The following is a 72,089-nucleotide window of genomic DNA, read 5'->3' as shown; positions in this document are numbered from 1 at the left end:
TAGTCTCATCATCCACGGACTTGCCCTTCTGGGCAGCTGTAGCCTTCTTGGGCATCGCTGAAAACATAACATGTCGTTAGGAAAATTAATTATTATATCGCACGATCGAAGATAAGAAAGAAAAGAAACCATCCTAAATATCTTGTAGCCTCTTATCTATAAGTGTGGTGCACAACACACCCATAAACAAGACTCTACTAGACAAGGTCTGTAGACAACCCTAGGACAGAACTGCTCTGATACCACTTTTGTTACAACCCAAACCGATGGGCCACGACAGGTGCCCGAGTCCCGCCTGTCAAACACCCCTAAGCATGCGTCTAAGATATAAACCTGATTAACATCTGCTGAATTACGAGAATACATACATGAAGGAAACCTGTCCAAAAGACATATATACATATGCATGCGGATTACAGTGGACGAGCCAACAAGGCCGCGATAGACGACTATATACCCAAAACTGAAAGCCGGCAATGCCACACACTTACTAACTACATAACTGTCTACAGACCTCTAATAGAAATACAACTGTACAAAGACGGGACTGAGCCACGTCATACCCATATATACATGTACAAGCATATCGTACCAAAATCAAAAGCATATCTGGATCAAGTGGAGCACGCCAACTCTCGCTGATCAAGGATCCTAAGAAGGGGGACCTTCAGCTTGCCTACTTGAACCTGTGGGCATAAAACGCAGGCCCCGTGGAATAAGACATCAGTACAAAAAATGTACTGAGTATGTAAGGCATGAAAATCAATACGTAAAAGACATAGATGAAACATGGAATAAAGAAATCCATCTATCAATCTGAATAACTTCGTAAATTCTAAAACATTTATAATGTCATGCATGTGCATATAAATGTCGTGTCATGCATATGTATAGGTGTACATAATATCATCAAGTCTCTGAGGGCATCCCATCATATCATCTCGGCCACTGTGGGCAACATCATCAACATATACCAACTGATCAGGTGGTGGGCTGCTTTCCAGACATGCCCCATGACCCCTTGGTCGCGCCCCATGGCGGCCTAGCAAGCCTCACAATGCCTAGCGCCATGGTCGGCCCCGTGGTCTTGGCTGCGCCAAGTGACAAGCGCGCATGTGCCTCTGTCTCCCCACCGATGCCTCTCGCCAGCGCCCAAGGGCTGGCCAATGACAACAGCGCCGCGCGCCCTGACAATGCCGCGCGCGCAAATCCTGATGCCTCGCCAGCGCCCAGCTGCAGGCCCATTCCAACAGCGCCTCGCGCACAGACCCTGATGCCAAGCACCAGCGCCCAGCCTCATGCCAGCACATCAAGTGTCGCGCGCGCCCACAGCAACGCGCGCGCAGACCCTGACCCGCAAGACAAAGATGCTGCCATCGGACTTAGTTTTTCCTTGTAATAATCTAAGTCCTTTTCATTGTAATCATAGACTAGTTTTCATCATTTTCATTTCAGTGTGCTTCTACAGCTTTATTAGGACTAGTCTTGTAATGTTGGTTTATTTTTTTTAAGCATTATTAAGGGGGACCAAACAATCAAACATTTCAATCAGCATTTTCTGGTGTCTCTCCCCTCGACACCACATCATTGTAATCATCATTTTCAGTCATCAATAAAATCATCATCAGCATTCAAAACTCAATTCTCTCTCAGCTTCCGCAATTGCTTACGACATTGGTTTTCCCGCACGACACTGACAATCTAGTCTAGCGTGCGGCGAGGACCTCATTGGCGGACAGCAACCGCACTGACATCGGTTGCTTAGCCTTATGTTGCCCTTCCAAAGATCATCAGGAAGGCGTTGCGTAACAGTTGGTATCAGAGCATAGGCTCAACATCGGACGAGGGAACATTTGCCATCATCACCATTTCTGACCATGGTGAATCATGGGGAGCGTCTAGCATCTCTAGAAGAGACGGTTGACCGATTACGACCCATCGTGGATACGGTGCCTGATCAAAACATCAACCTAGTGCAAAGTTTGGACGACCTGGACCGCCGAATGCGGCAGGCTGAAAATGACATTGCAAACATCAGTCGTGACTCCGACGAGGACCGACAAACGACAGCTATTGAAACTGCCAATATTCATGGCAAATTTGAGGACCTCCAAAGGAGCGTGCCGACGATTTAGCCCATCAGCAACATGAGGCATACAGACTAACTGCCATGCAGCAAACCATAAACGACTTGACAGACAAGCTCAACGTTGTCAATGCTGCCTTATAGAGCCTACTTCGAGAAGGCGACCATCACATCAGGGGTGCAGCAAACCTCACCCCCACTCCACAAAAGCTTAAGATACCGGAGCCAAAGCCATACGACGGATCCCGGGATGCTAAAGAAGTGGAAAACTTCATCTTCGACATCGAACAATACTTCGATGCCGTGGGCCATTTGGAGGAATCCAAAAAGGTAGCGACTGCTGCCATGTATCTTCAGGGCGATGCCAAACTTTGGTGGCGAGTCAAATACGAAGCCATCAAGGCCGGTGAAGATACTCTTCAGACATGGGACGAATTGAAGGTAGCCATACGCCTGCAATTCTTTCCCGAAAACGTGGAATACAATGCAAGGAGAAAGCTACGGGACCTCCGCCACACCAAATCAGTGAGGGAGTACGTGCGCGAATTCTCCGCACTCATGCTAAACATACGCGACATGGGGGACAAAGACAAACTCTTCGCATTCATAGAAGGTTTGAAACCTCATGCCCGTATGGAACTACAGCGACAACGGGTAGACACCCTGCCCAAGGCCATTCAAGTGCAGAATGCCTTGGCGACTATCATTTGGGAAATCAGAATGACAGGCCCCAACCGTCTGTCCGAGGGGGATTCAACGGGCACCATCCCAGCAATGGTGGCCCAAGCAAAAGTGGGGGAGATCGGAGTGCATCCAAAACTAAGACTCCTCCCTCCAACAGCAACAGTGCTGCATCCATCAACAACAATCAGGGAGAAAGCCTCCTTCAGAATGCCGTCATTGCGACGGGGCACATTGGAACAATGAATGCCCAAACATCAAGGTCAATGCTCATCAGACGGTCGAGGATGAGTCAGACGCATCAGACTCATCAGACGACGACCAGGTAGGCACCTTCAATGCAATTGTTGGCTCTATCCCACATGCCTTAGCGGGGACCAGTGCATGTCCTCCTAAGAAAACATCAGTCCCGATCACCCGGAAAGGGAAAGAAAAGATGGACGAAAGACCTCCTAAACAAGCGAGGACCCTAATGTTCGTCGAATTGAAAGTGAACGGCAAGCCCCTTCACGCATTGATAGACACGGGTGCCACCCACAACTACTTGTCATCAACGCAAGTAGAGCGCCTAGGTCTTGTTGTACAAAAGAGCAAAGGCCGTGTCAAGGCTATCAACTCACCACCTCAGACATTGGGTGGAACAGCTACAAATATCCCAGTGAAACTTGGCCCATACAAAGGAAGCATCGACCTGCGCATCGCAATCATAGATGACTTCGACATCATAGTGGGTTTGGATTTCATGAGGCAAACCAACACCATTCCGGTACCATTTTCCAACATGCTCCTGATGATGGGAGAGAAAGGGGCCAAGCCCTGCACCATACCATGCTTTCCCATAAAGATGGCCGCTGAAAACATCTCGGCCATGTAGTTGGAAAAGGTAGTCAACAGACATGAACCCCAGGTTCAGGCTACCCTTCGCAGCAACAATCAGTCATCATGTCATCGGCCTCAAAAGACTGGTGATGCTCATCATCGTGTGAAGACTTGTCAGCCATGCCACAAGGACAAGTCGGATCACTTATCACAGCCGGGACCCTCGCAGCCATGACATGTCCCTCAGAGACCATGGGAAAGTGTTTCCCTCAGATTCATCACGGGATTGCCCCAAGTCGGCAATCTTGCATCCATCATGGTTGTCATAGATCAGTTCTCAGACTATGCAACTTTCATAGCAGCCCCGCAAAACATCTCAGCAGAAGATACAGCTCGACTCTTCTTCTCGCACATTGTCAAACATTGGGGCCTGCCCAAAAACATTGTTAGTAGGCGCGACTCACGCTTCACTAGCAACTTTTGGACCCACCTCTTCAGGTGCTTTGGGTCAACATTGAGTCACAACACAGACATCCATCCACCATCGGATGGCCAGACAGACCGGTTCGATGACATGCTGGAGGAATATCTCCGCAACTTCGCAACCGGATCACAGAAGCATTGGGTGAAGCTCCTGGATGCTGCTCAACTGTGTTTCAATTCTCAAAAGAGCCATCATACAAACAAGAGCCCTTTTGAAATTGTTACCGGACAGCAACCGCTTCTCCCGCAAACGGTGAATGCATCAACCATGCCAAAATCTCCTCGAGCTGCCAACTTCTCGAGCGAATGGGAGCGCAACATGGAGATAGTGCGGAGCTATCTGATCAGGGCCCAAGAGCGGGCAAAAAGGTTCACCGAACAAAAGCTTTGCTTTGCCCAACATCAACCAGGGGACAAAGTAATGCTATGCATCCCAAAGCGGTACTTGTTTGCAGAAAGGACCCATGACCCTCGCCTGCAACAAAAATACATCGGGCCCCTGCCCATTGAAAAACGCATTGGGAAGTCCACATACCAGGTCAAAACTCCATCCTGGTGGAAGATCCATCCAGTCTTCCATGTCAGCCGCATGAAATCATTGCTTCGCTACAATAGCAAGCTCAAAGAACAGAGGGGCGCAGACCTCCCATCCATCAACCATCAGAATCATCATCATCATCATCATCATAAGGCTCCGAGGACGGCGCCAACTCAGGTGGGGGAGAATGTCATGGGCTGCTTTCCAGACATGCCCCATGACCCCTTGGCCGCGCCCCATGGCGGCCTAGCAAGCCTCACAATGCCTAGCGCCATGATCGGCCCCGTGGTCTTGGCTGCGCCAAGTGACAAGCGCGCATGTGCCTCTGTCGCCCCACCGATGCCTCTCGCCAGCGCCCAAGGGCTGGCCAATGACAACAGCGCCGCGCGCCCTGACAATGTCGCGCGCGCAAATCCTGATGCCTCGCCAGCGCCAAGCTGCAGGCCCATTCCAACAGCGCCTCGCGCACAGACCCTGATGCCAAGAACCAGCGCCCAGCCTCAGGCCAGAACATCAAGTGTCGCGCGCGCCCACAGCAACGCGCGCGCAGACCCTGACCCGCAAGACAAAGATGCTGCCATCGAACTTAGTTTTTCCTTGTAATAATCTAAGTCCTTTTCATTGTAATCATAGACTAGTTTTCATCATTTTCATTTCAGTGTGCTTCTACAGCTTTATTAGGACTAGTCTTGTAATGTTGGTTTATTTTTTTAAGCATTATTAAGGGGGACCAAACAATCAAACATTTCAATCAGCATTTTCTGGTGTCTCTCCCCCTCGACACCACATCATTGTAATCATCATTTTCAGTCATCAATAAAATCATCATCAGCATTCAAAACCCAATTCTCTCTCAGCTTCCGCAATTGCTTACGACATTGGTTTTCCCGCACGGCACTGACAATCTAGTCTAGCGTGCGGCGAGGACCTCATTGGCGGACAGCAACCGCACTGACATCGGTTGCTTAGCCTTACGTTGCCCTTCCAAAGATCATCAGGAAGGCGTTGCGTAACAGTTGGTATCAGAGCCTAGGCTCGACATCGGACGAGGGAAAACATTTGCCATCATCACCATTTCTGACCATGGTGAATCATGGGGAGCGTCTAGCATCCCTAGAAGAGACGGTTGACCGATTACGACCCATCGTGGATACGGTGCCTGATCAAAACAACAACCTATGTCACATGGGGAATCAAGAACACAGAGATCCCAAATATTTCTATGAATAGAGTCGTTTATGAAAACTGTGCATTTGCTCATTTCTTTTGTATAACTTGGACCATGCCAAAAAGAAAGAAGGGATGACCTTAACATACTCGGGGTAGGGAAAATTCCATATGATATTCTTGGAAAAGGTTGCACCGTATCCCTTTAGAACCACAAAATTTGTATGTTGTTAAGCTTCCAATAATTCTCGTTGGACTTTTGGTTGGAAAACGTTTCTTGAAGCTTGCAACGTTCTATATTTAAGAATTTTTGGTTGAAGATGTTCTATAAAATGGCTAACGTTTTTTTTTTGCAAGAATGATAATGTCTTTCCATACAAAGTATAAAAAGTAAGGTGTGTTATACTTAATGAATCAAGTGGACTAACCTTTTTTTTGCAAGAATGATAATGTCTTCCTATACAAAGTATAAAAGTAAGGTGTCTTATATTTAATGAATTAAGTGTCCACCTAATAAGAAATTACTAAGAGTCATTTTTTTAATGAGTGGACTGCTGCTACGTGGGGGGTGGGGTGGAGAATTTAAATCTTTATCCACTTATTAGGTAATTAGGTAACGTCCCGTTACCCGATAATTAACCAATTACCCCTATAATTAAAAATTATCTCAAATTACCTAAAAATATTACTCATTTTTTAATATACTTTATACATCATACTATCACGGCCAGGTGGTACCTTGCATGGTACTAGTTCATAAATATCGGGTAGTATCGCTCGACCCGTATTTTATCCCAAATCGGCAACCTTCAACGAAACTCGTTTTCTTTAATTCGTGTACCCTTTATCCTTCTTGACACTTACTTATCGCTTGTTATAATTAGCGTAAATACATTAACCTCAAGATAATCTCATCCCCGAGTCTACGTCAATTAATAGAAGACGAAACTTTAACGTACAAAAATGCGAGATGTAATAGTGTATGCACCAGAGGTGCAAGTATTATAAGGGAGCTTCAAGTTGTGGATGTGATTATACCTACGTGGAAGGGAGGTCATGAAAGAGAAAGAAGATATGATGTGAGACTTTAAGATAAGTAAGGTAAAGGTGGACAACGTACGAGATACTCAAATACAGAAGGTTGTGAATAGTCCTCACTTTGGATAGAAGGCTAGAAGTGCGGGGATTCAATATCTAGGAATAATAGTGGCATCGTTAGTAGCATATCTTTCAGTCTATGGTCTAGGTATCGAGAAGCTTGATTTAGAGAGTAAAGAAGAGTTAGAGACGATGTGATGTCTCGCTTGATATTTCACAATGACATAAGGAAATCTATGATGTAAGCAAGTTGAAAGGTTGCAAGCAATATAAATAGATATGTGTAGGTCGCAAGCTATTATACGGTGAAACGACAAGGTTCTAAAAGACAGGAGTAAGGATAAGAAAGGGAAAGTGAGAAGGTAACAAAAATGGATAAGTCCTCAGGATTAAGCCCATGAAAACAAGAAGAGCAGATGGTTTTTCTAAGCTATACAAAGCTCACTATAGCCTGAATGAACTCAAAAGTGTCTAAAACTAATAGCATTTAGAAGAGATGGAATATTGCCCTGGTAGTAGAATGAGGGTGTAATTGTGGTAGATAAAGGACGATGTTTGGGCCTTCGATTGAATAATGGTCTGACGAAGAAAAAGAAAGGGATTTCATGAATTGTACAGGATTAAAATAGCCACATAAGGTAAATCACATTGGGATTCTATGAAATACGGTTATGGATATAGTATCGTATCACCCAGGTGGATCAGAAAAATCACTCAAATGTTCCACAATGCAACATGAGCCCTAGTGATTACGTAAGGGTTCCAAGTTATCATTGGTATATTATAGATTAATATTGAGGTGAATCAACCATAGATGGACACAAGTCACAAAGTATAAGGTGAGATTAGGCCGTCATTCTTAAGATGAACAAGTAATGAGGAAGCATTAAAGGACTTAGATTTATACATAAGGGATAAGTAACGAAAGTAACCTGGAGTTCGGTAGTAGACCTCAGTAACGTTAAATCGAAGTAAGAGCTATGGTATAGTATGACCTATCTAAATGAAGTAAAGTCATACGAATGGATAAGCGGATCTATAAAATAAGATACAACAATATTCGTAAGTTAAAAAAAAATACCGAGCAAAGAACTTCAAGTATACCTATAGATACCCAGAGGGACATCTTGTCAAGCTTTGTATATGTTTACAAAGTGAGGCCTAGGGATTGGCTAAAAGTTGGAGGGAAAAAGGAGAGAAGAGTCGTATAGGCACACTTACAAAGTCGTATAGTTACGAGATTGAAAAGGTTTCGACCACAAGTCGTGGAATAAGAAAGAAGACTAAAGGGGGGAATACCCTAGACTTTGGAATTATTCACAGAACGGTTGCCTAGAATGCAAGTAAAGTACTAAATATTCGAAAGACATAAGTTATGAAAATGATAAGTTCATCAGTCAACATTCGAGGATGAATGTTTCAAAGGGGGGAATGATGTTACACCCCATGTTTTCGTACATGAAAGTATGCCATAAATGAATTGATGAAAGCTCGGGATGAGATGTTACATCTCGCATTTTCGGACGTTAAGGTTTCGTCGTAAAGTTAATCGATGCAAGCTCGGGAATGAGATTATTTTGAGGTTACAAGTATTATGCTATTTCAAACAAGGGATAAGTAAATTCGTGAAGGTGAGAGGGTAAGCAGATCGAAGAAAATGAGTTTCGTCGAAGCTTGGCAATTTGGGATAAAATATGGTCCGAGCTATAATACCTGGTATTTATGGACTAATGCTATACAAGGTACTACATGACCATGATAGTAAGGTGTACAAGGTATGTTAAAAGTGAGTAGTATTTAATAATTTGAGATAATTCTTAATTATGCGGGTAATTGGTAATTATCTGAAATATTTTGGATAAAAACATAACGTGGCAGATTTTCCCTTAAACAAAGTGTGACTCATACATTCATAATATATGTGGCACGATTGAAATGGGATTTGGAGAATGGGATAGCTGGAGGCAATGTTAAAGAATGAAACATAGGAGTTACTTTAATTATCTCCTTTCACTTTAGACTTAAAAGAATGTCTTCAGCGAGCAACATTTTTCCATTTCATCGTACGAATTTTTGCAAACGTGATTTTCTTCAACAGTTCATATGAAATGGCTTAATACTATAGCAATGTGGGATTTGTGATTCTAAGGGAGTACGATACAATATTTCTCAAGAATATCATAAGGATTTTCCCTACTTTGATCCGACATTACGTGTTCTTTGCAAAAAACGTGTGCTAGAGAGATTGTCAAGAGAATTGGTCCAGGTATGTTAAGGCTATCCCTTATTTCTTTTGCATGATCCATACGCCGCAAACAAAACGAGCAAATGCACAATTTCTATACATGACTCTATTCAGAGAAATATTAGGGATACTTATGTTCTTGACTCCTCATGTGTCATATTATTCTATCATTTGTCCATGAGTCTCAGAAAATACGTAAGTTGATAAAGTTTATTTCATGATATTAATCAAAGGCATAATGGTCTTATGACACTCCGGAAGATTTTATTGACGTATTTCTCATGCATTGCATTCATTGACCCATGACCAAATGGCATTGTATACACGTATATATGCATATATATGTATATGGGATATGAGAAACGATTATGGCATTATATATGCACCACCACCTGATCAGCTAGTATATGTTGATGATTTTGCCCACAGTGGCCGAGATGATATGATGGGATGCCCTCAGAGGCTTGATGATGTTATAAACACATGTACTTATGAACGACATGACATTCATACGCATATGCATGACACTATGAGTATTTCATGATTTACAGAGTTATTCAAACTTACATGTAGAGTCTTTCACTCCATGTTTCTCTCATGTCTATTATTTACTGATTTTCATTCCTTACATACTCGGTACATTATTTGTACTGATGTCCCTTTTGCCTGGGGACGCTGTGTTTCATGCCCGCAGGTCCCGATAGACAGGTTGAGAGTCCTTCGAGTAGGCTATCAGCTCAACGGAAGATGTTGGTGCGCTTCATTTGCTCTAGAGTTGCTTATTTGGTTAGTATGATTTAGACATGTATTGATTGGTAAGTCGAGGACCTATCCCAGCCTTATGACGTTTATGTACACTTAGAGGCTTGTAGACATATGTCATGTATATGAAAGATTTTATGGCCTTGACGGTCTATATTCAGTGTACAAGTGATCATTTTGGTCTTATAGGTCAGTATGTCATATGTAAAAGTTTATTGCCTCATACTTTACTCCAGCTCATTTACCTATGATAGAATGATACAAAAGATACATTACGTTGGTACTCGGTTGAGTAAGGTACCGAGTGCCCGTCGTGGCCTATCGGTTTGGGTCGTGACACATATCATTGACCCTTTTGATAAAGTCTCTAAACAATTTCAATAGAACGGATTTGATCTCAACGTCTTCTAAGTCATTCCCCTTTATTGTGCATGTGTAACAAGTAACGTGCTCATTAGGGTCAGTGGTCCCATTATATTTGGGTATTTCTAGCATACAGAATTTTTTCAGGTTAGGCTTCGGAGCCGCACTTTGAGGGAAAGGCTTCTGCACAAACTTCTTCGAATCCAAATCCTTTAGAATCGGGGGTGCCTCCGGTATTTAGTCAATCCGTGAGTTGTACGTTTCTACCTTTTTGTCATTAGCCTAAATTTTCTTTTCTCCTAATTCAATACATCTAGTGAGCTCCTCGATCATCATCATAATGGCGGGGCCAGTTCCCGATCCATTGTTGTTCGATTTCTCCGATACAGGTTTGACCCTATTAATAACTTCTTGTGATGTATCGAGCTCAATTCTGCTTGGTGCTCGATTCTAATTTTGGAGTTGTGCTATCGCAGCTTGCTGAGTTTGCAACATTTCAAATAACATTCGAAGGATAATCCCGCCTTCTTCACCGCTCTATGCGTTCTGATCGGATGCTCGGGCATCTCTGCAGATGCTATTTTTAGCGTCGATGCTCAAATTCCCATTAATGGAAATATGAGAACTAACATTGACTGGGTCTACGGTCGGTGGTCCATCGGGGTTGACTGGAGGTACTATGTTTCCCGCGGCGATTATGTTCTAGTTCTCGTTCTGGTGTCTATGTGAGTAGGTGTGTCACGACCCTAAACCAGACACGGTCGTGATGGCGCCAATCGTGAAACTAGGCCATCCGACACAAACCCCCAAACTAGCTAAACAGTTATAATAAATCATTTAAAGTCATTAATAAGCTAAAAATCCCAAAATATAGAGTAGGATAGAACAGTGCGGAAACAAACACAGCCCGACATAGGGGTATCACCAGTCATGAGCATCTAAAATTTGTCTAAGATTATGAAAAGACAATATAGTCTGATACAAAGCTAGTACAAAGTGAAATAAAGATAGGAAGGAAAAGCACTGGGCTGCGAACGCCGAGCAGCTACCTAGTCAACTCCGAACAAGCATGTTGGAAGGCAAATCAACACTCGCTAGCGTGACCCGAGACTCTCGGATCTACACACAGGGTGCAGAGAGTAATGTAAGTATGCCAACTCAGTAAGTAATAAAAGTAAAGGCAACTGAGCGATAAGAAAACACGTAAAATACAGCATAATGCTACAACAAAATAGTATGAGACCAGAACAATGCAGTAAAATAGTAGAACTCGTGAAACCATCTCAGTTCAGTAAAAACCTTTTTAAAACATCTTTCAGTAGTTCAAACGAGTGATGAAAACGGTGAGAAACGGATAGAAACATAAATCAGCCCCTCGGGCAAAAATACCAACAGAACCAGCCCCTCGGGCTACCTTACAATCACTCGTATCAGCCCCTCGGGCAATAACATGAAACAACAACGGCCCTTCGGGCAATATCATATCTCACACTGGGTACCCACACTCACTGGGGGTGTGCAAACTCCGGAGGGGCTCCTACAGCCCAAGCGCTATAAGAAGCCATCTCATGGCATAATCAAACTGGCCCTCAGCCTCATAACAAGCCACCTCGTGGAGTAACAAATCAGGCCTTCAGCTTCATAATCATGAATCAGTACAACACTGTTACGACGCGCAATCCGATCCCATAATATCCTCACAACACAAGCCCTCAGCCTCACTCAGTCAGAAATCTCTCAAGCCACTCGGGCAACAGTAAAACATGATGCTCAACCCAAAATATCATTTAAAATATCAAAACAGAGTAAATATGGTTGAGTTATGAAACCAGTAGAATACAGCATGACTGAGTACAAATATGAAGTCAAAATAGTGAGTAATAGTAGAAAAAATCCCCAAAGGGTCCAAAACAGTTGGCACGAGGCCCAAACATGGCATTCAACCCAAAACATGGTGATACTTTAAAAAACACACAATGATAGCAAATAGTTTTCAATCAAATACACGGTTTAACAGTCATACGGGACGGACTAAGTCATAATCTCCAACGGTGCACGACCTCACGCTCGTCATTTAGCGTATGTGTCACCTCAAAGTAGCACAACGATATGAAATCTGGGCTTTCATACCCTCAGGACAGCATTTACAATCATTACTTACCTCTATCTGGTTCAAACTCTAGCCCGCGATGGCTTTGCCCCTCGAATCGGCCACCAAATACTCCAAATCTATCCAAAAAAAGATTTATACCATCAAAATATGCTAAGGGAACAAAGCCCACTCGAAAATAACCAATTTACATAAAAAAATCCCGAAATTGGCCAAACCCGACCCTCGGGGCCAAGTCTCGGATTTCGATAAAAATAAAAAAACTAGAATCTTTACACTATCACGAGTTCATACATATCAAGTACATCAAAATCCGACAACAAATGACCCCTCAAATCATCAAATCAAAGTCTTAAATTCCAAGCCTTAACTCCCCAATTTTAGGCTTTAGATTCCACAAATTTCATGTTAAATTAGGCAGAAATCACAATAGGATCGAGTATTAAGTCCATAAATCTTACCTCCAAGTGTTTCCCTTTGATTCCCTCTTCAATCCTTCTCAAAAAGCTCCAAAATCGCTCAATAATGGTGAAACTTAGACCCAAAATCGCGGAAGTGGTCTTTTAAACATTATGCCCGGCACTTGAAATCCCTTCTTCGCGAATGCGGTCAACGCCTCACGTTCGCGAAGCACAAAATTCCGTTGACCACTAAATCCTTCATCGCGAGCGCGACACCCTGTACGCGAACGCGAAGCCTCAGCTCCTCAACCCATCGCGAACGCGACACCTAGCTCGCGAACGCGAAGCACAATTGGACCTGGACCCAGCTGCTCACCTTTACTCTACGCGAACGCGGAAAACCATCGCGAACGCGATGAACACTGACCCCAACCCTTCGCGAATGCGGGACCCCCATCGCAAACACAAAAGCCATACTTCCTGCCTCACATCCTAACCCTTCGCAAATGCGAGGGCCCACTCGCAAACGCGAAGACCAAATGTCTGCAACACCAACAACAGATTTCTACAACTTTTTCCAACATGAATTTATCCGTTCAACCACCCAAAACTCACCCGAGGCCATCAGAATCTCAACCAAACATGCCAACATATCCCATAACATCATTCAAACTTGTTCCAACTGTCAGAACGCTCAACACAACATCAAACACCAAATCATCATCGGATTCAATCCTAAGAATTCCAAAAACTTCCAAATTCCTCCTTCGATCAAAAAGTCTATCAAACCTTGTCCGAATGACCTGCAATTTTGCACACACGTCACAAATGACACAATGAATCTATCCAACTTCTAGAATTCCATTCCGACCCTTATATCAAAATCTCACATATCAACCGGAAAATGCCAAAATTCCAATTTCCAATTCAAGCCTAAATCTACTCCGGACCTCCAAAACACATTTCGATCATGCTCCTAAGTCTCAAATCACCTTCTGAAGCTATCCGAACCATCGAAATTCACATCCGAGCCCTTTTTACACAAGTCAACATCCGGTTGACTTTTCCAACCTAAGCTTACTCAAAAGAGACTAAGTGTCTCATTCCTTTCCAAAACCTCTTCGAACCCGAAATCATATAATACAGCTGAACAAGACAATAAGAAGCAAAAATGGGGGAAATGGAGCGGTAACTCATAAAACGATCGGCCGGGTCGTTACATCCTCCCCCTCTTAAACAAATGTTCGTCCTCGAACGAGTCAAGAAACATACTTGAAGCTTCAAATTGGTGAGGATATCTACTCCGCATCTCCCGCTCGGTCTCTCAGGTCGCCTCCTCCACGGGCCAACCTATCCACTGCACTTTTACTGAAGCTATATCCTTTGACCTCAACTTTCAAACCTGATGCTCCAAAATAGCTACTGGCTCCACATCATAAGTCAAATCATCATCCAACTGGACCGTGCTGAAATACAAAACATGAGACGGATCGCCAATATACTTTCGGAGCATAGAAACATGAAATATCAGATGCACACTTGACAAGCTGGGTGGCAAAGCAAGCTCATAAGTCACCTCCCCAATCCTCCGAAGTACCTCAAAAGGCCCAATAAACCGAGGACTCAATTTACCTTTCTTCCTAAATCTCATAACACCCTTCATGGGCGAAACCTTCAATAGAACCTTCTCACCAACCATGTAGGACACATCCCGAACCTTCCTGTCAGCATAACTCTTTTGTCTCGACTGCGCTGTACGAAGCCTCTCCTAAATCATTTTCACCTTGTCTAAAGTATCCTGCACCAAGTCTGTACCCAATAGCCTAGCCTCACCCGGCTCAAACCAACCGACCGGAGATCAATACTATCTCCCATACAAAGCCTCATATGGAGCCATCTGAATACTCAACTGATAACTTTTGTTATAAGCAAACTCTGTGAGCGGTAGGAACTGATCCCATGACCCTCCAAAATCAATGACACAAGCGCGCAACATGTCCTCCAATATCTGAATAGTGCGCTCGGGCTGCCCGTCCATCTAAGGGTGAAAAGTTGTGCTCAACTCAACCTGAGTACCTAACTCTCACTGTACAGACCTCCAAAACGGTGAAGTAAACTAAGTACCTCTATCTGAAATGATGGAAACTGGGACACCATGCAAATGAACAATCTCCCGGATATATATCTCTGCCAAGCGCTCTGAAGAATAGGTAGTACACATAGGAATGAAGTGCGCGGATTTGGTTAGCCGATCCACAATCACCCAAATAGCATCGAACTTCTTCAATGTTCGTGGGAGCCCAACTACAAAATCTACGGTGATCCGCTCCCACTTCCACTCTGGAATATCCATCTGCTGAAGTAAGCCACCCAGTCTCTGATGCTCATATTTCACCTGCTGACAATTGAGACACCGTCTTACAAATCCTACAATGTCCTTCTTCATTCTCCTCCACCAATAATAATGTCTCAGATCCCGATACATCTTCGCGACACTCGGATGAATAGAATACCGTGAGCTATGAGCCTCCTCTAGAATCAACTCCCGAAGCCCATCTACATTTGGCACACATATCTGGCCTTGCATCCTCAACACCCCATCATCACCAATAGTCACATCTCTAGCATCGTCATGCTGAACTCTGTCCTTAAGGACAAGCAAATGAGGATCATCATACTGGCGCTCTTTGATGGGATCAAATAAGGAAGACCGAGAAATCACACAAGCCAATACCCGACTAGGCTCCGAAATATCTAACCTCACGACCGATTGGCCAAGGCCTGAACATCAACTGTAAGAGGTCTCTCCCCAACAGGAATATATGCCAAACTCCCCATACTCACCGCCTTCCTACTCAAGGCATCGGCCACCTCATTGGCCTTCCCCGGATGGTACAAGATAGTGATATTATAGTCCTTTAGCAGCTCCAACCATCTTCGCTGCCTCAAATTGAGATCCTTCTGCTTGAACAAGTGCTGGAAGCTACGATGATCATTAAACACCTCACAAGACACACCATACAAATAATGCCTCCAAATCTTCAATGCGTGAACAATGGCAGCCAACTTCAAATCATGAACATGGCAGTTCTTCTCATGGGGCTTCAACTAACAAGAAGCATAGGCAATAACTCTACCCTCCTGCATCAACACACACCCAATACCAACTCTCGAAGCATCACAATACACAGTATATGAGCCTGAAGCTGATGGCAAAACTAACACTAGAGTTGTGGTCAAGGCAGTTTTGAGCTTCTGAAAGCTCTCCTCACACTCATCCGACCACATAAATGGAGCACCCTTTTTAGTCAACTTGGTCAAGGGTGATGCTATAGATGAAAATCCCTGAACAAACCGACGGTAATAACCCGCCAAACCAAGAAAGCTGCAAATCTTTATGGCTGAAGACAGTCTGGGCCAACTCTGAACCGCCTATATCTTCTTTGGATCAACCTAAATACCCTCACTAGACACCACGTGCCCCAAGAATACCACTGAACTGATCCAAAATTCACACTTAGTGAACTTTGCATAAAGCTTCTCCTCCCTCAATCTTTGCAGCACAACTCTCAAATGATCCGTGTGCTCCTCCTGACTACGCGAGTATACCAAAATATAATCAATGAAAACTATGACAAATGAGTCGAGATAAGGCCAAAACACGTTGTTCATCAAATTCATGAACGTTACTGGGGCATTGGTCAGCCTAAAAGACATCACCAGGAACTCATAATGACCATATCGGGTCCTGAAAGCTATCTTAAGAATATCCGAGTCCCTGATCTTTAGTTTGTGATACCCTGAATGAAGATCAATCTTGGAGAACACTCTCGCTCCCTGAAGCTAGTCAAACAAATCATCGATACGAGGCAAAGGATACTTGTTCTTGATTGTTACTTTGTTCAACCGCCTATAACCAATGCACATCCTCATCGTGCCATCCTTCCTCTTCACAAATAGAATATGTGCACCCCAAGATGACACACTAGGCCAAATAAACCCTTTATCAAGGAGTTCGTGAATGTTACATCTCGCATTTTTGTACGTTAAAATTTTGTTTTTAGTTAACCGACGTAGACTCGGGGATGGGATCATCGTAACATTAACGTACTTACACTATTTATAACAAGCGATAAATAAGTGTTATGAAGGATAACGGGGTACATGGATTAAAGAAAACGAGTTTCGTTAAAAGTGGTAATTTGGAATAAAATACGGGTCGAGCGATAATACCTGATAATTATGAACTAGTACCATGCAAGGTACCATATGACCACGGTAGTATAATATATAAAGTATATATGAAGTATTTTAAAAATAAATAGAGTATTTAATTAAGTTGAGTCAATTTTTAAATTATACGGGTAATTGATTAATTACCGGGTAACAGGACATTACCCAGTTAACTAATAAGTGGATAAAAAAATTAATTAATATCCATCCCCCACCCCATGTGGCAAGAAGCCACAAAGTTGGAAATGACTAAGTAGTCACTTGCCAAAATGGCTATTATGTAATAATGATGTCATAACTTAAGTCTTGATAAGATTTTTAAATCTTATCCATAACCTTTACTAAGAATGCCTTGTAAATGCTTCAAAAACCAAGATCTGCCTTTGGCATTAAAAGCTAAGGAAGTTGAAGCAGAAACATTCCATTTTCAAACCCAAAAGCTTAGAAGCAATTTTGTCCAAAACTTCAACAAATCAAAGCAGATTTCGTTCCTCAATTACAAATCACAGAAGCTTAATCCGATTTTTAGGTTCTAAGTTCAATCCACAAAGGTTTCCAATGGAATATTATACAGAGTTTTTCCTACTCCAGGTATGTTAATGCCATCCCTTCTTTGTTTTGGCATGATCCAAATTATACAGAAAAAACGAGCAAGCGCACAGTTTCCATAAATTACTCTATTCATAGAAATAGTAGGGGTGTCTATATTTTTGATTCCCCATAAAAATTATTATTATCTTCTGTTCATGGGTCTCAGAATAATACGCAGTTGGAAAAGTTTATCCAGAAGAAATATTGAGATTATTACGTATTTTTTATGCATTTCACTCATGTGCATTGACCTATGACCAGATGGCGCTATATAGGCGTATATATGTAAATATATGTATATGGGATATGGGAAAAGGTTACGGCGTTATATACGCACCACCACCTGATCAGCTGGTATATGTTGATGATGTTGCTCACAGTGGTCGAGACGATATGATGAGATGCCCTCAGTGGCTTGATGATATTATGTACACCCATACATATGCATGGCACAACATTTATACGCACGTGCATGACATTATAAACGTTTCAGAATTTACAAAGTTATTCAGATTTAAAGATGTGTTTCTGTATTCGATGTTTCATCTATGTCTTTTACGTACTAATTTTCATGCCTTACATACTCAGTACATTTTTCGTACTGACGCCCTATTTCACGGGGCCTGCGTTTCATGCCCGCAGGTGCAGGTAGGCAAGTTGACGGTCCCCCTTCTTAGGATCCCTGATCACCGAGAGTTGGCGTGCTCCATTTGATCCGGAGCTGCTTTCGATATTGGTACGATACCTTTGTATATATATATGTATATGAGTATGATGTGGCTCATTCCCGTCTTTGTATAGTTATGTTTCTGTTAGAGGTCTGTAGACAGTATGTCTAGTTGGGTTGTATGTGGCCTTGTCGGTTTATAGACAGTATGTCTAGTTAGGTTGTATGTGGCCTTGTCAGCTTTCAGTTATTGGATGTATAGTTGTCTATTGCAATCTTGCCGGCTCGCCCATTGTATTCTACATGTATACGTACATATGCCTTGTTGGCAGATTTCCTTCATGTACATTATTCTCGTAACTCAGCAGATGTTATACAAGTTCATATCCTAGACGCATGCTTAGGGGTGTTTGACAAGTAGGACTCAGGACGCCAAAAAGTGATCGCAGCAAACTCAACCTCACACAACGGTAGGAAGAGCGGGCGCTAAGACTTTTACCCGAATAGTGGTATCGGGGTCAATTTCCACAGGGAGCTTGGAATGGAGTTGCGTATTTGTTCAGACTAGGAATGCGTGCTTGCTCCTAATTGTACTTCTAAAAGTTTTTGGGGGTTTTGTTTAATAACTACTATTATCAACTACAAATTTAGGCTATTTTATGCTAAAGGGGTATGTTCTAAGTTGTGATTAATATAGAGGAAGGCACTAGGGTCGTGGCATCACCTAGGTGGTTAACTAACGGGTAGATACTACTAACAATAGATTGACAGAGTTGGGATCAATGTTATAACCATTGCACAACTATACCCACTCTCACACCTCTCGGTAGAGAGAAGAATTTTACCCAATTGACTCTCTCGAGACCAATTGGGTAGGACAATTAGACCAAGCAACTAGGGATCAAGTAGGGTGATTACTCTCTCGAGGTTTAACCCGTTAATTGGGACTACCATTTCTCATGGGTCCACCCCAATTCCTTGTTGGGTCAACTTTGGGATCATAGACTCTCTTTCTCAAGAAGATTCAAGACCTACTAAGCTAGAATCAATGTTTGCAACCATCAATCCTTAATTAAACCATAAAATTAACTCAAATAACAAACACCCAATATCAATCTATCATTAAAAAGCAACACCCATTAATTATCCACACTAGGGTTGAGCCACAACCCTAGTTAATGGATTTAGCTAGACATAATTAAAGAAGAAACTGAAGAAATAGAAGATTAAATAACCATATTAATTAATTACTAATGTTAAACTACAATAATCTATGATGAAACTAAGCTAAAAATTCCCAAGATAGGCCAAAACATAAGTCTCATGAGTGCAGCAACAATCAGATGTACCAAAACTTTCCCTAAAAATGGTAAAATGTTCTATTTATAGTGGGCTGGAAAAACTGGACAAAAATACCCCTGGAGGGTTAGTGTGAACTGCACAAAGTTGGCACGTGGCCGCACTGGGTTGCATGACCTCTGAATCTTGCTCTCTGAAGATGGTGATGCGGACCGCACAAAGATGGAATGCGGCCGGATGAAGACTGACGCGGACCGCACAAAGTTGTTGTGCGGCCGCATGAATAGTTTGGCAGCTTCTCTGAACTTCTTGGACGCGGACCGCATGACCATAGAGTGCGGCCGAATGGAGAGGGATGCAGGCCGCATGAAGTGGGACGCGGCCGCGTGGTTTTCTTTTGGAATATGTCACTCTCTGAACTTTTTTTGATGCGACCGCATAACAAGATTGTGCGGCCGCATGAGTGAGACGCGAGCCACATGAAGTGGGACGCGGCCGCATGAGCTTGACTTGTAGTTTCACAGTCTCTGAACTCCTATGGTGCGGCTGCATGACATGATGGTGCGGTCCGCATGAAGTTCTGAATGTCCTTACTTTAATGATCTTTGACACTTGAGCAGGTTTCACTCCGATTTGAGCCAATCTTTGACGATTTGTCACTTTATAGTTCAAACCTGCAATCAAGCGCAATTTGTAAGCATTTTGGGACTATTTTGTAGCAAATTACACTCAAATCGCAGGCAGGTATGGGTATAAAACATGTTAAAATCCTACTTATCAACTCCCCCAAACTTAAACCTTTGCTTGTCCTCAAGCAAACAAAACAAAACCCACCCCTCAAAGGCAACATCCAAGCAATTTCAGCTTATCCTAAAGTAACCTCAACAAGCATCAATTGGTACTAACAATTGCCCTCAATACGAATGCATCATTAACACATTTAAACTTTGAAAACTTATGGATCGAGTGTGACACAAGAGCATCAAGAGTTGACACATTTCATCAAAGAACTTTTCTCAATTACTTTGGCCATTGTGGAACCCAAACTCACACATCCTCAACTCTCCCTAAGTGAACCTCACCTTTTAAAGTATTGACACACAAACCGAGGTTGATGGATTTTCACTCATCTCTCTCAAGGAAGAGGCCACAAGTCCGGCTCTAAGTACCATATGCTTGCCCCTTATGTAAGTATCCACTAATGTAGGTTCCCTTCAACTCAAAATCATGTAGGGCTTTTGTGGAGTCATTATGAAGGCTTTTGGGTAAGGGTAGGACATATTTTTATTCAAGTGGGTTCAATCTTCCTTTAACCACTTCTTTTGATTCATTTTGGCACACTTTCTTGACTCATTTGAGTATTCACTTCTTTTTCAAGGGGTTAGAGAGACACATTGTCACCTTTTCTTATGCAATTTAACACATTTCTCCTTTTTTTCTACTTTTTCCACACCCTTTTTCACTTTTGTTTTCTTTGAATCCCCTTTTTGACCTTATTCAATTAGGTATTTCTCTTTGTCTTATCTTTTTTTTTTCTTACCTTATTACCTTTCTTTTCTTTTTGCTTTTCTACCTTTTACTGCATTGTTTCCTTTCATGTCTCCACCCAAACTTAGATATTTGCCATCTACTCAAGGGAAGATTTGGGTGCTAAGAGAGGGTATCATTAAGAACGGGTATAGGCTTGTAACTTTGGTTCTTGAAAGAAGAAGGTTCAAGGCTCAAAAGGGTTAACTAGGGATCATTTCATTGGTAGGTCATGGAATTGTTCAATCTTAGCATTTTGGATCAAGGAGAGCCTACAATCACTTCTCAAGTCAAATTTCACCTAAGATTTCGCCTCAACAAACATTCGGGGCAAGTTCTAGACCATCGGCTTGGGACTTGGACTCGCAAATCGAATCTTCACCACACACTCTCAAGGATTGCTAAAGATATCGAGTCGAGGGATTCAAGCGTACAATGGTCCAATACGACCACATGATGACTGTTTGGTCAATACAAGAGTCTCAAGTCCACGACTTTCACCATCCTAAGCACAACATTATGTCTTTGACCATGGGATCAAATGCAAATGTGTTAGGCCCAAGTGAAGCTTTGCCTGAGGTACCTTTGACTGCAAAACTTGAAAATAAAAAAAAACGGACTCAAACCCTTAAGAAGGTTGTCACGCTATCTCTCATTGGGAAGAGTCACCCGGTTCGCACAACACTCTACCCTTGGAAAGAATCATGGCATTAAGAAAACCAAGGGCTTATTGCAAACGCCAACACAAAACAAAAAGGTTACGAGCCTGCTATGAAACTAAAAACGAAAAATTTTAACGAAAATAGAAAAACCGAATGAATATGTACAATAGGGGAGTAGAATATACAACCGGGAGGGAAATGAATATGTACATAAAGTAGAAAAGTAACTAGAATGAAAAGTTATGTACATGCCAACTATCAACTAGCAACATAAGCTAAGAGTCAAATAAATATGTACAGTCATCTCAAATGTATCAACCATCAAAATACAAAATAGTAGGGCGCACCCCCACGAATAAAAGCTGGCATTGTCCCCAATGCCAACTACCAAAATAAGCATATAAACAGAGAAAGGATATAGAGTAGCTCCTCAATCCTGATCCGTCGTCATGGGCTGATCAGTGGTCCCCTGGTCCTCTGTACTGGCGGGAACCTTAGACTGGTCCCCGGCCTGCTGCTGCTCTGCTGCTAGGACAGAGGCCGGGTCATGGACTGGCTGAACATCTGGTGGGGCACTGAAAGTGTCCTCCTGAACCTGTGCTACCTCTATCACAACACCCTCAGTGCTAGGAAGCTTCCTCTTCTTCCTTGGGTGCCTATGCTCCTCCTCTTGTTGTGGCTCCGGTACAGCTACTGCTGGTGGAGGTGCTGACTCATCAAAGAACAAGTCTAAAGGCAGCTGGTCTGCCTTTAGCTTGTCAACCTCAGCTTGGAGCTCCTTCACCTCTTCCTTAGAAGCCCGGGATTTTCTCATCTTCTTGTGTTCTCTGGCAAGCTCCTTTAGAGCTTTGCCCTGTGCATCAACTGCCTTTGTCAAGGCAGCCTGAGCAGCCAAAATCTTCTCCTGGTTGGCCAGGAGTGTCTTCAATGTCTCCTCAATGGACTGAGGAATCTCAACGGTGGCTGGAACAGACTGGGCCGCAACTGTGGTAGCCAAAGTGGACAACTTGGATGTCGAGACTGACATCCAGTTGTTCAAACTGGCCAATGTCTTTGCTAACTGCTGGGCCGTGAGGGGGTTGGATTTGGATGTGGGAACCACTGGGCCACTTGAAGAACTGGGACTAGCATAGGAGGATGGGATGTCCGGAACAGTAGTGGCAGCAGGAGTAGGTGGCTCAATAGAAGCCTCTACCGCAACTGGCTCCTCAGACTGGCCAGTCGGGGTAGAGGTGGATGTTTTTCCCTTCTTATCCCCCTTCGGGTTATCCGACCCCTGAATATTAAACCATGAGAACGGGGACACCGGCCGGACTCCAATATCGAAAGGGTATTGTTTCACCTTTGCATCTTCAAAGTACATTGTTAGGGTGTTCGGGTAGGGGTAGTTTCTATCCATATCAATGCCAATGGATGTGATCACACTGTACATAACATTCCCCACATTGATGGGGAAACCTACCATGATGGATGCAATGAGAACCGCTCGGGCGATTGGAATGGTCTGGTCATGGGACGAAGAGTCCAACCTGTTGTTTACAAAAGTTAACCATCATCTCGCCTCAAAATTGAGGTCCTTTCGCAGTATTTTCTTCCCCACCTGAATCCACTCCGAAACAGTACCCGGCTGAGCTAAGAACTGTGCCACCCAAGGACAAGCTTCCTCTTTCAACGCTAACTTATCTCTGTACAGAGAGTCATCCTCGTCATTGAAACCCAAATACTCGTTCAATGCCTTCCCCGAGAACACTATCTTCTTATCTCGCACTTTGGTTGCAATTGACCCTTCTTTTGTATGGGCCACATTGTTGTAGAATTCCTTCACCATATGTTCATTTGCATCGACTAGCTCATCTTTAAAGAAATCCCACCCCACTCTAGTAATGTTCATGGACTCGCGGAAGGTAGGGTAACAAATCCCGGGTGACTACTCTTCTTTCTGGAATCACCTTCTTCTTGGGCCACACTTCCTGGAATTTATGAAAGGCCACCTCGCTGACAAATCTGTCCTACCATACAACTGGGTTTCTAGTTTTTTCAATTCCCCCAACTCTAAGTACCCCACTGTGCGGGACCTTCTCATCACTCTTGTTTTTATCTTCTGCACCCTCCCCGGATTCTGAAGTTGCGGGGGAGGTAGAGTATTTGGCACTGCCTGCTTCTGAGCCCTCAGACGACTCAGGTTGTATAACAGTTGGAGCTTTAGCCGGGCCTGCGGGGGCTTTCCCCGAATCAATTGAGACATCCTGGGAGGGGAGGTACTCACTCCCCGACTGCTCCTCATCATACACCACCTGCTTTCTTGTTTTTAGTTTTGATTGGGGAGTGAGTTTCTTCAATTTTGCTTTACCTCCCCGGGAGGGGTCACCTCCTCGTCCAGGTTGTTTAGCTCCACGCCCTCGTTGTTTAACCATTTTCTGCACACAAATAATTCTAACATTGTTAGTTCAGGCAATTGCAGAGTTTCAGTACAGAGCAGAAACACAGATAGGGAACAAATGATAGCAGTGCGAACCGCACAAACAAGGCATGCAGACCGCACTAACCAAGTTAGGAAATGAACCCTCTCTGATTAGGAACTATGCGGACCGCATGAACAGGGGGTGCGGCCGCGTAGGGGCCAACGCGGTCCGCACAAACTGGTCATGCGGCCGCATTGTCCATACTATTAAAAACGGGTGCCCTATGAACCTCACCCGCGCAGACCGCGCAAACATGGGATGCGGCCGCGTGGGGCATGGCGCGGACCGCACAAACTGGGCATGCGGCCGCGCTGGGATAATCAACCTTTAGGTTCAAGGTTTACGTGGACCGCGTAGCAGAATGATGCGGTCGCATAAAAGGCATGCGGACCGCATAATTAAGGGGTGCGGCCGCACTGGGCTTTAATTACAGGGGCAATTAGGGTTTTACAAAAAACTCAAATCTTTCACGTTTTAGCATCCTACTTTGTCCATACTCATTTATAACATGCCCATCATTTCAAAGAACAACAAGAACAATATAAAACTATCCTAATTATGAAACGACGAAGAATAAAAAAGTAAAACGAAGAAGTTATGACTAGGAGAACATGTATAAAGTTTAAATTAATACTAAGTAAAGACTAATGTGAGAGATATGTTACCAGGAAAGCGAAGAAATGCTCTTGATATTAACACTAAGAGGGGTCTCTGAATGTGAACAGTAACTTTTAGGGCTCAGGGGTTAATTTTGGCGAAAAGTTCTAATGAAGATCCTAATGGTCTATTTATAGGAAACACAGTGGGGCCCATCACTTACCGTCCAGTGCGGCCGCATAATGATAGGGGTGCAGGCTGCGGCCGCATGAACCATTTACCTGTAGCTGCAGTGAAGGCGCGCGGACCGCATGAGACGAGCTGCGGCCGCATGAGAACCACGTGGGCCGCACAAAGTGGGACGCGGCCGCGTGAACACAATTCAGAGACTTGGCAATATTTTCTTTGGCCGGTGCGGACCGCACAAAATGGGATTGCGGCCGCATAGTCACTGTTCAGAGACTGTGCACTTTTTGCACAGTTGTTTTGCACTGGTTCAATCACAATTCCTGCAACATCTCACAAACCATTAGCTCAAAAATCCTAATCTACAACAGAAATCAAAAAAGAAAGAAAAAAAGACATGGGTTGCCTCCCAAGAAGTGCCTGATTTAACGTCGCGGCATGACGCATGTTACCATCAAAGTCACTTCAAATGAATGAGTGCCACCACGAGGGTGTCATCAAACTTTCCCAAGTAATGCTTGACACGATACCCATTGACCCGGAAAACTTCACCATTTTTTGTTTTTGAGATCAATAGCTCCAAATGGGGTTACACCAACAACTTCAAATGGACCACTCCACTTAGACTTAGGCTTTCCCGGTAATAACCTCAACCGGGAGTTGAAAAAAAGAACCATGTCACCAACTTTGAATTCCTTCCCTCGGGCATACTTATCGTGAAGGTACTTCATCTTGTCCTTGTACAAGGACGCGCTGGAGTAGGTATGAAATCTAAACTCGTCTAGCTCATTGAGTTGCTCAACCCGGAGATTCGCAACGATATCCCATTCTAAGTTCAATTTTCTCAAGGCCCACATTGCCTTATGCTCCAATTCCACCGGAAGATGACAAGCTTTCCCAAACACCAACCGGTACGGAGACATACCAATCGGGGTCTTGTAAGCTGTCCGATAGGCCCAAAGAGCATCATCTAGTTTCTTCGACCAATCGGTCCTATTGGCATTGACAGTTTTGGACAAAATACTCTTGATCTCTCGGTTGGAAACCTCAACTTGTCCACTCGCTTGAGGATGATAAGGAGTGGTCACCTTGTGATTTACACCATACTTGGCAAGCAATGAATCAAAAGCCCGGTTGCAAAAATGAGAACCACCATCACTAATGATAGCACATGGAGTGCCAAACCTTGTGAAGATACTCTTTTTCAAGAACACCACCACACTTCGAGCTTCATTGTTGGGCAAAGCGACGACTTCGACCCATTTCGACACATAATCAACCACTACCAAGATATAGGTGTTCCCATAAGAACTCACGAATGGCCCCATAAAGTCGATACCCCACACATCAAAAAGGTCCACCTCTAGAATTGTGTTGAGAGGCATCTCATCCTTTTTAGAAATCCCACCGGCTCGTTGGCATTCATCACATCCCTTGACAAAATCACCGGCATCTTTAAATAAGGAGGCCAATAGAAACCGCAACTAAGCACCTTAGAAATCGTCCTCACCCCGCCATGATGGCCACCATAGGGAGAGGAATGACAAGCCTCCAAAATACTCAATTGTTCTTTTTCCGGGACACATCGGCGAATCACACCATCGATGCAAATCTTGAACAAATATGGCTCATCCCAATAATAATCCAAACTATCCCGCTTGAGCTTCGTCCTTTGGTTAGAAGGAGCTCATACGGGATTATACAGGTCACAAGATAATTTACCACATCGGCAAACCACGACATATCATTCATAGATACCGCAAGGAGTTGTTCATCCGGGAACGCATCATTGATTTCAAGGCCGTCAGAAGGCCTCCCCTCTTCCTCCAAGCAGGACAAGTGGTCTGCCACTTGATTTTCACTTCCTTTCCAGTCCACAATTTCTAGATCAAACTCTTGAAGAAGTAGCACCCATCTCATCAACCTTGCTTTTGAATCTTTCTTGGTCATCAAATACCTAAGGGCGGTATGATCGGTATGGATAATCACTTTGGCCCCCATAAGTTATGGTCGGAACTTTTCCATGGCAAACACAATAGCTAGCAACTCCTTCTCGGTGATTGTATAGTTTCTTTGAGCTTCATTCATTGTCTTGCTTGAGTAGTACACCGGATGGAACATCTTGTTGATCCTTTGGCCCAAGACTGCCCCTACCGCAACATCATTAGTGTCGCACATGAGCTCAAATGGCAAGCTCCAATTGGGTGCGGTAATGATAGGGGTAGTTGTCAACTTGTGTTTTAGAAGCTTGAACGCCTCCATGCATTTCTCATCAAAGACAAACTTGGCCTCCTTCTCTAATAACTTGCACAACGGGTTAACTACCTTAGAGAAATCTTTGATGAACCTTCGGTAGAAACCCGCGTGCCCCAAAAAGCTCCTCCCCCCTTTGACAGAAGTAGGGGGAGGTAACCTTGAAATGACTTCAATCTTGGCTTTGTCAACTTTAATACCGCTCTTCGAAATCTTATGACCCAATACAATACCCTCTTTTACCATAAAATGGCATTTTCCCCAATTGAGAACTAGGTTTGTATCTTCACATCGGGCCAACACACGATCCAAATTTGTCAAGCATTCTTCAAAGGAGTCCCCCACCATGCTAAAATCATCCATAAAGACCTCCAATATATCTTCCACCATGTCGGTGAAAATTGCCATCATACATCGTTGAAAGGTCACTGGGGCATTACACAATCCAAATGGCATCCTCGAAAATGCGAATGTGCCGTAGGGACAAGTAAAGGTTGTCTTTTCCTGATCTTCCGGGGCGATGAGAATCTGACTGTACCCCGAATACCCATCTAAAAAGCAATAGAACGACCGACCCGCAAGACGATCAAGCATTTGGTCAAGGAACGGCAACGGGAAATGATCATTTCGAGCCACCTTGTTAAGCTTTCTATAGTCCATACAAACTCTCCATCCCATCACCGTCCGAGTAGGAATCAACTCATTGTTAGCATTGGTTACCACAGTCATCCGGCCCTTCTTCGGTACGCATTGCACCAGAGAAGTCCATGAGCTGTCAGAAATAGAATACACCACACCGGCGTCAAGCCACTTGATAACTTCCTTCTTGACCACTTCTTGCATAGCTTTATTGAGTCACTTTTGGTGTTCAAGTGAGGGCCTCGCATCCTCCTCCAATATGATCTTATGCATGCAAAAGGCGGGGCTTATACCCCGAATATCCGCCAATGTCCATCCGATCGCCCTCTTGCGCTTTTGTAGAACCGCCAAAGTGGCGTCAACCTGCACGTTAGTCAAGCGAGATGAAAGAATAACAGGCAAAGTGAAATTAGGGCCCAAGTATTCATACCTGAGGTGAGGAGGAAGTGGTTTCAACTCCAACACCGGCGGCTTCTCAATAGATGGCTTGGTTGGGGTAGTTTTGCGATTCTCAAGATCCAAGGATAACTTCCTAGGCTCATAAGAATACAAGCCCATACCATGCAAAGCGTTTACACATTCAACTCTCCCAGCATCATCATCAACATCCATGTTCAAGAGCACGGCTTCAAGTGAGTCCTCAACATTCACCATTGCTCTTGTGTCATCCACTATCACCTCCGTGATAATGTCAACAAACGAGCACACCTCGGTGCTATTCGGTTGCCTCATAGATTTGCACACATGGAACACCACTTTTTCATCACCAACTCAGAAGGTCAACTCTCCCACCTCGACATCTAGCAAAGCCTTCCCAGTAGCTAGGAAAGGTCTTCCAAGGATAATTGGCACCTCAAAATCCACCTCACAATCCAAAATAACGAAATCGGCTGGCAATATGAACTTATCAACACGAACAAGGACATCATCAATAATCCCCAAAGGCCGCTTCATTGACCGGTCCACCATTTGAAGCCTCATAGAAGTTGGACGAGGTTGTCCGATTCCCAAGGTCTTGAAGACCGAATATGGCATTAAATTGATACTTGCCCCCAAGTCACAAAGGGCTTTTGCAAAGTCAGAACTTCCAATGGTACATGGGATAGTGAATGCACCGGGGTCCTCAAGTTTTGGAGCCATAGAATGCACAATTGCGCTCACTTGATGGGTCGTCTTGATTGTCTCACACTCCATTGATCTCTTTTTTGTAACCAACTCTTTCATGAACTTTGCGTACCCCGGCATTTGCTCGAGTGCCTCTACCAAAGGCACGTTGATAGTCAAACTCTTCATCATCTCAATGAATTTCTTAAATTGGTTGTCACCCTTTTGCTTGGCCAACCGTTGAGGATAGGGCGGGGGAGGTCGAGGTAAGGGTGTTTGGGCTTTGGGCACCGCCGGCTCGGGCATATCAATCACGTGTTCCCTAGACGGGTTCATGGCCTCTTGTGTTTCCTCCTCAACCTCATGAACATCAATCCGCACATCATCTCTCACACTTGGTTCAACTACATCTTCAACCACCAAAGGCATTTCATTATCTCGTAACTCATCTTCATCCACCATAACTTGGTTTCCTCTTGAGGCATGCACATCACCGCCTCTTCCACTTCGCGTTGTCATCGCCATCACATGATTATTGTGCCCACCCTTGGGGTTTACTACCGTATCACTTGGTAGAGCACCTTTTGGGAGAGTATTTAAAGACTGAGAGATTTGGTCTAATTGCACTTCCAAGTTCCGGATAGATGTGTTATGCGAAGCTAATTGGGCCTCGGAATCTTGATTCTTTTTCATCATTTGCTAGAACATGCTTTCAATTCTCCCCATCTCGCTTCCAGACGAACTCGGACCTTGAGAAGGAAAGGGGGGGTGGATTGTTCGGTTGTTGGTACATGGGGGGCCTTTGAAAACCTTGCCCCCGGTTGCCTTGGTTCCCGTTATTGTTCCACCCTCCTTGATTGTTGTTGTTGCCCCAATTATTGTTACTACCATGCCAATTTCCTTGGTTGCCTTGATTACCCCAATTGTTGTTTTGGTTGTTGTTATTCCAATTACCTCCGCCTTGTTGTTGACTGCCCCAATTACCTTGAAGACGCCATTGTTGATTTGAAGAGTTACCTCTATTCCCTTGATAGTTGTTGACATATTGGACTTCTTCGCTTTGATCATCATAGCACTCATTTGAATAACCACCACCATCATTGTTGTTGTCATATTGTTCACAATTACCTTGAGGTTGTTGTCCTCTTTGCCTTCTTTTCAACATAGAAACACCTTCCATTGCGTTGACTTGGCGCGGGTTTTGGACTTGTTGTAATTGAACCTTTGCCAATTGATTCATAGTTGTTGTAAGCTCGGCAATAGCTTGGCCATGATCGTGCAATTCCTTGTGCAAATGGATGACCGTGGGGTCACCTTGGGGCACGTTTGCTCGGCTTTGCCATGCCAAAGAGGTGTTGGCCATTTCATCCAGTACATCACATGTCTCTTGGTAAGAAAGTTTCATAAAGTTCCCTCCAGCCAATTGGTTCACGATGCATTGATTTGTGGTATTGATGCCTCGATAAAAGGTTTGTTGAATCATTGCCATAGTTCATGCATTGAAAACTCTTTCACCATTGTTCTATATCTTTCCCATATCTCATGCTAAGTTTCCATCGGCTCTTGCTTGAAAGCTAGAATTTCATCCCGAAGAGCTGCCATATGACTTGGAGAGAAGAACTTGGTAATAAATTTGTCCGCCAATTCATCCCATGTTGTAATAGAATGATTGGGGAGCCTTTCTAACCAATCCATTGCTTTACCCCGAAGAGAAAACGGGAAAAGCCTCAATCTCAACGCATCCTCGGACACGTTTGTCTGCTTGCTACCCCAACATGTATCCACGAACCCCTTCAAGTACTTGTAGGCATTTTGATCAGAGGCACCCATGAAATAACCTCTCTGCTCGAGCAAGGTCAGCATAACATTTGTGATTTGAAAGTTCCCCGCCCGGATGCGGGGAGGAACAATAGCACTAGCGTATCCTTGATTTGGTAAAACTCTGGGAGCCACTCTCGGTAGTGCCGGAGGAGGGTCTGAAATATTGTTGTTCTCATTTGCATTTATATTGACATGTCGGCCCCTCCGTGGAAGTTGAGGTAAGGCCTCATCTTGTTCTAGATCCTCTACCTCCTCCCCCGCTATCACATTACCGAGAGGGTCATTTGCATTAAGAGCCATTGTACCTGATTGATCGACACAAACAAAATTAGTAATCAAGAAGGAAAGAGAAGCAAAACACAAAACTAGCTATACAAATAGTCAACACCGTAAGCTCCCCGACAACGACGCCAAAAAGTGATCGCAGCAAACTCAACCTCACACAACGGTAGGAAGAGCGGGCGCTAAGACTTTTACCCGAATAGTGGTATCGGGGTCAATTTCCACAGGGAGCTTGGAATGGAGTTGCGTATTTGTTCAGACTAGGAATGCGTGCTTGCTCCTAATTGTACTTCTAAAAATTTTTGGGGTTTTTGTTTAATAACTACTATTATCAACTACAAATTTAGGCTATTTTATGCTAAGGGGGTATGTTCTAAGTTGTGATTAATATAGAGGAAGGCACTAGGGTCGTGGCATCTCGAAGGAGCACCACCATAACTACCAGATCCTCGTGGCCTCTTGGCCTCCCTCTCATCTCGCTCCTGGATACGAACTGACTCATTCTCGCAAGCAATGTCAAAAACCTCTTCAAAAGTAGCACCAGACACCCTCTCCCTGATCATTAGAATCTGAAGCTGATACGTGAGGGCATCAACAAACCTCCTGATCCTCTCTCTGTCTGTAGGAACCAACCAAATAGTATGACGAGTTAACTCCGAGAACCTTATCTTATACTGCGTCACAGTCATATCTCCCTGACGCAACTGCTCGAGTTGCCTGTGCAGCTCCTCTCTGCGAGACTGTGGCACATACTTCTCTAAAAAGAGAACGGAGAACTACTACCAAGTAAGGGGTGATGCACCAACAGGCCTACGCCTCTCATAATCCTCCCACCAAGTGAAGGCAGCTCTAGAAAACTGAAAAGTAGTAAATGCAACCCCGTTGATCTCCAAAATACCCGTTGTACGAAGAATCCTCTGACACTTGTCCAAGAAATCCTGGCATCTTCGCCCTCTATACCACTGAAAGTCGGAGGCCGAAGTCTACCAAACCTCTCTAATATGCGATGCTCGTTCTCTAGCATAACAAGAGCTATATAGTCCTGAGCAGCTGCAACCGGCTGGGCTGGAGGTGCCCCCGGTGTCTGAAGTCCCTGCACGACATGCTCAGGTGTGCGAGCAGCGGGAGTCTGAGTACCTCCCCCGGCCTGAGAAGTAGTTACGGCTGTAGTAACTGAGACCGCCTGAGCTAGGCCAGGGCATACTGTTAGAATCTGGGCTAGGGCCTCCTGAAAACCTGGAATCAAAATAGTTACAGTTGGTGTCTGAGCTGGTGCTGCTGGAGCGTCCAAAACTGGGACCTGATCATAAACTGGGGCAGCTGGTGCATCTGCAGGTGCTGCCCTAGCTGCTGTGAGGGCTACGCCCCTGCCACTACCACGGCCTTGACTGGTAGCACGTGTCCTCACCATCTGTGAGAGAATATAATAACAGAAGTTTAGTACTCGGATCAACAGATTCGCACGACAAGAATTCAAGAATATGAAGTTTTCCTAAAGGTTCTGCAGCGTCCCGAGGATAAATACATACGTCTCCGTACCGATCTGTGAGACTCTACTAAACCTGCTCATGACTCGTGAGACCTATATAACCTAGGATCTGATACCAACTTGTCACGACCCTAAACCGGACACGGTTGTGATGGCGCCTATCGCGAAACTAGGCCAGCAGACACAAAACGCCAAACAACTAAACAATTATAATAAATCATTTAAAGTCATTAATAAGCTAAAAATTCCAAAATATAGAGTAGGATAGAACAGTGCGGAAATAAACACAGCCCAACATCGGGGTGTCACCAGTCATGAGCATCTAAAATTTGTCTAAGAGTATGAAAAAAGAACATAGTCTGATACAAAGCTAGTATAAAGTGAAATAAAGATAGGAAGGAGAAGCACTGGGTTGCGAACGGCGAGCAGCTACCTAGTCAACTCCGAACAAGCCTGTTGGAAGGCAAATCAGTACTCGCTAGCGTGACCCGAGACTCCTGGATCTGCACACAGGGTGCAACGAGTAATGTGAGTACGCCAACTCAGTAAGTAATAAAAGTAAAGGCGGTTGAGCGATAAGAAAACACGTAAAACACAACATAATGCTACAACAAAATAGTATGAGACCAGAACAATGCAGTAAAACTCATGAAAATATCTCAGTTCAGTAAAAACTTTTTTAAAACATCTTTCAGTAGTTCAAACGAGTGATGAAAACGCTGAGAAAAGGATAGAAACATAAATCAGCCCCTCGGGCAAAAATACCAACAGAACCAGCCCCTCGTGCTACCTCATAATCACTCGTATCAACCCCTCAGGCAACAACATGAAATAACAACGGCCCATCGGGCAATATAAACATCTCACACTAGGTACTTGCGCTCACTAGGGGTGTATAGACTCCAGAGGGGCTCCTACAGCCCAAGCGCTATAAGAAGCCATCTCGTGGCATAATCAAACTAGCCTTCGACCTCATAACAAGCCACCTCGTGGTGTAACAAATCAGGCCCTCGTCCTCATAAACACAAATCAGTACAACACTGTTGCGGCGCGCAACCCGATCCTATAATATCCTCACAACACAGGCCATTGGCCTCACTCAGTCAGAAATCTCTCAAGCCACTCGGGCAACAGTAAAACATGATGCTCAGCCCAAAATATCATTTAAAATATCAAAATAGAGTAAATATGGCTAAGTTATGAAACCAGTAGAATACAGCATGACTGAGTATAAATATGAAGTCAAAACAGTGAGGAATAGTAGTAAAAATCCCCTAAGGGTCCAAAACAGTTGGCATTCGGCCCAAATATGGCATTCGGCCCAAAACATGATGATACTTTCCAAAACACAATGATAGCAAACAGTTTTCAATCAAATACGCGGTTTAACAGTCATACGGGACGGACTAAGTCACAATCCCCAACGGTGCACGACCCCACGCTCGTCATCTAGCATGTGTGTCACCTCAAAGTAGCACAACAATGTGAAATACGGGGTTTCATACCCTCAAGACAACATTTACAATCATTACTTACCTCTATCCGGTCCAAACTCTAGCCCGCGATGCCTTTGCTCCTCGAATCAGCCTCCGGATGCTCCAAATCTATCCAAAAATAGATTTATACCATCAAAATATGTTAAGGGAACAAAGCCCACTCGAAAATAACCAATTTACATTAAAAATCCCGAAATTGGCCAAACCCGACCCCCGGGCCCACATTTTGAATTCCGATAAAAATTACAAAACTAGAATCCTTACACTCTCACGAGTTCATACATATCAAGTACATCAAAATCCGACCACAAATGACCCCTCAAATTCTCAAATCAAAGTCTCAAATTTCAATCCCTAACTCCCCAATTTTAGGCTTTAGATTCCACAAATTTCATGTTAAATTAGGTAGAAATTACAACATGATCGAGTATTAAGTCCATAAATCTTACCTCCAAGTGTTTCCCTTTGATTCCTTCTTCAATCCTTCTCAAAAAGCTCCAAAATCGCTCATAATGGTGAAACTTAGACCCAAAATCGCGGAAATGGTCTTTTAAACATTCTGCCCAGCACTTGAAATCCCTTCTTCGCGAACGCGGTCAATGCCTCGCGTTCGCGAAGCACAAAATTCCGTTGACCACTTAATCCTTCATCGCGAACGCGACACCTTTACGCGAACGCGAAGCCTCATCTCCTCAACCCATAGCGAATGCGACACCTAGCTCGCGAACGCGAAACACAATTGGACCTGAACCTAGCTGCTCACCTTTACTCTACGCGAACGCGGCAAAACCATCACGAACGCGATGAACACTCACCCCAACCCTTCGCGAACGCGAAGGCCAAACTTTCTACCTCACACCCTAACCCTTCGCGAATGCGAGGGCCCACTTGGGAACGCGAAGACCAAATGTCTGCAACACCAATAACAGATTTTCTGCAACTTTTTCCAACATGAATTGATCCGTTCAACCACCCAAAACTCACCCGAGGCCTTCGGAACCTCAACAAAATATGTCAACATATTACATAACATCATTCAAACTTGTTCCAACCCTCGGAACGCTCAAAACAACATCAAACACCAAATCATCATCGGATTCAAGCCTAAGAATTCCAAAAATTTCTAAATTCCGCTTTCGATAAAAAAGTCTATCAAACCTCGTCCGAATGACCTGAAATTTTGCACACACGTCAAAAATGACACAACGGATCTACTCCAACTTTTGGAATTCCATTCCGACCCCTATATCAAAAACTCACCTATCAACCGGAAAATGCCAAAATTTCAATTTCGCCAATTCAAGCCTAAATCTACTCCGGACCTCCAAAACACATTCCGATCATGCTCTTAAGTCCCAAATCACCTCCCGAAGCTATCCGAACCATCAAAATTCACATCCGAGCCTTTTTTCACAGAAGTCAATATCCGGTTGACTTTTTCAACTTAAGCTTACTCAAAAGAGACTAAGTGTCTCATTCCTTTCCAAAACTTCTCCGAACCCGAACCAACCAACCTGATATCACATAATAAACTGAACAAGACAATAAGAAGCAGAAATGAGAGAAACAGAGCGGTAACTCATGAAACGACCAGTCGGGTCATTACAGGGTGCTACTTGAGAGTTTGCCATGTTGATTCCTGAAATCAAAGATACTACGAGAACAAGCGTAAAGCAGTGTGTGTTATGAGGATTAATACCAGGCAATCACTATTATCCTTAGCCCCGCTGTGGGCACCAAGCTATTTACCCTAAAAATTAGATGACAATTAAACCTATAATGTGATTTTAAGGACACGTGATTTCACCTAATACTAATTGATAAATGTAAAGATTAGCAATAGAAATCAACGATAAGATAAGGAAAACTAGTGTTTGAACGGAGTTCAGCCCTCGAGTTTGAATACTCTCGAACTGACCAGTGCAAGAACAATTAAAAGTGTAATAATCTGATGAACAAGGATATATGCTAAAAAGTATTGTATTGCTTTGATATGCGTGAATGTAAGGTGGTTACAAAATGATTAAGACCCTCTTTATATAGTAGAGGAATCCTATCTATGGTACAATTCTAATTATGGAAGTAAATCCCATGATTAACTAATTAACCGCTTTTGATTTGATCAGTTCCAAGATTCCCGCTATGATTTTCGACCAGTTACGAATATCTCGCCTTTCTGTTATTATGCTATCTTTGATCTTGCCTGACATCCATCCCATTTGATTTCGATCATTACTGGCCTCGATATCGACAGGTGCTTCGAATCTCGAACTTGGTACGTCGCCTTCGTGCCTCGATCAAACCTATTACAGGATCGATCTTCGATCCTTTACTCTGATCTCGGCAAATCAGTAAAATCGGGTGGGCCAGATTTTAACCGTATACAAGATTAAAAGACAAAACATATCAAAATGAATTTAAAGGCTTGAAAAAATCTCCAATCATTATTTCAAATGTTTGAGCAGGTAACGGAAATAATGAGATTATATGCCCTAGTAGTCCTAGCCATAAATGATGGATACCAGGTGTTATGTGTATCGACCTGTGCAGTGTTATAGCTAACGCGTTATGTATCCCGCCTTGGAAGTACGTTCACAAGAATAAAACTCAAAGGAATTGACGGGGGCCCGTACAAGTGGGTGGAGCATGTGGGTGTAATTAGGTGTAATTGTACAATTTGACATATTTGTCTGGCCAAGTAATTACTTGGTCAACATAAAATTGTATGTAATTGAGAGGGTATAATTACACTTTTTAATTCTCAAGGGGGTGTGAAAATTAGTGGCAATTACACTGTATTTTTACAAGGTAATGTAACATTTCTAAACTTTTTTTATTTTTATTTTTCAAATATATTAAGTACTACTCCCTCTGTTCACTTTTACGTGTCCACTATACTAAAAATACATTTTTACTTTTACTTGGCCTCTATACTAAATCAGGAGAAAGACAATTTTTTTTTCTATTTTACCCTTATCCATAAATTCTCATTCCCAAATTATTTTCTAAATTTTTTGAAAATGTTATTATTATTATGGGTAAAATTATAAAATACATACTTAATTTATTTTTTCTTAAAGGAAGTACAAAATTAAAAGTGGACAACTAAAAATGAACGGAGTTTTCCTTTTATAATTCTTTTTCTATTTCTCTTATTCTCAGTTTTTAACCTTCAAACATGTATGGGACTGCAATTGTTGTTGCCATGTTATCAGTTGTGGGCAGAGCCCATTCATATAAAGAGGCTTCTGGCACGAGAGGAACAACACATGGATTAAGGTTGTTGTTGATCTCATTGTTATTGTTTAGATTGCCCCCCCTCCCCCCCCCCCTCCCCCAATTGTGATTCCAAGTTCAAGTTGATCTTGTTGTCTCAGTGATTGTTAGTATAAGATAATTAATATACAGAAAAATTAACTTTTAAACTCATATTTATCTTTTTGTTATTTAAAAAGTGCAACAAATCATAAATTTTACATTTTGCTCATATGAGTTGGTAAAAGTTTTAAATTCATAATTAAAACTTTTATTAATTATTAAGTTGTGATATTATTTATTTGAAAATAGTTAATACACCCGATAGTTTTTCGATATTAGTTACCAATTTATTATTATTTAATATTTTTATTTTCTTGTATTTATTACGCATTAATGAGTTGGTAAAAATTTAAATCATTATTAAAATTTATTTAAGTAATAGTATTATTTATTTCGAAGATACTTACTATTTTTAAGATATTATTTATCAATTGATAATTATTTAATATATTATTTAGTATATTTAAATATGTTAATCAAAAAATATTTATTTAACTAGGTAATTACACTTGTCCAATCAAACATGACAGTGATAATTACATTCTGGCAAACAAACATGTAATTACTAGGGTGTATACTTATAGGGTAGTAATTCCATTATCAAGTAATTAAACTTGCCTTTCCAAGTAACTACCCAAGTAGTAATATTTTCTAAATTTTCCTAGTATATTATTTTAAACATTTAAATATTATAAAAAATATTCATTTTCAGAATGAGCCAAACAACTAAGGAAACGGAAATTTTTTATTTTGTGTCTCATACAACTGACACTAGTTGTATAAGTTTTTTTTTTGTTTCACAGTTTTGTGAATCCAAAAATATAAGATTATGGTCCACAAATTTATGAGATAAAAAGGAACCTCACACAACTAACGTCAGTTGCACGAGGCACGCCATAAAACTTCTCAAGAAAGCGTGTTATTTTGGGATTGCAAACTATCTAAAAGGGATCAATAGTATGTGTATACAGTTGGTTGGACTGTACTATGTCCTTTCCTCTACAAAAAATGTGAAAAAATGCCCCTAACAACATTCCGTAATAACACTTTCGCCACTATCATTTAAAGCCTAACACTACGACCCAAATCATTATTCTTTTCTATTCATTATTCTTTTTATTATCAAAGCAAATAACCATATCAAATACAGGTAGCGAAAGAGATGAATCCGTTGTTAGGAATCATTAAATCCTATAAACGATTGTTTGGATATATCGTGAAAATTTTTTGGAAGACAAGAATCAAAATAATTTTTTGTGGTGGAACAAAATATCTCTCATCTCCCCTTCGAATAGATTCTTTTTTCTTTCTTTCCAAAAGAATGTTGTGATGTTGTTTTGACGGGTGCACTAATCCCTTGAATCCGGTACCAACGGGTATCAGCCCCGCAAAGCCCCCCAAACAACGTTCTCTTTCGAGCCAGCAAGGTACACTGGAGATAGTTAAAAGAGTGTGTGTGTTGGAGAGGGGGGAGGAGGATATGTGTATATCTAATTAGTTGACATTTTGTTTTTTAAATTTGTTAGAAAAAAAAAATTAGCTTTTGAAGAAAAGCATTTCCCCCACTATTTTATTAGTTTTGGTAAGTTTGGGCAATTTGTCACGCATGTGTAGGAATATTGTTGCTTATCATAGAGCATAGGAGCATGCATCAAAATAGTAGGTCAGTCACTCCTATAGTTGAAGCGTTGATTACCTTTTCTATTTTGGTATTAAGTGTTGAATCCTTTTATTTGCCTCTTGTGTTAATTATTACACCTTCAAAACAACTCACAATGTAATATTTTGTTGTTCAGTCCATTATTCACTTCACAACATGCCAACATCATTTTTCTTGAGAAGTCGTCTTGAGAAGACGTGAAGTTAGATCAAGGAAATTTCTTTGGGAATTAGTTCCTCGTATATTCAAAGTTATCTTATAATAACATCGTTTGTTTCGATATTTTATGACTTTTATAGTGAATGTGTATTATACACATATAACATCATTTTGTCATTTAAATATTTTTTGACTGTTATAGACAAATTATCCAAAATTATTAAATATAAAAAATAAAAAATTATTCACATTTAAAATCTCAAAAGATATGCATATTTCACTAATTAAATATTGAAGAAAGCTAATACTTTATTAGTAAATTCATAATTAAACATACAAAATTTTAAATTCGAAGATATATATTTTAAAGTTACTAGAGGAATAACTTCTTTCACGATTGACGGAAGAACTTTAAAATTATTGGTTGTTTCATAGATTATGTCCTTTTACTAGCGTTATAACGCTTGTATTAGCGAAGATTTGTATCTAAATTTTTAGCAAAAGCTATCTAGTAGCTTTCTCTTGAAGGCAATCTAAGAGTTTAACAGTTGGATTTTCTATCTAAATATTTTTTGGCATTTGTCTAGTAAAAAAGATATAACGTACTCCTTCTATTTCAAAAAGATTGACACTATTTCTTTATTAGTCTATTTAAAAAAGATTGGCACCTTTCAATATTTCCTTAATAGGAACCATTTATAGCCACACAAATGTTATGGTAAGCTTAAGACCACAAGTTTCAAAAAAATTATGTGGTATAGTTTATTTAAGACCACATATCTCAAAAATCTTTCCTTCTTTATTAAATTTTGTGCCAAATCAAACTATGACAACATTTTGAAACGAAGGGAGTACAAATTTTCAAATCTTATATATTATACATGATGGGAGCTTTGTTCAATGAAAAAAATGTTAAAGATTTTATATATATATTGTTGTTATAAGAAAGGTAATTTTAAAAAGAGGCAATCTACTATAAATATGTAAAAAATTATTATAAAGAGATAAAATATAATTAAAATTTTTTGATTTCGAAAAAATATAACTTTATAGTGATTGGTGGTTATATATATGAACGTGACAAGTAGCTGTAGGACATATTACTAGCTATATAGTACTCGCATTCTTTAATTTTCGTTGCTTAGGTAAGATAAACTATTTAACACGTGTATCAATTTAAAAAATAAATAAAGAAAGAAAGAGACAAGAATGTGAAGGACATGACAGTAATTTCGAATTCCAAGGTTAACAAGTGTCGGCTGCTATTTGTTTATTTTCAAGAAATTTGTTAGAGACAACAATTGCTAAAGGGTAAAGGGAAATACTTAGCATGAAGTATTTCTATTTTAATTTCTCATTATAATTAATCACTTGTTAAGAAAATGTTATTCTTAGATTATTAAGATATAAATTTAGAGTATCTTCGAATTTGTTTCTTCTGTTTTATTTTCTTGCACGAGAAATGTTATATTTTGTTGAGATAAGCATTCCTCATTAAAATAAGGAACAATAACGTTTTAATATTCTATTCCAAACAAAAAGGAAGAGAAGTGGTAAATGATTGCAGAATATAATAATAAGTTTAAATCAAATAAAACTGTCAAATCAAAGATCTTATTTTTTAATAAAAAGTTTTAACTTTTATAAATTATAGCGTGAGGTCAAGTAAAAGATAATTACATATAATAAATGAAATTAATAACTTAAAAAATAATTTAATAGCATAATATATAGTATTTATATTTATTTATTTAATAGGAAAGGTGTTAGTATTATACTTGATTTGTGCAACAAACCGGACATGCACACTGTACGGAGATTGAAGTGTAGAGTGAGAAAACGCAACCTTAGTGACACCAAAAGTCTGTTTCTCTAAAACTCGTATCACATACAGATGGCACTCTTTCCTTGGTGTCGTACTCCATAGTAACCCCCTCTTTCTACCCCCAATCTTATTGCATTATACTCTGTAGTAAACATTGATGTCTGTACATATATACTCTTGTGATCAACCCTTTCCTTTCACTTCCCCAGAAGTGTCTCTCTTTTCTACTCTCCCCGATCTCCCAATCCCTTGTTTCTTCCTTTTTTTGGTTTTGATACTGTGAAAATTGAAGAAGAGACACAAATAATGGAGCTGTACGGACGGTCCACGGCAAGTAACGGGTCACAATCCGATCATCAGTCAGAATGGGTTCCGGTGGAGCAGGAAACGGGTCTTGATGGTGGTTTTTTTCAATTTTAAGAATTTACGCTTGTTATACTTTTTGATTTTTTTCACATGTCTACATTGTGTGTATGTGTTTTTTTCTAGGGTTTTTGACAATGCTAATGTGGTTTTTGGAATAATGTAGAATCAATGCAGAGGTTGGGGTTATGGGGCAGGGAAATTTACCCGGAAAGGCCTGGTGTACCCGACTGCTCGTACTATATGAGAACTGGGTCATGTGGATACGGCGCCAACTGCCGCTATAACCATCCTCGTGATCGCGCCTATGTAAGTTCCTTATAGTGCTTCGGTTGGGTCTCATGTTTAGCCAATTTTCACTTGCCTAACTAATTTTTATTTTAGAAAGCCCACTCTTCTAGTTTGCAGTTTGAGGAGATTTAATATCTGCAAAAAATCCAGCATTAATTTATGTAATGCTTGATTACTACTCCCTCCACCACTTTAATTGACTTTTTGGCTTTTTTTTTATAGTCCACAATATTTGATTTTTTCAGATATCAAGAAGAATTAACTTTTTTTTTTTTAAAAGTTGCCCTTGAAGTAAAGAGTCTTGGAGTATCTATTATATTTCCCATGATCAAACTAAAGATATAATAAAGGTTAATATGGTCAATTTTATTGTTAATTAATGTTAAAAGGATTCCTTAATATGTGTGAAAGCAGCCAAAAAATCAATTAAATTGGGCCGGAGGTAGTACTATTTTAGTTTTTATCATAAATAAAATATGTAATGCGGGAATTTACATTTTATTTTACACGGAATAGTATGTGGAATAAGAATGCGAGTATTAGTAATACGTAGATAAAAAACACTAAAATGATAAAACTGACCCTTATAATGCGAGCACACTTTTTTTTTTGTTTAAAAAGTTAAACTTATATTTTAAGTTACATTATGTATGCTAAATTGTAATATATTAAACTAAACATTCAATAAGAGATAATTCTTGCGTTACAATTCTTGCATTATTAGTCTCTGCATTACTTGTCTCTAAACCACATGACCACTAAATCCTTTACCATTTCACCACATTCTTCGGTGGTTCATGTTAAGCTAATTGTTCTCCTTTCTTGTATATCTATTTGAGCCTATGTTATCAAGGCAAATGTTAGTCGCACAGATTCTATGAGTTTTTCATTTGGAAGTCATAGTCGACAATGAGTTCTTTCTCAATCCTGAGGCGGATCCAAGATTTTAGTTAGCATGTGTGTAGATTGCACCCGCTCTTTCTTCACGAGAATGGATGGGGGTGGAATTGGGCTACTTCCATTTGCTTAAATGTTTTTCTGAATATGTTATATTTTTATGGACGGGCAAGTGTGAATGCCTACATTTATTTGGCTGAGTGATTTTGTATTCAGGGTGGTAAGATGCAGTTGGAACGAGTTGAGTTCCCAGAAAGATTGGGAGAGCCAATGTGCCAGGTACTCTGTTTTCAGTGCTCGAGAGAGTGGTGAAGTTTGATCATGTTGTTTCTTTTAAAGCTCCAAGTGTTAAGGTTTTCTGTTTTCCTGAATGTAGTATAGCATTTAATAATTTTGATTTCATTGCTGATTGCATAATGTTCATGCGCAGTACTATTTAAGAACAGGGACCTGTAAATTTGGTGCATCCTGCAAGTTCCACCACCCCAAGAACTTGGGTGGATCCTTGAGCAATATACCACTAAATACTCACGGATATCCAGTACGCCCGGTAATTGTTTCATGGTTTTACACGCCTATGCTTGTCTTAACTTTGTGCATTAGCCATCTAATTTTCAACAACTACAACAGGGGGAAATTGAATGCTCCTATTATTTGAAAACGGGGCATTGCAAATTTGGTATTACATGTAAATACCATCACCCTCAAACTGCTGGTATATCAGTGCCAGCACCTGCACGTCCATTTTATCCGACAGTGCAGTCTCTTCCTGCTCCTCCTGAGGAATATAACAGTGCATCAACTGGTCTTAGAGTAGCAAGGCCTCCACTTTTACCCGGTTCATATGTACCTAGTGCTTATGGTCCAGTGCTGCTTCATCCAGGAGTGGTTACCATTCAGAACTGGAGCCCTTACTCAGTAATACAAAGATCTTCCCTCTATCAACCTTCTACAATGATGTAATTTCTTTTCTAATGGGTGATTAATTTGCTCGTTGCAGGGACCAGTAAGTCCTGCACTCTCTCCCGGTGCTCAACCATCTGCTGGGGTGACATCTATCTATGGGATATCGCAGCTAGCGTCTTCTACACATGCCTTTGCAGGGACTTACTCCCCATTACACTCAGCTGCTAGCCCTTCGAGCAAAACACAGAAGGAAAAGAGTTTTCCAGAGAGACCTGGTCAACCCACATGTCAATACTACATGAAAACTGGCGATTGTAAATTTGGATCATCCTGTAGATATCACCATCCACCTGACTGGATTGCATCAAAGACAAATTGTGCTATCAGCCCCTTAGGCCTTCCTTTACGTCCGGTATGATAATGTTTCTTCTTTACGCCCTTTGTTTGATTTTACAAGACAATTTAGAATCTAATCTGGGTAAATAATTAAACTTTCCCTTTGAGATTCTTGCCTATTGCATGGTAATGTGTTATTGATAGTTAATGTATGCTGGATTTTGAGGTTCCTTATTGTGAGTTTGAGATAAAGTTAATGAAACAAGAAAGAGGGGAGAGAAGTAGAGGAAGAGGTTTTTTCATATGATCGTAGTCTTGCTTAAATTTGGTGCGCACATGTTATAAAGTTCTGACTAGTGAAGTTGCATTAGCTGTCTCCTGCCTTCATTTTGGTTATTGCAGGTTCATGATTATGTCTTTATTGTTAAAATTCAAAAGAATGAATCAAGAAGGTGTTTGGATTCTTCTGTATTTATTGAATTGCTTTAACATCCTCATCCTATATATTTCTTGAGGTGTGAATTTCTTTGAAGAGGAGGTTCTCCTAGTTTAGTTCCTCTTAACTGTTTAAAAGTCCGATGCAGTTCTACAGAGATTTTTGTAACCTTAGGGGTCGTTTGGTTACAATACGGCTTATGCTGGAATTAATTATGCTGAAATTAGTTATCGTGGTATTGTTTTTTATCCACTTTTTGGTATGTTGTATTAAAAATCGCATAATTTCTAAGAAGAAGGTATAAGCTATCCTGACACTAATTACCCCCTACAAGGTATAAGTTATCCCGGTACTAATTTTAATCCCGGGATAACTTATACCAGGGTTGCTAACCAAACAAAATATTAAGGTGGTATTAAATTTTTGTACCAGCACTATATCTACTTATACCTCATACCAAATGACCCCTTAGTGAAGGGGTTGTATAACTGCATTACAATATGTCAAGAGGTAAACCTCAAGTTTGCCATGAGATTATAAAGTTTGTTCATGACCTGAGCTTATTCCTTTGTAGGATCTCATCATTTATTAACTATGTAGTCATACAAAATGTCTCCATTTAACATGAAAATTAATGGATGCGTACAATATGCTGTTCATCAATGAGGAAATTTGTGTTGTGCTTTATTGCTTAATCGTGTCAGCAATTGGCGGCAGACGTTCTGTGAGTCCAGTTTTGTCCTAGCCTTCTAAGATATAAAAAAAAGAACAAATACTCGAGCTAATTACTGTAACCGTGGTATAGTTACATCCATGGGGTGAATCCTAAGTTTGTCAATGTTGTTCTCTATTTAGTTAAATTTAGTTGACTTCACTATGCATTTGGATTTATAGTTCACCAAACTCTTTAAGAGATGAATTTCTGCCACTGTTTGGTCATAAAGAAAATGATGAACTTAGTATTTTTTTTTTGCTTCCCTAACAATTTTGTTGCAGGCGTCAAAGCGTATACTGAATGTATGTGTGCTATTGCTTTCTCTGATGGTTACTGCTCTCAATCAGATGCTGTTATTAAGAGCTATGGGCCTGAATACTTTGTTTATTTGAACTGTAACTTTTTTTTGTGCATGGTAGGTAATAATAAGTGCTAAGCTAAGGGAGGTAATGATCTCTTTTTTCCTTTCTACTGAGCATGCTTTTCCTAGTCATTTCCGAATCACTTGGAAGTATTTCTTGAGCTGGGAGGGTAGCATACTGTTTTATCAACTGTCATCGCTATAATTAGACGCGCATGGGACTGCTCAGACTGAACTACCTTTGCAGTTGAGTTTTCATGATGTCAAAACTTTTCCCTTTTTAGGGGAGACGGAGTCAGCTGAATGCTACTGTTTCTTTATCCATGTAAAAAGAGATGGTTTATACTCTGTCTTGTTTGTCTAGAAAATGTTCTTGGTTGACTGTCTCTGAAAGTATTTTCTTGTAAATCTTCATGTTTGAGTGTTCCACTGATGTATGTTTTATAAAGCAGGGGGTGCAGCCTTGTTCATTTTATCTACTGAAAGGATTCTGCAAGTTTGGTCGCGCTTGTAAATTTGATCATCCTATGGGAACAGTACAATATAGTTCATCAGCTTCTTCTCTTCCTGATCTGCCAATTGCTCCCTACATGCTGCGATCTTCCTTTGCTTTCGCTCCCACTTTGCTGCCGGAGTTACAGGCTGGATTTGTTTCAGGGTCAAAGGTGGATGCTGCCTCTTTATCTAGACCATCTTCTTCATTGAAAGTACAATTGGTAGAGTTAACCTAATACTTTCTTGGTCTGGTCCTCTGCTCTCCAATATGCAGTTAAGTCGGGGAACTGATATTGAATTTAAAGTAAACTCGAAGCACTATGTATTATTCTTCCCTTGCATTTTTGTCTGTATACTGTCAGTAGAGAGCTTAATGTTGCTCAAAGTGAGGAATTGAAGTGTGTTCTTCATCTCCGTTTCTCAATGTTTGGTATCAGTTCCCATTCGTTGAGATTGAAGGGGAAATCGATCTTATGAAGTAATAAGCCATATATGCAGTTCCTTTCTTTGAAATCGACTTAGAAATGGGCAGCATAAATGTTGCAGACAAGGGCTAGTCAATCTAATTGCTGCATAGAACATAATTGAGCAAACAAAATGGAAACACGGGTGCTTGTTTTAGCCCAAGTTAACAGAAGAAAAAAAGAAATACTTTTTGTGAAAGCAATGTTACACTATTGTCTGTTGAATCATATCAACGAGGAAGTGTCCAACGCCAGAGGAGAATAAGCGATAACATGATTAGCTAATATTATTCAAGTTTTTCTGATCGACGAGCATTGATGGGATGAGTAATGGGGTTTGGATTATTAGTTTCGTCGTAGGAGCCAAATGCAAGCAGCTGTATCATGCATAGCCTAGAGATGAATTCATCAAGAGTCACCAGGGCTGAAAATTTCACAAAAGTTCCTACACAGAGAGCCTAGGTGTGTTCGTTATGGCACAGGTGATACTGAGTAGCCATGCACACTAACAAGTTGCATGCAATATCAAATGAGTACAAGAAATATTGGGAAAGAGCAATTGTAAAATTTTCTCGATGATCGTGTAGTGCAAACTACATGAAGCTAAAAAAACTCACACTTGTTTATATACCTTTATAGTAAAAGTTTGAGTGAGTCTCTTCTTTCAAGGATACGATCAAAACGCAAAGCAATAACTTCACTCTCAACACATCCAAATTCAGCAATGTGAAACACTGTATACTCTTTCTTATTCACATTAGAGTAGAGCATCAAGAAACCGAATGGCGCCTTCTCTTCTGAAAAAGTAACCGGCTTTCTGAGTTAGCTTTCCCTCCTATTGGTTTTAAATCTTTTATTCGGAATAGTGCATTCAGCTTGCTTAATTTCTTTGTAAATGACTTGAATAACTTATTGGCAGGATGTGACTTTACTAGCTCCTGTTTCATGGAAACATGATCTTTCTCTAAATCTGTAAGCCTCATTCTCATTCTTGCAACCTCGAGCTTCAGTTCTCTATTTTCTCTCCTGACTGATGCGTAGTTATCTCTCGGAGAGATGCATCCGCTTCCTGCTCCGCTGCCTGAACGCTGGGGGAACTGATTATTCATTCCAAAGAATTGGTTATGTCCCCCGTTCATCGCATTTCTCAGCCTGATTTGTTCGAAGTATAGCACTTGGACCGCCATTTGCACAGGCAACCGTTCATTTTGTGCTGCATGACTGCAAGCTTCTTGTGATAGTTTCTGGCAATCAATAGTTTTACAGAGACGATAGCGTTCCGAGTCCTTAATGTTGGGATGAACCTGCCGTGAGAATGTCATGCATTGTATTAAAACACATTTGGCCGATCAGCCAAAAATAATTACATCCGCTAGCTAAATATAAAAAGGGCAGTTAAGCTCCCGCTACGCGCAAGGTCTGGAAAAGGGCCGGACCACAAGGGTCTATTGTACACAGCCTTGCCCTGCATTTCTGCAAGAGGTTGCTTCCACGGCTCGAACCCGTGATCTCCTGGTCACATGGCAGCAACTTTATGACTAACCAAATATACGAAAAGTATATACTAATTATGTATAAAACATGTATATTACATGTTAATATATAAAAAATATATATTTTGTCGGCTATTATTTATACGAAAAGTATAAAAAATAGTATATGTGTAGTTTCCATTGTTAGACTACTCATATGAGAAATACTAATTGTTTTGAACAGGTGAGTGAGATAATGTGGATGAGGTTAAGCAGCTTACCTTGAGAAAAATATCTACAGCTCGATATAATCCATCATAAACTAGACGCGCGTGGTCTGGAAGTAACTCAGCCAGTGCTATATACTTCGATGGCGTGAGGTTAGAATCGAGTGCAACTTCTGCTAGATAATTGTCCAATAACTTTGACACCTTAACAATTGAGCTATGTTTGGGAGATCCAGGACTATCAAAGTCGTAAACCATTTCGCTTTCATCTCTTAGTGTGTTGTCCTCTTCATCATCCTCATCCAAATTCAAGAAAAAGGAAAAGATCCTCAAAATAGAATCTATGTCGTAGAGAGGGCTGTGGTTGTTCCCATGTGGATTTGCAGGTATGAGAATATCTTCTAGAATTGCCTGATCTAGCTGCAGACCAATGCGCCTCTCTAGATCAGATCTGCAAGAAGTGGATGCTGATGCTGCTATTGCAGATTTTAACAAACTTGAAAGAAAAGCCATTGGGACTGTACTTTTCCTGGATTGTGTTGGTAGTAAGCTAGCTATTGTTTCGACGATAACCCTTTGCCTTTTCTGCAAATCCAAATCCAAGAAACTTCCTTTAACCAACTGAGGATCCTTGATGAAAAGTCCCTGAAGTGAATTTTTGGCATAATTTATCAAAATTCTGCTGATAATGTCTTGTTTAAGACCTTTTGACTTCACTACAGATACAACTCTCTGGAAAAAATCTAGATTTAGCACAGTCAATGATTTTCCCCACCAGTCTATTGGTGTCTCAGAATCAAGGCTTTGAACAGGTTTGGGTGGGAAGTTATGCTCCAGCTTTGACAAACCAGATGTTAGTTGCTCTTTACAAGCATTGTTTGCAATTGCATTGATTAATCGACTAACGAGATTGACTTCTTCAGATACCGGTAGTAGTGTTTCACAGCGATGAAGAACAGATATCGAGTTGGATATGTTTGTGAATACTGTATCTTTAAGGAATACTTCAGTACGAATTTCCAGGTTTTTCTCGGAGATGTCTTCGTTCATTTCCATGAACTTGGATGCACATCTTAGCATCGCCACGTTTGATATGGTAATCTCAACGTTCACGCCATAACAGAACTTAGCAGCAAGTTCAAATGCATCAGATCCGCCAGGAAGACCGGTAAGATTGAGTCTTGAAATCTTTGTATCCTTTGCCTCTAGCAGCAGCTTTCTAATTCTTCCGCTTCGGGAAACTAGAGGAAACTGCAAACAGTGTGATATTAGCAATCACATTAGAAATGTTTCCAAGGTATTCTTCCTTCATTTTTCTTAATTTTAACAGGAAGCACATAACTTAGTCTAAGATCCACTACATTGAAACAACTTCAGCTGTTGTTTCTGACCTTCAGACTGATGCTTAAGTTCTGTTTTTACATCTGCCTTTTTACTTTTCTTTTCCCTCCCTATTTTGACACCATGAAATAAATTCCGATGTGGACACGACTGTCCTAATATCAGTTGCCTACTTATAACAGCTAACTTATAAATCATTTTCAAGCTACATTAGACAGCCATTTCTTTGCAAAATTTATGCTTTTGATACACTTGAGCAATCCAATTTTGAAAAGATTGGTAGATCAAAATACACTAGAAGAAGAATGATCTAATACTTCATATTTGTACCTTGTGAAGAGCAAAACTGGCAGCTCCTACTTCTATTGTAAGATCACTAGAAACATCAGATATTGGCCTGCAATAGAATATATGGTCAATGATTAAAAGCCGGAAACAGGAAATGTGTCGAGAAAAAAACATATACTAATAAACTTCTCTGTTTATATTTTTAGCCTAAGTTTCAATACATGGTGCAACTTACATCTCAACACTGTAATGCTGGATATTGGAACCTTAAAGCTATCCAAATTCAAGCGGATGAAACCTTAACGGTTCGGGGAGCATATGTTATCGTGCTCTAGCGCTTGTACATACGGCCACAATTTACGACCAAAAGTATCATAGGACACTATGAGTGGAAAAGCTCAAAACAAATATCTTGAATGGATACAAAGATTATTCAATGTGTTTAGATCCAACATAGCAAGTGGTAGTCATATTCTGGTTTCTTTGAAATTTATTCCTGGTTGTGATTTATCTTGTGGTCTGTAGTAATCTAACAGATAATTGCAGGACTCATCTGTACTTGGTAGAGGGCCCTCATTAGATACATATGTTGAAAACTAGGGAAATAATATACTACCTCCGTTTCAATTTATGTGAACTTATTTCCTTTTTGGTCCGTGCCAAAAAGAATGACACCTTTCCTTATTTGGAAACAATTTACCTTTATGCAATGATTTATAGCCACACAAAATATATGTGCCCTCATTTTACAACACAGTTTAAAAGTTCTCTCTTTTCTTAAATTTCGTGCCCACTCAAATGGGTTCACATAAATTGAAACGGAGGGAGTAGCTGTCTACACCGTTCACACCACATGTTGAAACAAGAAACTTGAACACATTGGAATCAGGGCCACTATCATTTGTTGTAGGTGGTAAAAAGTCAAATATTTGATTTGTCATTTTCAATGATTGCAGCCCTAGAAACTGCTCATGTATACTCATACTCTGCTGTTTTCTTTTATTTACTTTAGGATCTGATAATAACTTTAGATTCTTAGATTTTAAGATAAGTTCCATCACAATCAATTTCTAAAGCTATAAGTATATTGCCATTTCCACTTAGTCAGCACCTGAACATGGTTTGTCATAAATGTTGGAAACTAAATTCTGTCCAATCACCTAACTCATAAATTCAGATACTTTGGTGGTTGAAGAGTTTAGTTTTTTCCTTGCATTAATTCTTCTATGATCCATTTAGTTGTTACCAGTAAACTTCTTCCTCTAAGTGGAACTTTTAGTGATAAATTGCAGAAACTCCCTTTTTATAATCTCATAGTATTAGTATCTGGGGGGGGGGGGGAACCAAGTTAGCTAATTTTACTATGCCAAAAGAAAAGATGTATCCTTTGTCTAGGACTGAGCCTTTTATTAGAACTCAGCATAATTGACAATCACAAGTACCCAACTAACAAGAATTCATGCTATCATCTAGCTATACCAATATGGACTTTTCCACGTCTTAAGTGTTGTAGGAAATATTAATTGTAGAAATTGATACATCATCAAAATGGTCTGTGGAATATCCTTACAGTACTATCCATGTAAATTCTTTTAAGAAAATATGACACAAATGAAAAGCTGGGCATAAAATATTAGTAATGTGAAAGTAGCAGTTGTTTGGTGAGATAGAAGAGAGAGTAAATATACCATTCAGTAATATGTCTGGCACTGGAACTTGGACGAAAAGACCTTTTCCCAGATATGCTTGGCTTCAGTTCAGAAACAGTGACAACTCCCATCTTCTCTCAGCAGAATCTCAACTTCCCCAAAACCATTAACCACTCCCTAATAACAAACCACTATATATGCTTTTAACAGATATTCTTTTTAAGGACCCATAATTAGAGCTAATTAATACTCATAAATTAACCTCAACTTTATTTGCTGGCATGTTCTCGCTGTGTGTGAAGGGAGAGTAGCTAGAAAGGCAGTAAGCTGGAGTAAGAAAAGATCCACAAGAAACCATGCAGGAGGGTTAGAGTTAAAAACGTGAAATTGAAGTTATATACAATCATTTTATAGTACTATTACTTTTAACTTATTACCATACGCGGATGGCACATATAATCAACAACTTCAACGAAATTCAATAATTTCCACGTGTGAAAAATCACTTTAATATTTTAAAAATTATATTAAATTTTGATCTCATATTTCAAAAGTGTAATGCTTTTCATTAGTGTGAAACTAAAGATTAAATGCATCAAATTAAAATTCTACATTTGCTTCTGAGTGTGAGAAATACTTTATTTCTCATGTTATGATATTAGGCTTGTTATGAAAAATTACTTGTTGTTGTAGGTTTTCTTTTTAATTTTTTTTCATAAGGAGGGGGACAAGGAAAAGAGGAAAGGAATGTTGTGGTCTATTGATGAAGTTTGAACTCTCCACCTTAACTGCGGAAGACATGAAGATCCTCAAGTGAGTTAGCTCTCAAATCTTATTACCATAGTCTTGTAAATTAATTTAATTTGATTGTGTAAAAATTTATATAATTTTTGTACAGAGCATAAAATTCTAAAGAAAAAAGAATAAAAGGGTTGAAATACTGACAATTTAGGGAGTGATTTTAATTTTCTTGTCTGGTAAAAAGTCAAGGATATGTTGCTACACTTGGTGCTACTTTTCGGTGAAAGGTGGGAAGAGTGACTTTTTTTAATTTTCACTATGTTTTGTTTTCTTAGAGATGGCTGGATTCCCGAATGTTTGCAATGCTTTTAGGGTTTGTAATCATGCCTAGTGAAAGCTACATCCCTTAAAAGATTAATCTTTTTAAAGACCAACTTAATTAATCATGTCTAAAGCTGATTAAAGTAGGGGAAAAAGCAAGATTAGTTGGCTTTCATTGTGCTTTTTATGGGCAGAACTACAGTCTATAGGGTAATTATAATATGCTGCATTTTACAAAAGAAACACCTAGTGATAACTGATAAGAAAGGGAAATCATAGAGGAAGAGACATGAAGACACCCATATGGCTACTATGGGAAAAAAATAATCGGAAATAGCTTAATTTATAATCGATAGCTAAAAAATAGTCACAGTTTCAAACAAAATCGAAATTTAGCCATTTTTTTATGTAAACATAAAATCTGAATAAAAACACTCTTAAAAATTCGGAAAAATTCCAGCATAATATGCTGGAGTTCGAAATTTTTCCATATGTGTGATGACCCAAAATGTCATCTCTTGTTTTAAAAGTCAAATCTGTGTTTCGAGGCTATAAAAACTTTCTTTTGTCTCACCTCGATTTGCGCGCACAGTCCGGGCGTATATCCGGAAAGCCCTTATGTGAAAATTTGAGGAAAATGCTAATTTTGCCTTTAAAATTGAATTTAAGTTAACTTCGGTCAATATTTTAGGTAAACGGACCCGAACCTGTGATTCGACAGTCTCGGAGGGTCCGTAGGAAAATATGGGACTTAGGCGTATGCTCGGAATTGAATTCCGAGGTCCTTAGCCCGAGAAATGAATTTTTGAAAGAAATTATTTAACTGAAAATATAAGAGTTTTTGGAAATTTAAAGATGTTTGAATTTGATGGTATCGGGCCCGTATTTTGGTTCCGAAGCCCGATACAAGTTTATTATGGTATTTAAGTTGTGCCTGTAAAATTTGGTAATAAACGAAATTCATATGACGTGAATCGGACTCTCGATTGTGAAATGGAAACTTTAAAAGTTCTTGAGATTTTTCTTTGATTTTGATGCTAAACTTGTAGTTCTAGGTGTTACTTTGGCGATTTAATCGCACGAGTAAGTACGTATGATATTTTTATACTTGTGTGCATGATTGGTTTGGAGCCCCAAGGGCTCAGGTGAGTTTCGGATAGGTTTCGGGGTGTTTTTGCTGCTTCTGGTGTGCAGGCATTTTATGCTTCGGGTCGCGAAGCCACTCCCGCGACCGCGAAGTGTACTTAGGGCTGAAGCTGGGTTTTGTTCATCGCGAACGCGTAGCCATGATCGCGAATGCGAAGCATTGGGGGGCTGCTTATCGCGAACGTGACCGGTGTCACGAGAATGCGTAGTGTAAAATGGAGGTGGGCTGGGAATCAGTCATTTCTTCTACGCGAACACGTACAATGGTCTGCGAACGTGAAGGCCAGGGGGCATACCCTTCGCGAACGCGTGGAGGAACTCGCGTAAGCCTGAGCAAGGTAGCTCTTTGCGAACGCGAAAAAGGCCTGCCCAGACTTTTTAAAACAGAATCAAAATGGGAATAAGCCATAATTTCATATCTCCTTCCATAGAATCCGACCTAGGGCGATTTTTGAAGAGAAATTTCAACACCCAGTCATAGGTATGTGTTCTTTAACTCATTTCTTTCATTTTCCATCAACACTCATTAGATTTCTAGGCCTAAATCTTGTTCTTTAAGGGTAGAAATTAAGGATTTTAATAGAATTGGGATTTTACAAATTTGGGGGATTTAGACCTCGATTTGGGATCGAATTTCGAAACTAATTGCATATTTGGGCTCGTGTGTGAATGGGTGAACGAGTTTTGGTTCGAACCTCGAGTTTTGACCAAGCGAGCGGGGTCGGGTTTTGACTTTTTGGAAGAATGTTGGGAAATCTGTAATTCTTCATTTGAATTGATTTCTTTGGCTTCAATTAATATTAATAAGTTAATATTGGCTAGATACAAGTGAATTGGAAGTGGAATCTAAAGGGAAAGCGGTATTTGAGGCTTGAGTTTGGCCGTGGAATCCGAGGTAAGTATTTGGTCTAACATTAGCTTGAGGGAATAGGCGTTGTGTCTTATTTGCTATGTGTTAGTTTCGAGTACGACGTATAGGTGAGGTGACTAGTATTTATAAGTTAGTGTCAAGCATGCCCGTGAGTCTTATGTTAAGATTGTTGTGATTTTATTATATGTTGTTCAAGCTTAAATGGATGATTAGCACTGTGGAACAACATTAGCTTGAGATAATTCTTGGTAATTGACCATTTTCGAGTATTGGCTCAAATTGAGGTTTATTTTGTGAAGTAACTGTTGAAACTAAATTGGTTATAGATGATTCCCTTGTCGGGATGATTTGTTTCTATTATTGACTTCCTTGCTGGGACAGTATTATTTCTATTATTGTTTATATTGTTGATTCACTTGCCGGGATGTTATCATTTCATTTGTTTGGTTGAGAAAAAGTGTAAAGCATGAAGGGTGATGATGTGCATGAGATTGTGAGTAAGTGTTAATGCACGAAGGGTGGTGCCATGCCGATATTGTGAGTGTTAATGCACGAAGGGTGATGTCGTGCCATATTAATGAAATTAAAAGCACGAAGGATGATGTCGTGCCATGATTATGAGAGAGTAAAAGTACGAAGGGTGATGTCGTGCCGTTTCTGTTGATTCTATGGTGAGGACAAGAGTAAAAGCACGAAGGGTGATGTCATGCACTTATTACTGTGTTATTATTTCCGTTGCTTCAAGTTTGATATTTACTTTGTCGCTTTACGTTATTATTGTCATAACCTGATATCCCTCTCAGCATGTTTCCCCTTTCCCCTTTCCCCTTCTTGTTCTATTTAATTATTGTTATTATTGCCTCTCGTATATGATTAAATTGCACAGGTTCATATGGTTGTTGCGTCCTAGCCTCGTCAATACTTCGCCGAGGTTAAGCTCGACACTTACCAGTACATGGGGTCGGTTATACTAATACTACACTCTGCACTCTTTTGTGCAGATCTCGGTACTGGACCCTACGGACCGTAGTTCGAGGTTGCTGCCTTCAGTCCAGTGGAGACCCGAGGTAGTCCTGCAGGCGTTGTAGGCCTTTGCATCCCCTTCTATCATATTTCCTCCTGTTTTATCTATTTATGAGATAGATTTGTATTTTCTTGTTCAGACCACTCTTTGTAGTATTCGTAGACAGTCTGTGATATTGTGACACCAGTTCTGGGTGGAGTTGTATTATGGATTTCATAGTAGTATTCAGTTAAATTGTTAAATTCCGTTCTTCCCGCATTTTATTCTATTGTTTATGTTATGTTAACTTGTAAATTGTTAAAAGATAAAGTAAAAAGGTAAAATAATCAGTAATGTTGGCTCAGCGGATTCAATATTAGGCGCCATCATGATCCTGACGGTGGAAAATCTGGGTAGTGACAAGTTGGTATTAGAGCTCTAGGTTACTTAGGTCTCACAATTCACGGACAAGATTAGTAGAGTCTGAGAGATCGGTACGAAGACGTTTGCGTTTATCCCCCAGAGGCTACAGAGTTAGAAACAGTTTCACTTCTATTCTTTTCTGTCATGCGGTTTGATTTCTCAATGCTAATTGAACTTCTACTATGTTTTTTCACAGATGGCGGGAACACGTGCTTCTTCATCTGCTAATCAGCAACCCGAGCCCCCAATGGCAGCTCCTACGAGGGGTAGAGGACGAGGACGAGGCCGTGCTAGAGGCCGAGGCAGGGGCAGGGGCAGGGGTAGGGCTCAGCCCAGAGTAGCAACACCAGCGACGGAGCCTCAGGTAAAGTTTGAGGAGAAGGCTCTAGGCCAGAACGTTCTAGTAGGGCCAACTCAGGTCCTAGAGGGGTTCATCGCTACCCCGGTACTCCAGGATGCTTTGGTCCATCTAATGGGCCTTATGGAGAGTGTCGCCCAGGCAGGCTTACTTCCTGTAGCACCAGTCATCTCTTAGGCTGGGGGAGGAGCACAGACACCCGCTACTCGCACTTCGGAGCAGATGGCTCCCCAGTTTTAGACTCTAGCTGCTCACCCAATTGGGATAGTTTAGCCGGGTGTTGTAGCTCAGACCGGTGATGGAGAAGCTATGTCTGTTGATGTTTTATGGAGGTTGGATAGGTCCACCAAGCTCTTCACCACTACCTATGGTGGTACATCTTCAGAGGATCCCCAGGACTATTTGGACAGTTGTCACGAGGTTCTACGGAACATGGGGATAGTGGAGACCAATGGGGTCAATTTTGCTGCTTTTTGTCTGTCAAGTTCCGCCAAGACTGGTTGGAGAGATTATTGTTTCGCTAGACCAGCTGGGTCACCGGCTTTGACTTGGGACCAGTTCTCTCAGCTATTTCTGTAGAAGTTTCTTCCTCTTACTCAGAGGGAGGACTATCAGATGTAGTTTGAGTGTCTCCAGCAGGGTTCTATGACCATCACTCAGTACAAGACCAAATTTATTTCCTTATCCCGTCATGCTCTTATTATACTTCCCATCGAGAGAGAGAGAGAGAGAGGGTGGGGAGGTTTATTGAGGGACTAGCTTAGCCTATCAGATTGCAGATGGCTAAGGAGACAGGGAGTGAGATTTCTTTTCAGGATGTAGCCAATGTGGCCAGACGAGTTAAGATGATTCTATTATAGGGGAGTGGTCAGGGTCTAACAAGAGGCCCCGTCATTCTGGCAGGTTCAGTAGTGCCTCATATAGAGGTAGGGATCCTTTTGGTAGGGGCCATCCTCCCAGGCCGTTTCATTCAGCACTTCAGGCTTCTCATGGTGCTCCAGGTGGTCGTGGTTCTCATATGCAGTATTCAGATCAGCTACCCTATAGTGCATCACCAGCTTCTATCAATGCACCTCCGCTCTAGAGTTTTCAGGGTGGTTACTCAAGCCGTCAGGGTCAGTTCAGGGTCAGCAGTCCCAACAGCCGATGTCTTGTTATACTTGTGGCAATCTGAGGCACATTGCTAGGTTTTGCCCTCGAGCTTCAAGTAGTTCTCAACACCAAGGTTCTCGTGCTATGGTTCCAGTATCGGGTGTTCCACTGCCCGCTTAGCCACCTAGAGGTGGGGGTCGAGGTGTTGGAGGTGGAGGTCAAGCAGCTAGATATGGAGGCCAGCCAGTAGGAGGTCGTCCTCGGGATGTAGTTCAGAGTGGTGGGGCCCAACCCCGATGTTATGCTATTCCAGCCAGACTTGAGGCTGAGGCCTCCGATGTAGTTATCACAGGTACAATTTCAGCTTGTAGTAGGGATGCTTCAGTTATATTTGATCCAGGGTCCACCTATTCATATGTATCATCTTATTTTGCCCCTTATCTGGTTGTGCCCCATGATTCTTTGAGTGCTCCTGTATATGTGTCTACACAGGTGGGTGATTTTATTGTGGTAGATCGAGTCTATCGTTCGTATGTGGTTATTATTGGGGGTCTTGAGACTAGCGTAAATCTCCTACTTCTCGATATGGTGGATTTCGATGATATTTTGGGATGGATTGGTTATCCCCTTATCATGCTATATTGGACTGTCATGCCAAGACCGTAACCTTAGCATTACTGGGGTTGCCTCGTTTGGAGTGGAAAGGGACTCCTGGTCATTCTACCAGCAGGGTTGTCTTATATATGAAGGCTCGGCGTATGGTTGATAAGGGATTTTTGGCCTATTTGACGTATGTTCGTGATTCTAGTATGAGGTCCCTTCTATGGATTTTGTACCCGTTTCCGTGAGTTTCCAGAGGTATTTCCTGCAGACCTGCCGGTTATGCCACCCGATAGGGATATTGATTTTTGCATTGATTTGGCTCTAGGCACTCAGCACATTTCTATTTTGCCATATCATATGGCCCCGCCAGAGTTGAAAGAATTGAAAGAACAGTTGCAGGACTTGTTTGATAAAGGCTTTATTAGACCTAGTGTCTCGCCTTGGGGTGCGCCGGTATTGTTTGTTAAGAAGAAGGATGGATCGATGAGGATGTGCATAGATTATCGACAGTTGAACAAAGTCACCATCAAGAACAAGTATCCATTGTCGGGGATTGATGATTTGTTTGATCGGCTTCAGGGTGCCAAGGTATTTTCGAAGATTGATTTGAGGTCTGGCTACCATCGGTTGAGGATTAGGGCATTCGATGTCCCTAAGACAGCTTTGACTATGGCGCCGATGTTGGTATTGCCCACAGGTTCAGGGCCATATACACTATATTGTGATGCATCTCGTATTGGACTTGGTGCGGTGTTGATGTAGAATGGTAAGGTTATTGCATATGTTTCGCGACAGTTGAAGATTCACAAGAAGAATTATCCAGTTCATGATTTGGAGCTAGCAACCATTGTTCACGCGCTGAAGATTTGGAGGCATTAGTTATATTGGCGTGTCATGTGAGGTTTTCACATATCACAAGAGTTTGTAGTATTTGTTCAAGCAAAAGGATCTAAATTTGAGACAGAGGAGGTTGTTGGAGCTATTGAAAGACTATGATATCACCATCTTGTATCGTCCGGGAAAGGCCAATATAGTGGCCGATACTTCGAGTAGAAAGTCAGCAGTATGGGCAGTCTTGCGTATATTTCGGTCGGTGAGAGACCGCTTGCTTTGGATGTTCAGGCTTTAGCTAATCAGTTCGTGAGGTTAGATATTTCTGAGCCCAGCCGTATGTTAGCTTGTACAGTCGCTCGTTCTTCATTATTTGAGCATATCAGAGATCGACAATATGATGATCCTCATTTGCTTGTCGTTAGAGACACAGTGCGACACAGAGGTGCCAAGCAGGTTACAATTGGAGATGATGGAGTTTTGAGGATGCATGGTCGTATTTGTGTGCCTAATGTGGATGGACTTTATGAGTTGATTCTAGAGGAGGCCTATAGCTCCCGGTACTCTATTCATCCGGGTGCCGCTAAGATGTATCAGGACTTGAGGCAGCATTATGGGCAGAGAAGGATGAAGAAGGATATTGTGGCATATGTAGCTCTGTGTTTGAATTGCCAGCAGGTAAAGTACGAGCATCAGAGACCTGGTGGTTTGCTTCAGAAGATTGAGATTCCTAAGTGGAAGTGGGAGCGTATCACTATAGACTTCGTTGTTGGACTACCACGGACTCAGAGGAAGTTCGACACAGTATGGGTTATTGTGGATAGGCTGACCAAGTCAGCGCATTTCATTCCAGTGGCAGTTTCTTATTCTTCTGAGCGGTTGGCAGAGATTTATATCTGGGAGATCGTTCGCCTTTATGGTGTGCCCATGTCTATCATTTCTGACCAAGGTACACAGTTTACCTCGCATTTATGGAGGGTAGTAGAGTGTGAGTTGGGTACGCGGGTCGGGTTGAGCATAACGTTTCATCCTCAGATGGACGGGCAATCCGAGCATACTATTCAGATTTTGGAGGATATGCTCCGAGCATGTGTTATTGACTTTGGAGGTTCTTCGGATCAGTTCTTACTATTAGCAGAGTTTGCCTACAACAACAGTTACCAGTCGAGTATCTAGATGGCTCCATATGAAGCATTATATGGTAGGCAGTGTCAGTCGCCGGTTGGGTGGTGTGAGCCTGGAGAGGCTCAGTTGTTGGGTACAGATTTAGTTCAGGATGCCTTAGAGAAGGTTAGGATCATTCAAGATAGGCTTCGTACATCTCAGTCTAGGCAGAAGAGTTTTGTCGGTCGTAAGGTTTATGATGTGGCATTCATGGTCGAAGAGCGAGTGTTGCTTTGGGTATCGCCCATGAAGGGCATGACGAGATTTGGGAAGAAGTGCAAGCTAAGCCCTAGGTTCATCGGGCCTTTTGAGATCCTTGATAGAGTGGGAGAGGTGGTTTACAGACTTGTGTTGCCGCCGAGTTTATCATCTATGCATCCAGTGTTTCATGTGTCCATGCTTCGGAAGTATCACAACGATCCATCCCACGTGTTAGACTTCAGCACTGTCCAGTTGGACAAGGACTTGACCTATGAGGAGCAGCCGGTAGCTATTCTAGACCGGCATGTTCGTCAGTTGAGATCGAAGAGTTATCCTTCAGTTCGTGTTCAGTGGAGAGGTCAACCTGTCAAGGCAGCTACCTGGGAGTCCGAGTCCGATATGCGAAGCCGATATCCCCATCTTTTCCCCGACTCAGGTACTTTTCTATGTCCGTTCGAGGATGAACGATTGTTTTAGAGGTGCAAAATGTGATGACCCAAAAGGTCATCTCTTGTTTTAAAAGTCAAATCTATGTTCCGAGGCCTTAAAAACCTCCTTTTGTCTTACCTCGATTTATGTGTGCAGTCCGGGCGTATATCCAGAAAGCCCTTATGTGAAAATTTGAGGAAAATGCTAATTTTGCCTTAAAATTAAATTTAAGTTGACTTCGGTCAATATTTTGGGTAAACGGATCTGGACCCGTAATTCAACGGCCCCGGAGGTTCCGTAGGAAAATATGGGACTTGGGCGCATGCCCGGAATTGAATTCCGAGGTCTCTAGCCCGAGAAATGAATTTTTGAAAGAAATTGTTTAACTAAAAATATATGAGTCTTTGGAAATTTAAAGATGTTTGAATTTGATGGTATCAGACCCGCGTTTTAGTTCCGTAGCCTAGTACAGGTTTAATATGGTATTTAAGTTGTGCCTGTAAAATTTGGTAAGAAACGGAATTCATATGACGTAAATCGCACCCTCGGTTGTGAAATGGAAACTTTAAAAGTTCTTGAGATTTTTCTTTGATTTTGATGCTAAACTTGAAGTTCTAGGTGTTATTGTGACAATTTGATTGCACTAGCGTATGATATTTTTAGACTTGTGTGCATGTTTGGTTTGGAGCCCCGAGGGCTCGAGTGAGTTTCGGATAGGTTCCGGGATGTGTTGGACTTAAGAACTTCTATTGTTTTGCTGCTTCTGTTGTGCAGGCATTTTATGCTTCGCGGTCGCGAAGCCACTCTCCCGATCGTGAAGTGTACTTAGGGCTGAGGCTAGGTTTTGTTCATCGAGAACGCGTAGCCATGGTCGCGAACGCGAATCATTGGGGGCTGCTCATCGCGAACGCGACCGGTGTCACGCGAACGCGTAGTGTAAAATGGAGGTGGGCGGGGAATCAGTCATTTCTTCTATGAGAACGCGTACAATGGTCCGCGAATGCAAAGGCCGGGGGCATACCCTTCGCGAACGCGTGGAGGAACTCGCGATCGCGTAATACTGAGCAAGGCAGCTCTTCGCAAATGTGCCAGGCCCTTCGCGAACACGAAGAAGGTCTGCCCAGTCTTTTTAAAATAGAATTAAAATGGGAATAGGCAATAATTTCATATCTCCTTCCATAGAATCCGACCTAGGGCGATTTTTGAAGAGAAATTTCAACACCCAATCATAGGTATGTGTTCTTGAACTCATTTATTTCATTTTCCATCAACACCCATTAGATCTCTATGACTAAATCTTGTTCATTAAGGGTAGAAATTAGGGATTTTACAAATTTGGTGGATTTAGACCTCGATTTAGGGTCGGATTCCGAAACTAATTGCATATTTGGGCTCGTGGTTGAACGGATTTTGGTTCGAACCTAGAGTTTTGACCAAGCGGTCCTGGGGTCGGGTTTTGACTTTTTGGAAGAATGTTGGGAAATCTGTAATTCTTCATTTGAATTCGTTTCTTTGACTTCAATTATTGTTAATAAGTTAATATTGGATAGATACAAGTGAATTCGAAGTGGAATCTAAAGGGAAAGCGGTATTTGAGGCTTGAGTTTGGCCGTGGAATCCGAGGTAAGTGTTTGGTCTAACCTTAGCTTGAGGGAATAGGCGTTGTGTATTATTTTCTATGTGTTAGTGTCGAGTACGACGTATAAGTGAGGTGACGAGTATCTATACGTTGGTGTCAAGCATGCCCGCGAGTCTTATGTTAAGATTGTTGTGATTTTATTATGTATTTTTTATGCTTAAATGGATGATTAGTATTGTAAAACAAGACTTATGATAAATTCTTGGTAATTGACCATTTTCGAGTATTGGCTCAAATTGAGGTTTATTTTGTGAAGTAAATGTTGAAACTAAATTGGTTATAGCTGATTCCCTTGCCGGGATAATATTGTTTCCATTGTTGATTCCCTTGCCGGGATGATATTGCTTCTATTATTATTTATATTATTGATTCCCTTGCCGTGATGTTATCATTTCATTTGTTTGGGTGAGAAAGAGTGTAAAACACAAAGGATGATGTCGTGCATGAGATTGTGAGTGAGTGTTAATGCACGAAGGGTAGTGCCGTGCCGATATTGTGAGTGTTAATGCACAAAGGGTGATGCCGTGCCATATTAATGAAATTAAAAGCACGAAAGGTGATGTCGTGCCGTGATTATGAGAGAGTAAAAGTTCGAAGGGTGATGTCGTACTGTTTCTATTGATTCTATGGTGAGGACGAGAGTAAAATCACGAAGGGTGATGCCGTGCACTTGTTACTGTGTTATTATTTCCGTTGCTTCAAGTTTGATATTTACTTTGTCGCCTTACGTGTCATATGTCATGGGCTGCTTTCCAGACACGCCCCATGACCCCTTGGCCGCGCCCCATGGAGGCCTAGCAAGCCTCACAATGCCTAGCGCCATGGTCGGCCCCGTGGTCTTGACTGCGCCAAGTGACAAGTGCACATGCGCCTCGTCGCCCCACCGATGCCTCTCGCCAGCGCCCAGTGGCTGGCCAATGACAACAGCGTCGCGCGCCCTGACAATGTCGCGCGCGCAAATCCTGATGCCTCGCCAGCGCCTAGCTACAGGCCCATTCCAGCAGCGCCTCGCGCACAGACCCTGATGCCAAGCACCAGCGCCCAGCCTCAGGCCAACACAGCAAGTGTCGCGCGCGCCCACAGCACCGCGCGCGCCCACAGCACCGTGCGCGCAGACCCTGACCCGCAAGACAAAGTTGATGCCATCGAACTTGGTTTTACATTGTAATAACCTAAGTCCTTTTCATTGTAATTATAGGCTAGTTTACATCATTTTCATTCAGTGTGCTTCTACAGCTTTATTAGGATTAGTCATGTAACTTTGGTTTATTTTTTTTAAGTATTATTAGGGGGGATCAAACAATCAAACATTTTCAAGCAAGCAATTTTCTGTACTGGTGTCTCTCCTCCTTGACACCGCATCTTTTGTAATCAGCATTTCATTCATCAATAAAACCATCATCATCATTCAAAACTCAATTCTCTCTCAGCTTCCGCAATTGCTCGTGACATTGGTTTTCCCGCACGATAATGACAATCTAGTCTAGCGTGCGAAGGGGACCTCATTGGCGGACAACAACCGCACTGACATCGGTTACTTAGCCTTACGTTGTCCTTCCAAAGAACATCAGAAAGGCGTTGCGTAACACATAACATGATATCCCCCTTAGCATGTTTTCCCTTTCCCCGTCTTGTTCTGTTTAATTCTGTTATTATTGCCTCTCGTGTATGATTAAATTGCACAGGTTTATATGGTTGTTGTGTCCTAGCCTTGTCACTACTTCGCCGATGTTAGGCTCGACACTTACCAGTACATGAGGTCGGTTGTACTGATACTACACTCTACACTCTCTTGTGCATATCTCGGTACTGGACCCTACAGACCGTAGTTCGAGGTTGCTGCCTTCAGTCCAGTGGAGACCCGAGGTAGTCCTGCAGGCGTCCACATGCCTTGGCGTCCCCTTCTATCATATTTCCTTGTATTTTATCTATTTTTGAGACATATTTGTATTTTCTTGTTCAGACCACTGTTTGTAGTATTCGTAGACAGTCCGTGACATTGTGACACCGGTTCTGGGTGGAGTTGTATTATGGATTTCGTAGTAGTATTCAGTTAAATTGTTAAATTTCGTTCTTCCACATTTTATTTTGCTGTTTATGTTATGTTAACTTGTAAATTGCTAAAAGATAAAGTAAAAAGGTAAAATAATCAGTAATGTTGGCTTGCCTAGCGGGTTCAATGTTAGGCGCCATCAAGGTCCCGACGGTGAAAAATTCGGGTTGTTACAATATGAGCTTCCAACATAATATGCTTAAATTTCATAATGTGTTGGAGTTCCAACATAATATGCTGGAAGTTTATACGTAGTAGCTCTAAAATCCAGCATATTATGCTGGATTTTTTCATGTTTCAGCTAGTATTTTTATCCAGATTCTATCTCCGTACAAAATACTGACTATTTTTCAACGACTTTGCAAACACTAGCTATTATTCAATTACTAGTCCAAAAACTGACTATCACATACTATTTTCACGGCTATTATTATATGTACTAGTAAATTTGCCCGCGCTTTGCACGGTTGTTAAAAACTTTATTCGACATACAAAATAATCTCTATACTAATATTCGAATATGTTAAAGATTCGTACAGTTTTTGAACCCAATAAATTAAATATCAGATTTTAATCCATCTTTTATCTAACAAATTAGTTTTAAAACCTCTTTCTAATTTTCCATCACTTAAGTGTTTCTAGTCTTCTAGACCTCCCCAATATAAAGATAATAACAACACAGAATGAAAAAAAAAATTAAAAAAAGAAGGTAAAATTAAATATATCCACAAATAAACAAAATCAAATTCTACAAATATTTTCTCTAATTTTTTCCCTCCCATTTCAATTACATTTTCCTTTTTCTTCTATTTATTTTCTATGTTTCTTTTTCCTTTCTTACATTCTTACCCGTTCATTTTTCCAAACAAAAAAAGAAGAAGGAAAAGACAAAACTCCTTTTTTCAAAAACAACAGATTAAACTTCAAGTTCTTAATCCATTTTTCATTTGACAATTTATGACTCTTTTTCTGGTTTTCCACACTGGCACACTCGAGTTTTTAATCTTTTAGACCTGCCCAAGACAAAATAATAAAACATAATGAAAGAAATTAAAAGAAGAAGGGTTAAATCAAATTTGTGGCACAAATCAACGGAATCATATTTTACAAATATTTTCTCTAGTTGTTTCCTTTCCTTTTCCATTTCAGTGAATTCCTTCCCTTTTCCATTTCAGTTACCTTTTTCTTCTATTTCCTTTTTCTTTTTCCTTTATTACTCCTTACACATTTATTTAGAAATAAAGAAATACAAAACTCATCTTTCTTCTTCTCTAATTTCTCAAAATAAAGATAGCAAGTAACCAAAGAACCTCAATGCATAATAATGATAGGTAACCAATGAGATTCAAAGGCATAATAATGATATGTAACTAAGAGACACAAAGCATTATTGATGTGATTTTTTAAAATAAAACTGCAAAAAAAAAATGGAAGGGCAAATAAATAAATAAATAAATATGAATCCTTTTTATGAAGGTTACTGAAAGACATAGAAAGCATTAGTCGTTATTCTCATTTCGTATGAGAAGAGTACTCTCATCTCTTTAATTCTCTCTTATTACCTAAACACCAAGAGAGAAAATCAAATGCATAAAATAGTAAGCACATAAAAAATTAAAAGGGGAATATATACAAAAAACGTTGCCTGCAATTTTAAAATAAATAAGGAAAGTCAACATCCCACTCAACACAAACAAAAAAGAAAAAAACTGAGAATGAACTATCAGAAGTCCCAATCTCCTTTGAAATCAGAAGGAAAAAGAAGTTAACTGAATTAAGATAAAAAACCAAAATAGCCTGTAATAGATAAAAAATCAATTAAAATGGACCAAATAGAGTAATAGAATGGACTTCAAAGAAGATAAGGAAGTAAAACTAAAATAGCCGATATAAGTTTTCAATCATCTATAATATATATATATATAACAAAAAACTTTTAACTATTACATCTCATAAATTGACCTATTATTCTTTCTCAAAAGCTATTTATTTTATCAATATCATAGTACATTATTAATTTACCATGACAAAAACAAAAACAAAAAACAACAGAATTTTAGTCATAGCTTTAGTGTAATTTTTCTTTCCCACCTCATAACCATTGACATAGTGACATAGAGATAACCGACCATTGTAAACATAATATATCAAGTTGATCCTTTACGTATTTTTGCTCCTCTTGCATATATTTATCCAAGAGCAATAGAGTATCTTAGTTTTATACATTTGCACAAAAATTATCCTAATTTTATACATATACGTATTAGAAACTACCTAGAACACTTGCACCATTTCACACCTTCTCTTTTTTGTTTATGCACTTCCTTCTCCTTAGAGGATGCGCCCGTTCTTCCCAAAGACATTATGAGGAGACAAACAACAACAACAACCCAGTATAATCCCACTTAGTGAGGTCTGGGGAGGGTAGTGTGTACGCAGACCTTACCCCTACCCTAGGGAGATAAATAGGGAGATAATATATTATGAGGAGATAATATAGAAAAGAAAAACTACTCAAAGCCTTTGAAAAAATTAAAAAATAACGTTAGTAGTTATTCAATTGAGGTGAATGAAAATATATATAGTTATGAAACAATAAAATCTCTAGATGTGAAATGAAAAGGCAAATTAGGATTTCATAACAAATGATACCTCCAGCACACCTTCATGAATCTGCGCTTCCTCTTTTCCAAGTTATTACGTTTCTTCTCATAAGCTTATTTCTATTTATTCTCATAAAAATTTACTGTTTAGACTATATAGTGTTTAGATGGAAGATTAAAGGTTTCAAAAGCAACATTCAAACGTTAAATTTTTTTGTAACTTCAACAGTTACAATGACTTTTTGATTTAGTGCTTAATGGGCTATTAAATATAGTGAGTGAGGCTTTATTAAAAAAACAAATATATAGAATGAATGAGATGAATATTGAAAAAATTGCCAAAAAAGGAGAAAAAAGATAAATGGCAATCCTAGTCAAAGAGGTGTGCCAAGTCATCTTTTTCATTCCCTCATTTATATATATATATATATATAGATTTGGAGGGAGGTGAATAAATGTGCAGACTTTCTAGCAAATGAAGGTCACAAACATAATGAAAAAACTACTCCCTCCGTTTCAATTTATGTGAATCTATGGCATAAAGTTTAAGAAAATAGAGAAGACTTTTAAACTTGTGGTGTAAAATAAGGTACAAATATTTTGTACGGCTATAAATCATTGCATAAAGGTAAATTGTTTCTAAATAGGAAAATGAGTTATTCTTTTTGATACGGACTAAAAAGGAAATAAGTTCACATAAATTAAAACGGAGAGAGTAATAGTCTAGAAAGGTTTGCTCAAGGAAATGAAATTTCTTCTCTCGGCCGATTTAAGTCACGAAGTTTGTGAAAGATTTTTTAAGTAATTTATTATCTTTTTCAATGTAACCAAAAAACAAAATAGACATAAATCCCCTATTTTTCATTAATTTTTTGCTCGTTATGGATTTAGACATCGGTAACTTTACTTGAAACAAAGTTACAAACATTTAGAACTACCTAAAATTATTAAATGAGTTGTAAGCAATCGTAATAAAAAAAATCATGTGACTTCGTAAAAAGTAATGTTGTTATTGTTCTGGTGATGGATAAAATATTATTTTTAGCATTTTAAAACTATTGTTCATTATTCACCAAGAAATTGGAAAAAACAACTTCTTTTTCCTTTCTGACTACTGGGCCATTGGATACGTGCACGCGTCATTGTGTAATCTGTCCGTCCTAAATGCTATTATTACTACTCGAAAAGTTGAACAATATTTCACTACTATATTTTCTAGAATTAATAGCGTTTTCATGTAAATTTTAAAGTTTGTAAATTTTCTTTCAATAAATTAAGAACCTGATTCCAGATTCACACAACAAAGTAGATATTTTGACCTGTACGTTCTAAATTTCATCATTATATTTGAGATGAAAGTGTAATATTTAGTGGAAATGCACTGCTGGGATCAATCATGGCATGGCCCATTTGAGTGTTTACTCCAAAATGAAAATGCTATGGGGGCAATGATATATGATGACTCCATCAATACCACACTCTTAACAAATTTTTTTTTCATTGTAAAAAGTATTTATACAATAAACTCATTTGAAAAGAGTTACATAATCCTTGTATAATTACTTTGATCCTGAAAGTCGCCTACTATAACAAGTTGAACTATATTTAAAAAATTTTATACACGATGGATATAACTTAATTTCATTTTTTAAATTTGGTGCTGGCAAAGGCTAGCTGTAGTTTACCTGGTTGGGATCATATGATCAGATCTGCAAATAGTATAGGTTTAGGTAATTGCACAGCTGCCCTTTTTCTTTTCTAGACTTGTTTCTTTTACTATAAAATTATATTAAGGTTGTCTAGGACCACATTGCAGGCTTTCCTCAAACAAGGAAGCAAATCAAAAGATTATTCCTCAAGTTTCTTTGAAAAAAATATATGTTATAGCAGCTTTTATGAATCATGACATATTTACTCTGCCATTATTAGACCAAATTGGAGCTCAGATCTCTAGTTTTGCATTAACAATGTCCATCAGTCCATGTACATAGGAATCTCTTTCATCTTTTATGGTTTAACGTTAATATTCAAGTTTTTTTTTTTTTTTTGTTGTGAAAACAGGAAATATATATATTAATAACTAAGGAGCGTTCAGTACAGGGTTATCACAAGATGTGTCGCGAAGGACACACTGGTTCCCTAAGCTTGCTAACAGTTGATAAGCTTCAAAAGATAATAGTTTTTCATGAGTAGTAGTTTCAAGTTAACTTTCCACCAAATCTATTACATCACTAGGGGGTTCATCAAAAACTTTTTTACTGATCTTCTGGGCATTACTTCTTCCAGCTGCTCCAAAAACTTGATTGTCCATTACTAGGAACTTCTTTGCTAGTTGATGAGCAGTCCTATTCCCCTGCCTGAAGGTGTACTGTAGGGTAACCTTCTGCTGGTGCATTAACCACCTGCAATCATTAACAACCTTGTTAAATAAATTATTACCTTCATGTATTGTCTGGATTACCTCTGAACAGTTCATCTCTATTTCAAGTAGGAAAAGTTTCCACTCATTTATTGTCCTGAGACCTTCTCGTAGGGCTTTCAATTCTGTTGCTAGTGAGCCTTTTGTATGAGTTGATTTTGTAAAACCAATCACCCAATTACCATTGGCATTTCTGAAGACACCACCTAAGCCACAATTTTGGTTATAGCTATTGAAACTGGCATCAACATTTAGTTTGAACCAACCCCTTGGAGGTTTGTGCCAATTGATTTTTATAAGTAATTTGGAAGGGTGTATAGAGATTTTTTCCGTGAGTAATTTAAATTCTATAGCCCTCTGCATGATAAGAGAACCATTAATCGGGTTGGTAGAGTTATTATTGTTATTATTATTTCTATTAATCCAAATGTGCCAAATGATAAAAGGAAAATAAGAGTTCCAGTTTAGAAAAGCGTTATTAAGAGGATAGTTAAGGTCTTTTATTTGGATAAGCCAGTGTTTAACATTTTGGTTATTGTGGTGGTGCCATTGAAGGCAAGCCCAAAATTGGTTGACGACTTTGCATTCTAGGAAGATATGCTTTATGGATTTTTCATTAGGACTTTTACATATGGGATAGAAAGGGTCAATGTTTAGCCCAATCTGTGAAAGGTATTTTCTGCAAGGAATTCGATCATGTAGGCATTGCCATAGGAAATATTTTATTTTATTGGGACAGTCTAGTTTCCAAATCCACTCAAAATCTAAGTCAATGTTTTTAGTTCATTCCAGAGGCATATAACATGACATATTAGTGAACACCCCCTTATTGGTGAAGGACCAAATGGGTAAATCATTTGCGGGACCATTGAGACGAATTTTAATTTTAGTGATATTTGCTAGTAGTCCCGGAGGAAGAGGAAAGGATATGCTGTCCAAATTCCAGTTGCAACCATCAAAGATATCTCTGATTTTTGTTAATGTATCCCTAGGGGAGGGGGGCTATTACATTTTTTCTTAAGTTACCAAAATTGGGGATACAATTTGTCTCCCAGATGTTAAGATTAGATTGAAGGTGGGGACCAAATAATACCCTTGGAGCAAATTTCCAAACCTTTACAAATACTTTTCCAAACGAAGGAAGATCTATTCATTGTGGAACTAGTACAATAGTAAGAGATGATAAGCTTGGCCCAAGGGACTAAGGAATTAGTAAGAAGTCTCCAACTTAGGTTAGCTAGAGTACACAGATTTTTGTTAAGAGCATTGTGGATGTCTAAGCCACTATTGGGATTAGGTTGGCAAAGGGTAGACCGGTTGACTAGGTGAATTTTCCTTTTTTCTGTTGAGCTACCCCATATGAAGTCCCTTTGGACTTTGTCAATCTCTTTTAGGGTTTTCTTGGGAAGAAGGGTGTGTTGCATGTAGTGGTTTGGAATGGAATTTAGGCACAATGTTGCAAGGGTTGTTCTTCCTGCCAAATTAAAGAATTTTATTTTCCATGAGGCAAGTTTTGTTCTCATCTTATCGATTAGGAATTGATAGTCCCTAGGTTTTGGGCTATGGTTTAAGATAGGAAACCCTAGGTAGGTGCCAAAATTAGTACTTTTTTTTAATTTCTAACATAGTGGTAATATCTCTGATAAGAGTATGGTTACAATTTTTGGAGAAGAGTAATTTTGATTTTATAATGTTGATACATTGACCTGATAGAGAACAAAATTGGTCAAGACCATTTTTAATGGCTTGACATGATTTATCATTTGCTCTAGCCATTAGGGTAAGATCATCTTCAAATAATAAATGAGAGATTTTTGGACATCTATGTCCTAAGGATATAGGTTCCCAATTCTTAATGTCCACTTGATGCTCTATGTATCTAGTGAACATTTCTAGGCAGAGGATAAAGATATAGGGGGAAATAAGGTCCCCTTGTCTAATTCTCCTACTTGGCTCAAAATAATTTGTAAGGGATCCGTTGACTAAAATTGCTATATTACTAGTAGAGATGCAGCTCAGTAATAATTTGGAAAATTTGGGTGGGAATTTAAAGTAGTCAAGGGTGTGGCGAACGAAAGACTATTCTAAACGATCAAAAGCCTTTCCTAAGTCAATTTTAAGAATCATGTGGCCTTGCTTACCTTTTAATTTATTAAATTTAGAAACCAGCTCCTGAATGATGATGACATTATCAGACATTCTTCTATTTTTCATGAAACTAGCCTGATATGGACTGATCAAGTGATCTAGGAATGGTTTAAGACGGTTGGTAAGAATCTTAGTGATTAGTTTGTAAATAGTGTTGCATAAACAAATAGGTCTGAAATTTTTAATGTTGTTGGCATTGTGGATTTTGGGAATGAGGCAGAGAAACGTTTTGTTAATTTCAGGAGGGATTTCCTGATTGTTGAAGATGTTATGAAAAAGATTGCAAACTGATTGACCTATGTGATGCCAATATTTTTGGAAGAAAAAGGGATGCAAACCATCTGGACCTGGAGATTTAAAGGGTTTGAACGAGAAAATAGCCCTTTTAATTTTAGAGTCTAGAAGGGGGGTATCTAGATTGTCTAGGTTAATTTTGTTACAACTAAAATAGGGATTTAGGGGGTTAGCCCATCTAGAATGTGAGTGAGAAGAAGTAAAATTAGAGGTAAAATAATTTTGAACATGAGACATAATTTGACTATGATCATTTATCCAATTACTAGCATCATCTTTGAAGAAATTAATTTTGTTTCTTCTTTTCCTATTGGTAGCTGAGACATGGAAGAATTTTGTATTTGTGTCTCCATCATTAAGCCTCCGGATTCTGGACCTAAGTTTCCAATAATCTTCCTCAATTTTTAGAATATCATTGAACTCATTTTTAAGGTCTAATTCTAAATTGCGAAGGAAAGTGCTGGTAGTATAGCTTTTGGAGGTTTG

General features: G+C 40.4%; 2 protein-coding genes and 1 long non-coding RNA gene across 4 annotated transcripts; 2 read left to right on the top strand and 1 right to left on the bottom strand.

Annotated features, from left to right (window-relative positions):
* Positions 1–40,999: 40,999 nt before the first annotated feature.
* On the top strand, positions 41,000–46,336 carry LOC107824541 (zinc finger CCCH domain-containing protein 32). Its single transcript, XM_016651338.2, has 7 exons — positions 41,000–41,423; positions 41,553–41,695; positions 42,791–42,853; positions 43,005–43,124; positions 43,205–43,492; positions 43,575–43,892; positions 45,781–46,336. The coding sequence occupies exons 1-7, from the start codon at positions 41,330–41,332 to the stop codon at positions 46,057–46,059; spliced, it is 1,305 nt and encodes a 434-aa protein (XP_016506824.1). The 5' UTR covers positions 41,000–41,329; the 3' UTR covers positions 46,060–46,336.
* Positions 46,337–46,891: 555 nt separating this feature from the next.
* Positions 46,892–51,623, bottom strand: LOC107824527 (BTB/POZ domain-containing protein At1g03010). 2 transcript variants are annotated; one of them, XM_075243470.1, is made up of 4 exons: positions 51,304–51,623; positions 49,658–49,724; positions 48,041–49,237; positions 46,892–47,591 (listed from the first exon to the last, which is right to left on the bottom strand). In XM_075243470.1, the coding sequence occupies exons 1-4, from the start codon at positions 51,393–51,395 to the stop codon at positions 47,058–47,060; spliced, it is 1,890 nt and encodes a 629-aa protein (XP_075099571.1). In that variant the 5' UTR covers positions 51,396–51,623; the 3' UTR covers positions 46,892–47,057. The 2 variants fall into 2 exon arrangements, with proteins under 2 accessions (XP_075099571.1, XP_075099572.1); XM_075243471.1 differs by lacking the exon at positions 51,304–51,623 and adding an exon at positions 49,851–50,138.
* Positions 51,615–55,612, top strand: LOC142176324 (uncharacterized). The gene is made up of 2 exons (XR_012704813.1): positions 51,615–52,077; positions 55,345–55,612. It is a non-coding gene; the product is annotated as an uncharacterized LOC142176324 (long non-coding RNA).
* Positions 55,613–72,089: the final 16,477 nt, after the last annotated feature.

This window comes from Nicotiana tabacum, chromosome 22, assembly GCF_000715075.1.
Source record: "Nicotiana tabacum cultivar K326 chromosome 22, ASM71507v2, whole genome shotgun sequence".
Lineage (NCBI taxonomy): Eukaryota > Viridiplantae > Streptophyta > Magnoliopsida > Solanales > Solanaceae > Nicotiana > Nicotiana tabacum.
The sequence above is the reverse complement of the archived record's forward strand: the minus strand, read 5'-3'. Positions and strand labels throughout refer to the sequence as shown.

Bases quoted from the DNA above. Each gene is read 5' to 3' on its own strand.
- LOC107824541 (XM_016651338.2), top strand. From the start codon at position 41,330: ATGGAGCTGTACGGACGGTCCACGGCAAGTAACGGGTCACAATCCGAT. The intron at 42,854-43,004 runs GTACTCTGTTTT...GTTCATGCGCAG, and splicing joins TGGGAGAGCCAATGTGCCAG to TACTATTTAAGAACAGGGAC. The intron at 43,125-43,204 runs GTAATTGTTTCA...CAACTACAACAG, and splicing joins ACGGATATCCAGTACGCCCG to GGGGAAATTGAATGCTCCTA.
- LOC107824527 (XM_075243470.1), bottom strand. From the start codon at position 51,395: ATGGGAGTTGTCACTGTTTCTGAACTGAAGCCAAGCATATCTGGGAAA. The intron at 49,238-49,657 runs GTACAAATATGA...CACTGTTTGCAG, and splicing joins CCAGTTTTGCTCTTCACAAG to TTTCCTCTAGTTTCCCGAAG. The intron at 47,592-48,040 runs GTAAGCTGCTTA...TTCTCACGGCAG, and splicing joins CTGTAGATATTTTTCTCAAG to GTTCATCCCAACATTAAGGA.